The sequence below is a fragment of the Mauremys mutica genome, chromosome 10, assembly GCF_020497125.1.
Source record: "Mauremys mutica isolate MM-2020 ecotype Southern chromosome 10, ASM2049712v1, whole genome shotgun sequence".
Taxonomy (NCBI): domain Eukaryota; kingdom Metazoa; phylum Chordata; order Testudines; family Geoemydidae; genus Mauremys; species Mauremys mutica.
The window spans coordinates 29,865,145-29,937,233 of NC_059081.1; positions in this window are offsets into that span (position 1 = coordinate 29,865,145).

Below are 72,089 nucleotides of genomic sequence, written 5' to 3' on the forward strand. Positions count from 1 at the left end.
GGTGGTGCTTGAGTTCAGTAGTGGAGCCATGTAATGTGAATCCACGACATGTTCCCCACTAAAATCCCCACATGTGCTAGTGCCGATGGTAGCCCCCTGGGAGCACAGCATTGTGGTACTCAGGATGTGATTGTCTGGTTGGGCTCCTCACATTTCCACCCAGTCCTGCCTCTATGCTACAGAAGTGCACCCTTATCTAGCTTAGTGGGCCTCCCAGGCTATAGGGTTGGGTCAAGGATTCGCCCATAACTAATTCATCCTCACAACACCTCTATATAATGGGTAAGCTTTTTCCTTATTACCTTATTACACATGGTGAAAGAGAGGCAGAGAACAGTGAGATGGGCACAGAGTCAAAGTGAAAACTAGAACATTTCCTGGGTCCCCTGGGTCCCACTCTCAGATGAAGGGTTTTCTGGATTTCCTGGTTATCTCCCACATGCATTTTTAAGCACGTAAATGAACTGGCTTGTACAACACCAGCCATGAGCCCACTTGAGAAAATGGAGTGTAGCTGTCGCACTGTTGCTCCCAGGATATTGGAGAAACAAAGTGGGCATGGTAATAGCTTTTATTGGATCAACTTCTGTTGGTGAGAGACAAACTTTTGAGTCACACAGATCTCTTCTTCAGGTCCGGGAGTAACTTTTCCAGATCTGAAGGAGAGCTGTGTGTGGCTTGGAAGCTTGTTTCTCTCACCAACAGAAATTGGTCTAATAAAAGGTATTACCTCACCCATCTTGACTCTTGAGAAAATGCTCCAAAACAAGGACTACTGAGGTGGAGCCAGAAAAACTCTGGCTGTGATTAAATTGGATCATTTAAAAACTGCTGCTCCAATGACAAATCTGTGTACTTGCCAATGTTACTTTGCTATTACTGGTTGATGCTACCTATTGTATTCTTAGAAATTGTACAGATGGCACATATAGTGCATTTAGGCACGGATTTTGTCCATCTCTCTCTCAAAAGAAATATTTCTTTAAAATTATTCAAGACAGGTTGATGGACAAATCTGTCTTAGATATTTAATACTAATTTATTAATGCTTAGATGACTTATAACAATAGGAAGTCATCAGTTTGTTTTCTAAATCCTAATGCAATGGTTGCCATAAGAACACAAACTATGTGTACATTTTAATGCGTCTATGCTTCATAATTATGCATGGTTGTGTGCTGTTATAATTGACATAAAATATAAAACAGGTCAAAGAGCAGCTATTAAAACTATTTTTCATTTTGCTGCCTGACAGCCAGCCACATCAATGCCTAGTACATTTAATAGGACCATACAAAGAATGCAAAGATAGTTATATAATTTCAACCATATTAAAGCTTCCAGAACTTGCAACCTAATTATTTCCTACAGTATCTTGTTGTAAACTATATTACTTTATTTGGAATGTATCTGTTTTCCGATTAAACAATAGAAGTATATTAAATTAGCATGGGCGGGGGATCATAAAACTTTTGGACATATTTCATAGAGGTCATTCTGTTAGGTTAAGAATTATCCCAGGCACAATGATTTTCTGCCACTTAAAATCAAAAATAATGTTAGAATTGTGCTAATTCCCTATGGCTGTTTAACTCACAGAAGTGAATTCTACCAAAGGGGTAAATGGTAGTTCTGTCCTCTTAACAATAGAATGACTGAAAAAGAAAATGCAAGAAATACTCTGAATTTATAAAATGTACCTGATGTGCAAACTGCTCTATTGATTAACAAATGTAGCTTTGGTACCAGGAAACGGGTTATATCATATACAATTTGCATGTTTTTTGTTTTGTTTTGTCTTTGTCATCATTAGTGTCATTATGACATAAATGATCATCTATTCTGGTCTTTGTTTCTGGATTTTTATATTCTTTTGGGGGAATTATATTCTGTGTTTTGTGTATTCTATATCAGATACTTTAAAAACTGGGGTTGAGAAAGGACCATTAACCCAAGCTAAAATATGCACAGTTGCATTCATCCCCAAACTTTCCAACAGAGATAATCAAGTATGCATTTCAAGTTGGTGCTGAATACCATAGCTATGCTAATCAGAACAATAGATAACACCCCATGGGGCAGATCCTTAGCTGATGTAAACTGTCCTAGGGCCAGGGAAGTCAATGGCACTACTACAATTTGCCAAAAGAGGATCTGCCCTTCAGGACCAAATACTGATGATTAAGTCAGAGTAAAAGGGGTTTTGCTCTGAGTGTTTTGGGCTTTGCATTTTTATTTTGCATTAGGTTGATTAGGTCCAAATGACAAGGAAAACAATACAGGCCCCTAATAAGCTATAGGCTCTCTTGTATCATACATGCTAAGTCCACTTGGAGACCGGATGTTTCAGGAAACTGGCAATGGACTCTAGAATCCGTTTCAGTTGGCCAGTTCAAGTCCATTCCAAGTCAATAGTGACTGAAAGCTATCATCTGGTTTGTGGTTTATGTGGAGTAAATTTGGTAGGTTCAGTCCAATTTCCCAGCATAAAGGTGACTGTCACAAAAACTACCATCACAAGTGACAGTGGGTGGCAGTTCCAATAGGGAGGTCAAGGTCTGAAAGGGAGTGATGCCCAAACTCTGCTTTATCTGGTTGAGCACATGGGTAGGGGGAGTATAGAGAAAGATTAGTTGCTGGAGCCCATCCTGTACCTGCTGCAGCCTCCAATGTTGCTGATGTGGCACTTTCCACTATCAGCGAATTAACTTGCATTCATTTCCCTGCCATTCCTTACTTTTCTGTCCTCAGCTCTATTTGCATCATACCCCCTGCACCTTGTCCCTTCCACTCCACCAATTATGCCAGCCTGCAAGTATCATATATGCCCTCTACAATGCTACCCTTGACACGCAGAACACACTTTTAAAGCTGGTCTGCAGGGCCCTCCCCTCTGTGCATCAAGTCTCTACTAAAGAACCATTTCTACAAAGATGCCCACAAGAAACTAAGCAACTGATTATGGTGAGGTGTAGGGTACTTTTGAAATAGTTCTATATATCTTATCTTTATAAAGCATTTGTATTATCAGACTATGGCCAAGCATTACTTAACTACCTTACTTGCATGTTGTTCACTTTTCACGTCTATAATTCCCTCAATCTGTCTGTTTCCTTTTCCTTTTTAGAATGCAGAGATTCTGCCTTATTTTGTGTTTGTACAGCTCCTAGCTCCTGGAATCAAAAACTCAAAAAAAAAAAAAAAGATGAAAGTTGTATGTACAGGGAGAAGATGGGAATAACACTAACTGACCAAAACGAAAGTTACTCCTCCAGAATTAAATCCTGTGGAGTATATTCATCTCAAAACAGTCTAGTACATGATGCAATCAGTTACAGAAAGCATGGACAATTCAAGGCCTCTAGGCCAAAATGCTAGTCTTTCTGCTAATCATCTAGAGTGAGATCAATAAAAATGTTTGATATTCCCTACCAGCAACATCTTTGATTGAAGGCACAGAGGAATCAAGAAAATAAAAACTTGCAGATTCCCTTTGTTCTTTGTTGCTATGACATTATGAAAAGTAAGTACATATCTCTTGTCAAGATTTTCATTTAAACCCCTTCTTCTTGAAGTGTTGTGGTTAGTAGTGACTGCAAAAGTGGATTATATGAAGAAAAATTACTTTAAAGTGTCAGGGGGCCTCCAAAGAGTATGTGAGACAGATGGTGAGATGTCCAACTTTGAGCTTTTAAACCTCCTCTTGGAGAAAACAGTACACTTGTCACAGTATCTCATTTAACTGCAAATAGCTGCTGTGTCTTCAGATCAGTTATAATGCAAGATTCCAAGTTCAATAAATGTGGTCAGAGACTGACACTGAAAAAAATGTGGTCAGAGACTGCCTATATGCTTTCATCAAACTCTGTTAAATCCCTGAGCAGTATTCTGCTTTCTGCACAAAATATACAATGCCTTGTATAGGCTCCGACAGCAATTCTGCAAATCATTACATAGGTGGTAATAAAATACTTCAGCAAAATGAAGAGAAACAGATGGGATATTTTATGAAAATGAGGCAAGTAGGAAGTCTAAGAATTCAAAACACTTTTATTGCCTTAAAAATCTTACCACTGTACCAGCTACAGGGACATATATATATTCCTGTACAATAAAGAGAAAATAAAGGGAACTTCTTGTCAAACAATTATATGCATCCTACTTATTAGTAACAGACCTGCACTGGAGAACATGTTCGCTAATTGAAACAGACTTTTATAAGCAGCTCAGGCATCTGAGTAGGTGTTATCAAGGCAGAGTTTCAACACTGGTGAATAATATCAAAGGGAGTTTTTCATATATCCTGGCCTAACTCTGCCACTATGACTCATGTTGAGTTGTACCTGACTCTGCATATAGTTTCTTTGATTTCAAGGTTCTGTTCAACATGGTAAGGGAAGCAAAATTGGTCCTTCCATGAACATGGAGAACTGAAAAAGAAAACCAGAACAGCCCAAGGAATGCATTCTCTTTTCCCTGAGGTATTGGGGAGGTTAGTTGTTGACACTAGTTAGAAGAAATCTTTCTAAAAATGTACAGTGTCGGTCTTTGGGAAGACACTATAGAAGTTATGGCATTAGGCTTCTATTCAAAAGCTAAAGGTTCCCAAGACAAGATTTTGGCTTCTTTTAAATGGTAGCCTTTAGAAGCACTGTATTAAATCACTCTGTGTTGACCTTGGCTGTTAGTGGATAAGTTAATCCTTGGAGCTTGCTGTGCACCTTCTTCAGTGGATGTGTAATCTATTTGTCCAATAAAGGGTTAGAATAATTTGCAGCTTTGGCATCATGCTGGACTCACTACTGAGATCCTGAAGAGGATATGCAGATAGCCACAGTCGATCTCAAAACATCTTTCGTATCTGCCCGGCAAGACTCCTCTCTGTCCATTACTCTCAGGTGGTGATTTAGCTACAAAAGTTAATTTGCCATCTCCAAGCTGGACATCTATAAAGCACTATATGTGGTGTCAGGTAAGAAAGACACAAAAGGCTACACGTGCCTCACCAATGCAGCAGCCTGTCTCCACTCAGAGGAGAGAACTATTTAGAGCATGTGATGGTGTCCCAGAAGCTGCCCTAAATCCTCATTCACTAGGTAATTGACAATCTTAAAAAATGGTCAATTGTTTTTATTTTTTATGATCAATGACACCTGTTAACTGACATCTTTCTGTTGCACCAGGGAGCCATATAGCACCATGAATAATATGGAGTCATTCTCATGGGAATAGGGAGTAACAAGCTAAGAACAGTGATCACAGCTGAGAGGTGACTGCTAATATAGGCTTCATATAAATATATATATATATAAATTCATATAAATATATTAGGGAGTGTTTCTTCTATGTTGTCATTTTCTTTTAATAGATCCTGTATAGGGGCAAAGTTTTAGGGCCCAACTTTCTTCTTGAAGTGATTGCTCGTGTGTATTCCACAATAGGTGTGCATACTTGCCATGGGCACCGGTGCCAGAAGTTTTTCCCCTAGCGGTACCTATAGGAGGGAGCGCCCCCCCACAACCCCTGGAGTGGTGCCTGCCTGGCACAGTATAAGGGGAGCTGCACACTCCCCCCGCCCTCAGTTCCTTCTTGCCACCAGTGAAGGTGCGTCGGAACTGCTCTGTTCCAGTTTTGCTGTAGCTTGTCCCCAGAACTGTTCGTTCATTAGCTGTTCAACGTTAGTACCTGTAGTTAGTTAGCTGTTTAGTTAGTCAGTGAGCCAGGGCTGGGGCATGCCCCAAGGTTTGTTGTGTGGCTCTTGCAGGCGTTCTATGCCAAGGAGTGACCCGCACGCAGGAGAAACCCATATCAGTGAAAAGTGCAAGATTTACAAGTCGTTTAAGCCTCGGACCAGAAGAGAAAGGGACATTAAGCTCCAGGCCATCCTGATGGAGTCGGTGCTGGCCCCAACCCTGGCATGCTGCTCCGAACCAGTACCCGGCATCGCAACATCGGTACGCAGCGACCCTCCGGTACCATCGACCAGACAGCACCGCTCCCCGTCCACGGGGCTTGCCAAGAGGGCCAAGAAGACTCCCTCTTCGCAGCAGCACTGAGGGAAATCTGGGACAGAGGCTAGGCCCATGTCAGGCAGTCCTCAATCCCCACCTGGCCTCAGGCCTCCGACTCAAGCTGAGCGGAGTAGCCTGGCCCCTTCAGAACAGGCCTCTCTGGATGTCCAGATGCCTTCCATGTCTGAAGCCCTCCAGGTGGCCCAGGATGTCATGTCCATGCCGGTGCCTGGAGCGCTGCCGATGTCGGCCCCATGCTCCAGAGGCAAGCTGCCGCTGGGATCCCCGCAGCTGCCTCTGGCCTGGTACCAGTCTTGATCAAGGGAACATTCCTGACACCAATCACAGCCCAGAGACCGCTCGGGGCAGAGTCCAGGTGGATCACCCTCAACACCGACCAGATTGTCTGGCTTGGTTCCATCCAGCTGGGACTCAAGGCACCGCTTGTCCTCAAGGAACGAATATTGATGGGACCGTGGCGGGCGTTGCCGCCGGTCCTTGCCTCGGAGAGGGTACCGCAGTCAGTCATGACACGATTGTCGACACAGTTCCTGCTCGGACTCCCGCTCCAAGTCTCCACCAAGACATCGCAGCCCTGGGCGTCGATTGCTGGCGTCTCGCTGTCACAGGTCCTCCCATCGAGGCTGTTCGCGGAGCAGCTATTACCATCGGTACCAGTCTTCCACGTTGAGATTGTGGTCCCATGGCCATCGTAGATCCCAGCACCGCTGCTCCTCCTGGTCCAGGGACAGAAGCGGATCTTATGTGAGCCTGGTCTCCATCCGTAGCTGTCCCTCGATGGGCCAGGCCGGCCAACCCGGACAGCTGGTCCCACCGGTGCCACAGCAGGTGCAGTGGCACCAAGCATTGTGGCTGGCCAAATGGTACCGGTGGGCACCGTGGCCTACGGCACAGCCACCGGTAGGGGCTCGCTCGGTGGCTGGAGCTTTGGAAGCATCATCGGCCTCCCTGTCCAGACCCCCGAGGAAGGAGTTGGTGGGACATATGTCCTCGGCACCGTGCCCAGAATCTGACCAGGTGGTGGACCCTCTGGTGCCAGCCAACACCCAGAGCACCGCACCAGCCTCTTGGCCCCGCCCAGAGGAGGTGATTGCGGCCCTGCCCCCCAGTGTTCTGCAGGAGGACTCTAGGGCCCACCAAAAACTTTTAAGGAGGGTGGCAGCGAGCCTACACTTCCAGGCAGAGGAGATGGAAGAGCCCTTGGACTCCCTGTTTAACATCTTGTCCCCATTGGCACCAGGTAGGGTGGCCATGCCTCTCCATGAAGGGGTGGCTAAGATTTCAAATGCCCTGTGGCACACATCAGCCCATCTCTAAAAAGGTGGAACATAAGTACTTTGTACCCACTAAAGGGCAGGAGTACTTTATTCCCACCTGGCACCCAACTCCTTGGTAGTCGAGTCAGTCAACCATAGGGAATGGCAGGGTCTGCCAGCCCCAACCCCAAAGAACAAAGACTCTCGGAGACTGAACTCTTTTGGAAGAAAAATTTATTCATCTTCGAGCTTCCAGTTATGAGTGGCGAACCATCAGGCTCTCCTAGGCTGGTACGAATTCAATTGGTGGGGCTCCCTGCCTAAGTTTGACTCCCTCCAGGAGTGCAATAGGAAGGAGTTTAAAGTGCTAGTGGAGGAAGGGACAGCGGCTGCTAGGGTGTCCCTGCAGGCAGCCTCAGATGCTGCGGTCACGGTCGCATGATCATGGCCTCTGCGGTGTCCATGAGACGGCTCCTACTCTCTGGGCTGTCCACTGAGGCGCAGTCTTCCATGCAGGATCTCCTGTTTGATGGGAAAGCTGTTTGTGGAGGAAACAGATACATGACTGCATGGCATGAAAGATTCCCGCACAACCCTCCAGACTCTGGGCCTCTATGTCCCGGGTCTGGAAAAACCTAAATTCAAGCCGTGACAGACTCCTGCCCAGGCTGCCCTCCCGAAGTACGAGGCCGCCCATAAGAAGCAGCGGGACTATAAGAGATGCCCTCAGAGGCAGTCTTGGCCTGCCCCCCAGCCTGGGTCCTCCAACAGCAAGCAGGCTGGGAAAAAGCATTTTTGATGGGACACTTGGGGGCACCCCGCCAGTCCTCATCAGGGAACCACCCCCAATAAAGCTTCTCTTCTCTAACCGGTTGTGTGCAGGGGCGGCTCCAGGCCCCAGCACTCCAAGCGCGTGCTTGGGGCGGCAAGCCGCGGGGGGCGCTCTGCTGGTCTCAGCGGGGGCGGCAGACAGGCTGCCTTCGGCGGCTTGCCTGCGGGAGGTCCGCTGGTCCTGCGGCTTCGGTGGACCTCCTGCAGGCGTGCCTGCGGAGGGTCCGCTGGTCCCACGGCTTCTGGACCTCCCACAGGCATGGCTGCGGGAGGTCTGCCGAAGCCACGGGACCAGCGGACCCTCTGCAGGCAAGCCGCCGAACATAGCCTGCCTGCCGTGCTTGGGGCGGCAAAATGCCTAGAGCCGCCCCTGGTTGTGTGCTTTCTTCCCGGAATGGTCACAGCTAACCTCAGACCTATTGGTCCTCAACACCATTTCCCGTTTACTTCCTCTATGCCCAACCACCCACCACCCCCGTTCTTCTTGGGGGACCCCTCACACAAAGCTCTGCTCGAGCAGGAGGTGGGGCGGCTCCTGGAACTAGGCATGATAGAGGCAGTGCCCAAGGAGTTCCTGGGCAAGGGGTTCTACTCTCGTTATTTCCTTATCCCGAAGGCCAAAGGGGGGGCTCAGGCCCATCCTGGACCTCTGAGGTCTGAACCAGTACATGGTGAAGCTCAAGTTCCGCATGGTTTCCCTGGCCTCTATCCTCCCCTTCCTGGATCCCGGGGACTGGTACACTGTCCTCAATCTACAGGACACGTACTTCCACATCCACATATTCGAGGGGCACAGACGCTTCCTCCGTTTTGTGGTGGGACAGAATCACTACCAATTCACGGTCCTCCCGTTTGGTCTGTCCACTGCCCCCAGGGTGTTTATAAAATGCATGTTGGTGGTAGTGGCCTACCTCAGACAGCGGGGGGTCCAGATATTCCCCTATCTGGACGATTGGCTTGTCAAGGGCACCTCTCGGTCATGGGTGAGGGATCACGCTCCCGCCAGACAGGTTTGAGACCCTGAAAGGTCTCATAGACTCAGTCACAAGGTTGCCAGTGACAACAGCCAGGGTTTGCCTGCAACTCTTGGGTCACATGTCAGCGTGCACATACGGGGTCCATCACACCAGACTCCAGCTCTGGTTGGCCTCAAAGTTCTCCCAGGCCATAGACAGGATGGACAAGGTCCTCACCATGCCGGACTCTGTGATCGGATCACTTTGTGCATCCGTTCCCGTTATGAACTGGCAGGTGTTCCCCCACCACCCATTGTATGAGGGAACACTCGACTCAGGCGCAGGCCTCATCAGCTGCCTTTGTGGTGCACATCCCCATCCAGGACATTTGTTGGGCCTCCACATGGTCTTCGGTTCACATGTTCACCTCGCACTATGCGATTGTCCCCCAGACCAGGGATGATGCCGGGTTTGCCAGGGCTGTCCTCTAGCCTGGAAACTTGTGAACTCTTACCCACCTCCAGAAGGTATAGCTTGGAATCACCTATTGTGGAATACATATGAGCAATCACTCGAAGAAAAAAAAGACAGTTACCTTTTCCGTAACTGGTGTTCTTCAAGATGTGTTGCTCATGTCCATTCCACATCCCGCCCTCCTTCTCCTCTGCCAGAGTTGTCTGGCAAGAAGGAACTGAGGGTGGGGGGAGCGCGCAGCTCCCCTTATACTGCATCAGGCAGGTGCCACGGGGGCGCTCCTCCCCATGGGTACTGGTAGGGGAAAAACTTCCGGCACCGATGCATGTGGACGAATGCAGTATTATTCCCTGTAGTGTAATATCTAGTGCTCTGGTTTATCTACATTTGAATCAGCCAAACAAAGGAGTGGTAGACTTCCAGAAGAATAAAGAGAAATATGGCATACACAGGGACTGGAAGCTATAGTAGAAGAGCAGGCCAAGCCATATGGAAGTCTGTATACCTGTAGTAAAATCTTAAAAATCACAGAGCCGCCTAATGGTGAGCAAGGAGCTAAGTATAGGGGAGAGATGAAAAAATAAAGAATTCCCATAGTCTGTTAGAATGGCAATGAACGCTTGCAGGAGGATGCAGTGTACTTGAGGGAACTGTTAAGATTTGTTTTATGACTGCAGTCATGCCTCCTCAGCTTCATGGGTTGTAGGACAGGTCAGAAGCCAGTGACCCCAAGGGCCTGTCTGATCATAACCTATTGTAGTGATGCGGTGGATGCAGCTGCTTGGACTGATGTGTGGGTCTAATAGCTCTGTGCACTTCTTGTATGAAATCTGGCCTTCAGCCCGGGGAAAAGGACATTATCGCTCTCTCAAATCCCCCAAACGGGGAGGGATTGGCTGGGAAAAAACGTGGTATTCTTACATGTTACTCACTGTATATCAGCGAGTATCTGTCGTTCAGGTGGGTTTGGGTGTTCTAGTCGCTGTTAGTACCCTGTCTGAGGACCAAGCCTGGGCGATTTAATTATTTAATGTGGTGATGCCATTATCTTGCGTGTGTTAATATGACTGCAGTCAGATTGCTCACATGTCCGTTGTTCATTTCCCAGCCAGCTGATAAGTCTCAGATTTGCCTGCTATTCCACACACTTGGTAAGGAATCTCCTGATGCAGAGTATGGAATGATGATGAAAGTTGCAGTGACACTGTAGACAGCTTCCCAGTCTGTTTTGAATAATGAATCTCAGTAAGGTGACTCTGCCTTACCATCTGAAGCACATTGCCAATACCGAGCTTTCTGATGATAGGGATCTTTGGTACATCCATGAAAGTAAGCCACTTCACATAATATTTAGTTCAGTTCAGTAGGTCAGAAACTTGGGGAATCTTAGTTATGTTCAGTAAGCTTAAACTCAGCTGCCCCATAGACTATTTGTTATGTAGACTTTGGATTATGCTAGCCTAAACCGCAGCTTTTACACTTAAAATTCTTTAAAGTGCGGATTTAGAAGCATATAAAAGCTCTAGATTCCATTACTGTAAAATGTATCAGAAAAGTGTTGAGCTAGGTAATTACCTTAATCCAACCGAAATAGTTGGTCACAGTATACATTAGATGAGCATCTAGAGTCAGACTCGATCATGCAGTCAACCCGAACAAAATTAGCTCTGCAACGGAGGGCTAGGTTTTTTAATTAGTTCACAGTGGCAAGGACATTTAATGTTTCCAAAAGTCAAGTGCAAATTCTACAAGTGACACAATTCAAGAAGACTTCATAAGGTTGAATTAAGCCTGGCCTGGCCTCCCACAGTCACATGCAGCATCTAAGGCTAACTTAATTTATCCCTTACTGTTAGTGTCCCTACTAACTTCCATAGACTGAGCCGTAATAAAAAGTAATGGTATGATTAACTTTATAGTAATAAGCTATTGCATTCAAAATACACAATTAAGTCTAATTTTCGCTGAACTACACAAAAGCTGAAAATATAATAGCATTTCCCAGTCAGTTGACAGTACATTTTAGTGCACTGTAATTGGCTACCCTGGCTTGTGCAGGTTTAATAAAATAAATGGGATTCATGAAAAAGCTCAATGGTCACTTAGCAATTGTTTCATTTCTGTTGTATTGTCTTCAGGTTAGAAAATCCCTTTATTTAGTATTTTTAAATATTTATGGGACACAGCTTGAAGCACATGGCACTTGGCCTACTCATGCTAAACACACAAGTGAATAACTTACTGAAATAAAAGGAAACACAAAGTTAATGCTAACCTTGAATTGCTTTCATGACAATTATCACTTAGCCCAGTATAAAGGAGACTTTGTAGTCTATTGAAAAGCTACAGCATTGAATTATTAATTATTATTTCATAATAGAGAATGCACAAATACTTGTGCACAGTAAAGCTGAACCATGCTCTTTCACAGCTGGCACATGTTGACTGGCTGTGAGAGGTTGGAAAAAACTTACCTGGTGAGTACTGCTGTTTTGCTAATAACTAAATAAGCTGTCAGTGCTACATCTTAATGAAATCACTTTTCTTGCGTCTGCTTCAATGCTACTTCAAGTGTATCTAACACAAATACTGCACCAAAGTGCATGCAGCTTATTTTAAAATGGTGTGTGTACGAAACGCTGTTTTCCATTTGTTCTGTTCTCAGCAGCATGGTTCCAGTCCCAATCCCCAGTTCGAACCACTGGGCCAGATAGTCAAAGTTCTCGGCAGTCAGCAGCAACCATTGTTTTCTTGAGCACGTTTGAAAATCTGGAGGCTTAATTTAGGTGCCTAAATGGAAGACAAACTCTTTTTTGAATATTTGGCCCATTCTACTAGTGTATAGACAGAGCAGCTGTGTGCGAGCACGCACTCAGAAATGACAAAGCCTAGAGTGAGGAAGTGTAAACAAGTATTAAAGTATTTCTGCCAGGCCATTCCATAGTGTACTACGGTATGCTACGTTCTATGGTTAGGTGTGTGTGTGTGTGTGTGTGTGTTCTTCCTGTATGCTGCTCCAGCTCTGCGCAGACAGCTGGCACAGCAGATGTTGAGCGAACCACACAATGACCACAAGATCCATTAAGGCACAAAGGCACCAGACCAGGTTTATTGTTGACAAGGAATGGTAATAGCACCTGGCAGACTCTATGAGGATACTAAGACGTGTGCCCGTGAGAATGGACACAGCTCAGTGAACAGCGGGACTTTCCATTTCCCCCTCGGCTGAACAAAAATACTCTAATACAAACAAGTTACGTACTGCCTCTGACATGGTTAGTTACTCCTGCCTGATGTGGCTAGTTGTCACCCATCACCTTGTATATGTTGGTTCAATTAAAACATCTCTGTTACATACTGTCATCCTGATCTTATCTTTCGAAAGGGGTCGGTGTGTTCCTGTTATCCGTGGGGAATGTTTTTGTACTATCGTTAATATAAAAACGTTCTGGTACCAATTAATATCAAAATGTGTTTGCATAAGTACTCTGTGCTTAGCACTCCTTAAAAATGTGTATTTCTGCAATGTCAGCCTTGTTCTTGCCAGCTTCTGTAAGCAGGTCCTGCCTCATACCAGGCCTTTAATACAAGGGCTTATGTCTCAGGCTCTTTTCCTATTGCACGTACTATTACATTTTTAAAAGGAAATTTTAAAAGTTTAATAATTTATTAAATATATAATATATTCATACTATTTTTCAAATCCCTCAACTAGACAGCCTCAGTACAGGCCTTACAGAAAGAAAGAAAAATGCTAAATACCTTTTGGAATCTTCTAACAATGAACTAAAACTGTTTTTGTATAAATAATAGCACCCAGGACTAAATACTCTACATCTGAGACCTTTCTGATTTCCAGGGAAATTCTACTTTGAGGAGAAAGACACAAACCATTGTTGTGGTTTGGAATGTTAGAAGTGCTCCATTAGAATACAGGTGAGATGGTCAAATATCTCAGTTCAGTGCTACCTATATGGTATGTGTGTATAGTCTGATTCCCCATTCTTTAACAGTAGTGTAATTGTGTTGAAACCAGTGATGTAATGAAGCGGAGAATCGGTGTGCATTTCACTCTCTCAGTACCTGATATGTGTTACTTAGATTTTAATTGGGATATCCGGCATCCGTCCTTGCCCTCCTAGCCACGGATTTCTACTTTGCTCATTCTTTCAGCCAGGATGTAATAAATCTTACTGAGAGGAAAAAATAAGATTACTTTATCTGGTCCATCAGTCTTTCTCCCCAGGTAATTTGGAATCCCAGGGATGTTTTCTAGCAAGAAAGATGGACTGTATGACTGACTAATCTTTTCTCTTTCTAACTAGCATGACCCCTTGCCAGAGACTCTTCCAACATATGACCATTGAGGTTCCCCTGTGCTGGTTCTAAATAAATATTTTTGAAACAACCAAATCAGAATGCTCAGTGATGACAGCTCTGCAGTCTTTTTGGTGCACTTGATTAAAACAATAGGACAAATCCAGCACAAAGGATCTAGGCAAACTATAGAAGTAAATTAAGCAAGCATCATGTAAGCCAATAAGGGCCTGGTTGGCAGAACTTGCCTCTCTAATCTACAGCTGTCTATGCTCTAATCCTTGTATACATCAGAGGATATAATTCTGATCCTGAAAACATGTGTGCATGTGCTTAACTTTGCCCTTGTGAACAGTTTCATTAAAGTCATTGTGACAGCTCATGTGAACAAAGTTAAATATGCAGGGTAGGGACCTACATTTATAACCTAAGAATGTTTGATTCTGGAGTTCACATATCTGATCCTGCTCACTTACACCACTGTAAATCGGGAGTAACTCCACTACAGTCAATGGAGTTACGCAAGTGTAAGCATGAAGTGAGATAAATCAGATACTTCGGCCTGACACTGACCGGCAACTTACAGCCACTTACACTATTGGAAATCACTACGGTAGTGTTTTACATTCACTCCATACTGGTGTTAGTGACATAGAGAATAAAGTCCTGTATATTTTAAGCCATTTTATTTTGTATATAAAATTAAGGCTGTTAAATTAAAAAAAATTAATCGCACAATTAAAACATTAATCGTGATTAATCATGCTGTTAAACAACAATAGAATACTATTTATTTTAAATATTTTTGGATGCTTACTATATTTTCAAATATACTAATTTCAGTTACAACAGAATACAAAATGTACAATGCTCACTTTATTTTTTATTACAAATATTTGCACTGTAAAAAACAAAAAAAGTTTTTCAATTCACCTCATACAAGTACTGTAGTGCAATCCCTGTATCATGAAAGTTGAACTTACAAATTATGTACAAAATTATGTACAAAAAAATCTGCACTCAAAAATAAAACAATGTAAAACTTCAGAGCCTACAAGTCCACTCCGTCCTACTTCTTGGTCAGCCAATCGCTCAGACAAACAAGGTTAGTTACAATTTGCAGGAGATCGACCATTCCAGAGGACATGCATCCATGCTGTTGATGGGTTCTACTTGATAACGATCCAAAGCAGCGCGGACTGACACCTGTTCATTTTCATCATCTGAGTCAGATGCCACCAATAGAAGGTTGATTTTCTTTTTTGGTGGTTTGGGTTCTGTAGTTTCTCCATCAGAATGTTGCTCTTTTAAGACTTCTAAAAGCATGCTCCACACCTCATCCCTCTCAGATATTGGACGGCACTTCAGATTCTTAAACCTTGGGTCGAGTGCTGTAGCTATTTTTAGAAATCTCACATTGGAACCTTCTTTGAGTTTTGTCAAATCTGATGTGAAAGTGGTCTTAAAACGAACATGTGCTGGGTCATCATCCAAGACTGCTATAATATAAAATTTATGCAGAATGCAGGTAAAACAGAGCAGGAGACATACAATTCTCCCCCCAAAGAGTACAATCACAAATTTAATCCATGCATTATTTTTTTAATGAGCATCAGCAGCATGGAAGCATATCCTCTGGAATGGTGGTCAAAACATGAAGGGGCATATGAATGTTTAGCATATCTGGCATGTAAATATCTTGCTACGCCGGCTACAAAAGTGCCATGCAAATGCCTGTTCTCACTTTCAGGTGACATCGTAAATAAGAAGCAGGCAGCAGTATCTCCTGTCGATGTAAACAAACATGTTTGTCTTAGTGATTGGCAGAATAAGAAGTAGGACTGAGTGGACTCATAAGCTCTAAATTTTTACACTGTTTTGTTTTTGAGTGCAGTTATGTAACCAAAAAAATCTACATTTGTAAGTTACACTTTCATGATAAAGAGATAGCACTTGTATGAAGTGAATTGAAAAATACTATTTCTTTTATCATTTTTACAGTGCATATATTTGTAATAAAAAATAATAATATAAAGTGAACATTGTGCACTTTGTAGTCTGTGTTGTAATTGAAATCAATATTGAAAATGTAGAAAAACATCCAAAAATATTTAATAAATTTCATTCGGTATTGTATTGTTTAAGTGCGATTAATCACGATTAATTTTTTGAGTTAATTGCGTGAGTTAACTGTGATTAATTGATAGATAGATATTAGGACTATCTATCTAGAGATAGATATAAATATAAAACAGGAATAAGGGAATTACGTGATTTGTTCTTGAATAATTTTTTAAAATTAAAACCTGGAAAATCAATCCTGAAGGGCATTTTATTGTTTCAACTTGTATTTCTAAGTTGAATGTTAGTTGTTACCAATTCAGATAGACTCCAACTTCATGAAATTGTGTCATTTCACAGAACACTCACGGAAACATTTTCAGATGCATAAAATTCTGGATCCTTGACCACTCTTTTACTGAGCAATGGACCCTAAGTGATGACATCTATTGTCAAAGGCATCTTCCAAAAAAAAATGCAGCAATTTCTGAAAGAGAAATGACATTGTCTTTTTAAGTAATATAACAGTTGTGCAATTTTCTGCTTTTTGACCGTTTTTTATTTCCTGTGGGTTTTAAGTAGAGACCTCCAATTTAAAACCTATTATTCTGTAGACAGCTTCCTCCTCTCCTCCCCTCATGTAACCTTGCTCTAGTCTCTGCCCTGTTATTTTCACACTTGTTCATTTTGCTTAGCATCATATTCTATTTAAGAATATATATGGTATATGTATGACACTCTCTCATATATTTACATGTTAAAGATGACAAAGCTTTACATTCTCCTATATATCAACGCATTGCTTCTCAGAATAATAAATGTTTGCTCTTTATTGTAGCAGAAATTATTTCAACATGTGGTTGGGCTCATTTTCCTCAGAAAAAAATTCAGTTATAATTGAACCTCACAACCAAAGAAAGCATTTTATGGGGAAGAAGTTCCCTCCACTCACAGGGAGAGAACCCACAAAGGAAGTTTCTTCTGGAACCTTTAATATAAATGTACATATTCCAGTTGTCTTGCAAAGCACCACAAAGTTGCTAATATGGGTGCAAGGACTGCATATCAGGGTATGTCTACATTGCAATCATCAGGTGTGAGTGCAGCTTGTGTAGACCTATCCGAGCTAGCTTCAATTTAGCTAGCTCGAGTACCAGAGCAGTGAAACATTGGCAGCACGGGCTCCAACTTGGATAATTACTTGGACAGCTTCATAGCTTCGATACCCAAGCTAGCTAGATTAAAGCCACCACAGATGTATCTCCAGTCACAGCCCGTGATTACGGTGTAGACAATAAACTCAGATGCGGAGAGGAGTAAAACATTTGTGAAGGGGATGCTCAGATTCCACAGTGACGGTTGTTGGATTAGTATGCAGAGAGCTAAAGGATTTTTCCAAAGGTATCATTTTGTGTATGGGCAGGGAGTATATTGGCCCCTGGTTATTACTCTTTCATGAAGAGTACTGCCCCAACTAGCGTATTATCCGGGGGGCGGGTGGGGAGAAACCCTCTTTAGGCTGGGAATTTGGGTTAGATAAAAAAATGTTGAGAATTTTTTCAAGATTAACACCTAACTTCACTTTTCTTGAAGTATTGTGCTTAGTACTGACTGCCACTGGTGGACTCCATGGTTTAAATTAATTTAAATTTATCAGGGTTGCAGAATCAGGCCCTAGTTTAATATTCCTTCTTGCATGTTGACTGCAGATTGGGACTGTGATAATTTGATGTCTCACCGGGACATCACTGTTCATGTTCCCAACAGGAATGATGAGATTGCCAAGAAAAGTGACAAATTAATCAGCATTATTCTTTTGCCTTAGAAGTAACCAGATCACTTCTCAGCAGTATATTTAAAATGCAATCTGTTGCTATAGTCAATCGTTGGTAATGTTTGCCTTTCTTTTAATATGAGTTTTCTTGTGATTTGCAATGAGGTATACAAGAAAGGGGCTTAAAATTAGCAATAACAGTCTGTGGGGCTGTGACATTAACAGAAAATGGGTGGGACCATGTGTAAAGCTGGTTAGTTAAGAGCTGCTAAAGTCTGTGGGTCAGATCGTTTTTAACATTAATCACCTGTGGGTCTGACTCAGTGGTTTGGGTGGTGTGGTATAATGTGATTTGTTAGAGTGTGAGCGTTTTATAACCATCATTTGCGAGTAAATTACTTAGCAGTATTCTGCTTTATGACTGGCTGAAGAAACTTAGTTGATGGTATAATATAATTTATTTCCATGCATAAGTGAGTGACCTTCATATCGTACTCTGTCTCTTGTGAGTTATTATGGGCCATTCCCTCACTAGTGGAAATGAATTGTGCTTTACCACTGCCCAGTGTTTTGTGCACTTTCTCCCACTAATTACATATTTACAGCATAGCTAAGCCATAAGACTGATTCTGATTTGCTGATGAAGATTACATGCCGTGTGATTATTTATGCATGTGCACAGCTCTGAGACTATTTTAGTGTTCAAAACAGATGAACCCTACTTTATCTAGTTTCTTTTGTCTGGTGGCAATAGAACCACAGATCGAATCCTAGAACTGGGAAAGAAGTATTGGGCCATTGTGTCATTTCCCTGCCATGTAGGATTTTTCCATACAGGACTTTTTCTAGTGTTTTTTCTAGACTAGTTTTCAATGTGCTAACTGATGAAGCTTCTGCCACTTCCCTTGGACACTCTTGCACAATTTAATAGTTCTCATAGCTGGGAAGATTTTTCTGATACTCCACTAGAATTTTCGTCTTTACTTCTGGGGAGACATGTTGGTACCATCCTAAATAATTCCTTTCCCTTCTTGTTAGTTAGATGCTTTAAATATTTACAGTCTGTCATGTCATTCTTTGGTCATATCTTATCCTTGGTACATGTGCAGAGATACTAGATTATAGATGCAGCTGGTGTCACTGCCTAACATCAGAGTTGCCTGACACTTCCCATTGTAAGACCTTATTTTTCAGTTTCTTATAATGTTCCAACCAATAACTCTTTGGTCTGAAATTTTCCATGCTGGGTTTCTGCCTTAGGCTTAACTTCTTTGGAAAATTTCAGCTTTCTGTTATCTCATCAGTTAAATACCCCACAAATTCCACACTGAGTATGAACATGGCAGAACTTTCCCTGCAATTGCAGCTCTGGACTGCTGTGAGCTGTGCTGGGTCTGTTCACTTGAACTGAGAGCAAGGAGACTGTCTCTTCTGTACTTTGAATGGCGCCCCTCTCCCCAAGGCAAAGTGGAGGAGGAAGCTGCTTGCTTCAAATGTAGAGGGGACAGGAGCTGGATGTGCCACGGGTGTGGGCTGGGTGAGTAGATTAGGACAAGGGGACTGGAGGTGGAGAGGGAGGCAGGTGGTGTTGAACTGGGACTTAGGGCTGGTGGAGGGAGAAGGAAACAAGGCCTGGGAGCTGGCAGAGGGAATCTGGACTGGCTGGCCAAGGAGGCTGGGGAGAGAAATGGCAGGGAGGGACTGGGAGACAGTTACTGGAAGTGGGAGACAGCTCAGGTGAGGAGCCAGGGGAGACTGAGAACCAGTATGATGGGGGAAAGAAGGAAGTGGGAGAGATCTGATGAAAAGGCCAAGGATGCTGCGGGTGGGAAGAGCTGTGACTGGCTGAGAAAAGACCACTGGGAATCTGGGACAAAGCTGGGGGGAGTGGCCAGGAACACTGAGAATGGACAAGGATCCTGGAGAGGGAAATTGGGACTGGGAGCTAGTGTGGACAAGGAACATGGGCGGTGGGAGGTAACTGGAGGTCAGGATAGGGTGTAAAGACATCAGATGATGAGCTGTTGGAGTGGGGAGGGGACTGGGACTGGCTGGGTGAGAAGACTGGGATGGGGAGTCTCGAGACTAGGACTGGGATGAAAAGCCTGAGGAGCAGAGAATGGGATTGGAACAAAGAGATGGGTGGGAAGAAGACAGGACTCAGACAGAGACAGGTTGTGGGGAATAGGGCAGAAGAGTCTATGCCTATTAGATAGCCTCCTTTCCAGTTTTCCTGAGTCTCACCATTCCTCTTCTGTCAGCAAATATCTGGGAAACCCACTGGCAAAATGTCCCATCTGCCTCTAATGCTTGTCATCCTCTGCGTGGACCATCTTCTGGTGCTATCATGCACTCTGTGTAGTGGATCTAAAGATTCCAACTCAGCTGGTGACCCATATAGGTGTCTACATGATGATATTTCTGTTTCATTCTCTCTCTCTCTCTCTCGCTCTCTCGCACACACGTGCGCGCACACACACACACACACACACACACAATTAGGATTGCAAAATCAAGCACTCAAAAGTTAGGAAATGCCAGAATTAAGGTTGATTACACTACCATAAATTGGCCTCATTGTGCATGTGCATTCTGATGTAGCCTTTAATTACATGATCACATACATACAAAAATGTATTTTGAAACCAGTTCTGAAGCCAGATGGGTCATCTTGGGCATTCAGAGAATGAGACACAATAAATCAAGAACAAATACTGAGATCTACAGTGATGTGATCTGAGGTGGAAGGGAGTGCAAAAGCATAGTGGTTATGGGTTCAGCATGGTCTCTTGCTGGTTAATATAACTGGCAGGAATGTCAAATCTGAGTCTCCACAATATTCCATGCCATTTCTAGTCCAGCCATAGCTTTTCCCTACAGCAAACTGTACTTAAACTACTGGGAGAGAAACAAAACTAGGACGTCTCTTTTCTTAAAAGCAGCTGAACTTAAACCTCTGGTGTTTTGGCCTTTCACAAGGAGCAGTGCACTGAGCTACAGTCCTGTTTGATACTTGTGTTCACATGATTCCTTTACTCTGGCTTGTAGCCTCTCATTTTGAACAGACAATACACATTATTTGGAAGCTTTTATGTCCATCTATTTCTCTGAGTGCCTGCCAGGTACAATCTTTGTAAAACAATTCACAAACAGGACCCAATGCCCCTGAAGCAACATCTTTCCCACTAGATAAACACATTTATCTTTCAAAGTGCCAGTTATTCTACCAGCTCTGCTGGTTGCAATAGAAAAAGAGGGTTCTTGGTCCCTCCTGTTCTCTGCCTATGGCACATAATAGTCTAGTCTCCCGTGGGCTGTGATACTTTGGTCTAATTTTGGTTATGGTGTTGGTGGCCTATGACATACAGGAGGTCAGACTAGATGATGTGGTGGCCCCTTCTGGCCTTAGAGTCTGTGACTCTGAATTAATTCTACAATGACAGTTTAACTAATGGATATAAGTTGCATTAAAAGTATGCCATATTCTTAGTTTCAGAAACCACCATGAAATGGAGCCATACTGACTATCGCTCATGCTATAACAGGAGTGTAGTATAATGATTAGAGGAAACTAAGAGTCACAATTCTGAGGTTCAGTTTGAGAGACTGTCACTGATTCACTGTGTGATGTTGGCACACTTTCCTTTCTCTGGCACAGTGTATCCATCTTAAACAGGTATTTTTATATCTCAGAGGGACACACTGAGATGGAATTAATTAATGTTTGTAAAGAGCATTGAGGAGCTGGAATGAAAGTTATAACTGAGGTGCAAAGCTTTAATATTATCTGGCAGTACTTCATCTTCTAGCAGTGAAGAAGCAGGCAGCTTATGTATTCTAGATTATTGTTAACCATAATAGCAGTTCTGTACTGGTACATTTAAGAACTGATGTGTGCATGTCTCATTGTCAGACACTCTTATTTTCAGCTGGGATATTGCTCTGACTCTCACAAGTTTACCATTGCCTGTTTTGGGCCCTCCTCTCACTTCCTCCATCGAAATGCCAAAGTCTCACACTGAAGAGGAATACACAAAGTATGTATTTTGTACTGCCGCCACAAGGCCATTGGAAACTTTCAGTTTCAGGGCTTGCATGACTGTAACCCTTTCCGGGCTCAGTGATTTGGATTTCTCCTCCAATGTATGGATTGGTTTCAAAATCATATTTGAAAGTGATTCTTCATCAGAAAACTGAAAATAAAGAACTCCAAGAGCTTTTACAGCACATTTGTGTGCCAGTGTTGACTGGTCCCTGAGCTTGACATAGATTGTTACAATGGCAAAAGTCAATGGCCATTAGAAAAAGCAAATGAAATGAAACAAAAAATTACTGAAATAACATCAAGGTCTTAACATAAACACATCAAAAGTAGATAACTTCAAGTGTAAAACTATAATTGACCCCCTAACTTACTGCTGTGGATTCTTTCTATTGCAATGCAGATGGCCTTCTATCACTGGGCATATAATATCAAGGGGAAGGGGTCTTAGAGCGGATTGTTTCAGTCCCCTCACTGTAAGTAAAATAGCTATTTAAAATTTAAATCATGTTATAAAGAACTCTAATATAATTAACTATACATTATGTAATGGTTTTGATCCCATTGAAATCAGTAGCAAATTTCTCATGGATGTCAATGGCAGTAGGAACAGGCCTTAAGAGTTTTTCTTCCTGTTTAAATGAATAAATGTGAGCCTTAATACTCTTTTAAAAGTCAGAAAAGGAATTGTAAATCAGTGCAGTACTGTACTAGCTACAAGCCACTGTGCAGCTAGGAGCTAGAGATGTGAATGAGAAATAAAATGAAAATATATACCAATAAACCAAGCTGCTACCCTCTGGACTTAATTAAAAATTGTTCTTTTTTGTTTACTTTTTTTGGCATGGCTGTAGATTAAAACTTTTTCATTTTATTTCCAAATTAAAAATTCCTACTTTCTATTAAAAAAGAAGAAGTTTTCAAATCCATCTCAGAAAGAATGTCAATGGTGTAGAACAGCACCACACTGAGAAATAAACTGCAAGAGCTCAAAAGCTAAGAGAAAGGAGAGTTTACTACCATACAGTCTCTCATTCTGACATTCAAAGCAGCAGGTAATGCTATCTCAATGGCAATGGTAACTGAAAGGTAGATTACTCCTAACATTCTTGCCGTCTTCCTTTTCCTCTTCTCTAATACTTTGGTTTAATTTTAGTTGTTGGGTTTAATATGCAGGTGGCTAGATGATGATGGTGGCCTGTGACAGACTAGATGATCTGATAGTCCATTCTGGTCTTAAACTCTGATTCACCCATCTAGACACTCAATTTTGACCTTGGAGGTGTCACTTAACAGGAGTTACCTGTTACCCCCTGCACACACAGAATTTGGCCCCAATAGGTCAGGAACAAAGAAGTTGATCCTGTGGCATAGAAGAAGTGCATGTGCATAGGAGACCAGCGTCTCTTCCAAATAATGTAAAAACTGCAAGTTCAAGATATGGCCTCTCTATCCATGGAAATTTACCATCCTAAACACTCTGACATTGACTCTTTTAGCATCAGTAACTGTGAACCACCAATAATTAATTTGCTTATATCTAATTTGCCATGGACAGGGGAAGGTCCTCTCTTGTGGATAGTTAACTAGGTTGTTTAGAAAGATGTTAAGCTTTTCAACCACTAACTGAATATTATGGTGGGAAATGCTACTTCCATAGACATTTCCTGACAGTTAGTTTACAATAGCCTGTCATTTTGATCCTGCTTTCTGTCTCTCATCATGTGTATCAGGGTTTCTGTCAAAGGAACACCCTGTAAAATTGGGAGAGATTTACAGCTCTAAAACAGTGCTAATTCCCTCTCCTCACAATGTCATTCCTATATAAGTCCAGAAAAGATTTGACTGATGATTCCTGAATGCACATTAAATCTGAACTTGACACTCTAGGATATTTTCCCTTAAAACAAAAATGGTGCTGCCAATCAAGTTGTCTAGTGTAGTTTGACTGAATTGGAATGATAGTTTTGTGTGTGTGTGTGTGTGTGTGTGTGTGTGTGTGATGCTGTATCATTAAAGATGAGCATTTGTATCATTGTTGCTACCACTGTTATACAATTGCAACAAATCTTGTACAAAGTATGCCATGTAAGGTGTCAATGGAAAAGTTAAGATTTGCTAAGTATAATTATCTTGGTTATGTACATGTATCATATTTATATCTGAAGTTATGAATATTGGTTGTGTACTTAAATGTGTGTTGTATTCCTGGGTCACCTCTCCCCACCCGCCCCCAATAGAATTTACATTAGGGCTAGACAGCTACATGTTGGCGGCATAGCAAGGACACTCCACTTTCACAGTGGGCCATTGAAGAAACTCATCCCATCCAGATAGCTCATCCTGTGGATGCCTCAGACAGTGAAGAGCCAATGGCCACCCTCTGTGATTCAGCAAACCATGTAGGGTATGTGATATGATCATGTGACTCTAGACTCCATCTTGGGCCAGTAACTTCCCATGTGCCAGGACCATGGGCTTTATTTCGGACAGTAAAGTTCCATGCACATGGCAGAGGATATAAAAAAGACACCTAAGACATCTCCAGGTTGCCTCTTTCTTGCTCTAATTCACTGGACTGTGGATTTACAACTAAAAAGAGCATCTTTTGGAAGTTACCAGAGATATTTTACAAGCCTACAGACAATTCCATCACTGATACAAACCTGATATAAGGACTTAGTGATCATTTGTATGTATACCCTCTATTAACCATTTATGACTCCTTTTATTTTGTTAATAAATCTTTAGTTCGTTTACTAAGGATTGGCTGATGGGTAAGATTTGAGATACCTATTGACTTTAGGGTAAATTTCTGATCCTTTTGGATTAGAAAGAATTTCACATATGGCAAAATGGGTTTTCAATAACCGCTCACTATATTAAATTGGGTTGCCTGGATGGGAGCCAAGGGCTGGAATGCATAAAGGGGACCGTGTTTGGCTTCTGGTTAACCAGTGCGGCACTGCAGAAGCTCTTTTGTTACTGGCTTGGTGAATCTAATTATGGAATAAACCACCAGTTTTGGGGGATTGTCTGCTCTGTTTCTTGCAGTCTGCCCTGAGTGTGGCATTTTCAGTGTGGCCCATCCCAGGCACCCAGTCACATTTGGCATAGTCAGTAAGATACACATTACCACAGGTCAACTGGGTTTTAGAGTTGAACCCCATGCTAATTAAATTTGAAATTTGATATTGAGAGTTTTGGTGGCTAAAGAGTGGGTGAATCACAGTCATATGTGGATTGTGTCACAAAGAAGATTAAACAATTATGTAAAGAAAGAAAAATAGCCCTTAAAGGGGACATTTCAGATCAGAAAATGAGAGAGATGCTCATGGACAATTACCAGAATACAGGGTCTCTGCCTTCACCTGCCCCAGATGCAGCTACAGTAGAAGCAATCAGAATGCAAACACTGAAAGACAAGCAGTGTCTTGAGCATGAAGAAAAACGGGCAGAACTCTGAATGAGGGAGAAAAAGGAGGCAGAGGAGGCAGAAGAGAGAGCCTACCAGAGATTTCTAGCTGAGGCTGAACTCAAAAAGGAGGCTCACAAGAGACAAATGGAACAGCTGTAGGCTGAGAAGGAAGCCCACCAGCGACAGAAAGAAGCTGCCACAGCTGAAGAAAAAGCTGCCAGACTTCAGCTCCAAGTCCTGAAAGAGCAAAAGAATCTGCCACAGCCAGAAATTCTATCTCCTCTACGCAATAGCAAAAATTGGGAGAGAATGTCTCATTTATAAAGATACTGAAGATGTGGAAGAATTTGTCTACCTTTGAACATCTGTGTAATCTTCATAGGGTTCCAAATGACCAGTGAATGCCTGTCCTACTAACCAGATTGGCTGGAAAAGTTAGAGAGGTATTTACTTGGGGGGTGAGGAGGCTTTGGATTATGTGATGTTTAAAGATGCTGTATTGAGCCATTTCAAGATCATTCCTGGATCTTATAGATTTAAATTTAGAAATTATATATGGAGATATACCTATCTCATAGAGCTGGAAGAGACCTTGAAATGTTATGGAGTCCAGTCCTCTACCTTTGCTAGCAGGACCAAGTACCAACCCTGACAGATTTCTTTTGCACCAGATCCCTAAATGGTGGCCCCCCTCAAGGATTGAACTCACAACCCTGGGTTTAGCAGGCCAGTGTTCAAACCACTGAGTGTTCCCTCCTCCCCTGAAGAGGGCTAATGATTTCACTTATGTGGGATGTGCTCATAAATAGATGGGTTATTCAAAAAGTGAGCTGTATGAGCAAAAGGTTATGGGAAGGTTGATAAACTTCTAGACTTAATTACTTTGGAGCAATTGTTAAAATAGCTCCTGAAGATATTAAAGCAGCAATCTGGGATAGAGAACTTGATTTGGTTTTGAGGGCTGCAGAAATTATTAATACTTATATGACATAGGAACCAATGTTGCCAGCTTGTGTGCAAATGCTGTTGCTGTAATCTCAGACATGACATGGCATAACACCACTTTAGCATGGCATGACACCACTTCTGACATCACTCTAGTTAAAGCAAGTATTGTCAGACTGGAAGACTATTTGCCAGACAAGTGTGTGAATATTGTAGTCCTCTGAGTATTTTGTGAATGTGCCTTTGGATAAAATCCACCTTAAGTGGAAAAATTTGATGGTGTTATGATAGTTGGGGGTAAAGAAATTATTGCCTGCTGGCGTGTTAATTGGTTATGATATGGTGACTGTGTTTAATCAGGTTGATATCATAACCAGATCACAGGGAAAGCATGTTTTACCAGCATAGAGAACGGTGACCAGGAAGGATATGTTCCTAAACCTGCGTCTTTTTTAGAGTGATGATTTGCCTGGTAAGGAAGCTATCCCAATCTCTAAGCATTGGTCTGTAGTCAGCCATGTATGCTGTGGTAAGAAAGAGACCTGTTTATGGAGAATAGCAGCTTGCCTGCTGAGGGAGAAATTATCTCCAGGCAGTTGTCGATTGAGAAAAGTGTGAGCAGAAAGAAGGGGACTCTCAGCTTATGCTGGTTGAGGATTTATCTGTTGTCCCTGGACTTAACTGAAACACAAAAAGTCTGTTGCTGCTCAGGAAAATATTTCATTAGAGCAGCTGAAGAGGGTGAGGGCAGAAATTTTATGAAAGATGAACTGTTGTTTAGAGAAGCTCCTACAGGGAAAAAGCAGCCTTGTGGTAGGATTTGCAAGAAGTTTGCTGTACCTGTGCATGCTTTGCACAGAAGTGATTTGCTTGAGGTAGCTAAGAATGAGTCAATGTCTGTAGAAAGCAACGGTTTATTTGGTGAGAGGTTTGTTTCTATTCCGTGCACTGCAGTCATGATATCCAGCAACCTCCTTCTAAGAATTTGGCCCAATCACACACAGCCATTGAACTATTGATGGCAATTGGGTTCATCACCTGTGATTGTGACCTCTGCTCTTCCTGGATAATAAGAACAGAGAACCCCTGAGACTTCCACTAACAGTACTTACACTTCCTTCTGGGGAATCTGCCACCCATCCCAAGACATGTAATAATTCAACAAATACTTAATTGATGCTAAAGGCAACAAACTACCGTTCAATGTCAAACCTATTTTTTCTAAGCAAGTGAATTGAGAAGATGGAAAATGCAATCTCTAACCTAGTATCCTGAGTTAACTGCCATGCCCTGTGTCCTTCTGTTAGGCTTCAGGCCAGCACTTGTGGAGGACCTGCCACAAGAGTGGCAAGCAGGTTAGTATCATTAAACCCATTTTACAGATGGAGAAACTGAAATGTGAAGGATTTGCCTAAGATTATCAAGCAAGCCAGAACTAGGTCTAGAACCCAGGACTGCTGAACTCTAGTCCAGCAGGTTAGCCAGAAGGCCACACTGCCCACAAATAATCCTGTTTTCAAGAAGCAGCAGGAATGAACAAAAAAGTCCTAACATGGCTCAGATCTATTTCTTGCAGTCCATGAAACACCTCCAAGTTACAGCAGCTGAGGTTCTGTCAAAGGGAGTTCAACCAAAAGCTTTGCCAGTGAGGTAGCCAGGGTGCTAGTGAATGCCTTTCCCTGCAATGTCCCTTGAGGCATTAGCCCAGATCTTTAAAGGTACTTAGGCTTCTAACTCCCATGGAAATCAATGGGAGTTAGGTCTCTAAATTCCTTTTGGGGATCTGGGTCATAGTGCCTGTTTTCAGCCATTGTGGCTTACATTTGTCTGTCAGAGCTTCCTCATGGGGCATGGGCTCAGAAGTTAAGGGGGAGGCTCAAGAGACCACTACCTCTGGGGAAGTCCGGTCTGTGCAGCTGCATGGGGTAGCATTGATGGAGTCAGAGAGCTGCAGTGGATAAGGAGGCAAATAAATCTCCAAGATGCACAGAGTGTGGGAGAGCAAACCCTGCTTCCGCACAATGGAAGGATTCAGAGGTAACCCTGCAAGTGGAACCTTGGTGATTTTCAATCTCTTGTGGCCCCTTCTGTCTGCACTTTAAACACGACCAGCAGTGTTCACTGCCAGAGCTGGGAGACTTTCAAAGGGGTGGGGGAATGCACAGGTGCACTGCATGAGAAATAATACGTTACAATTCAATCACTTATCAGCCTTCTCAGGAGTGCTTTTTCATTCACGCTGGTGTTTTTTGTCATGCTGTGTGATAAATTATAAGATCAAGTAGATGGACTCCAAGATTCTGGCCTCAGCTCAACCTTATAAATTACTGCTTTCGCTGTTATTGCTGATGTCCTTCCCACTGCTTCTGTACATTTTTTTCTTGCTGCATTATTACACATAGACAAAAATGCATGTTCCCTAGGATGTAATAAAATGTGTTAGCACCCATGAACTCAATCCTGTTTCTCTTCAAATCTGTGCAGGATCTTTCTATCTTGCTGCATTTCATTACAAGCTCCAGGGGTAACAAAAATACTTGCTCTTTTTGTGTATTCAGGACTATATTACAATATAACTAATCAAACCTATTTAGCCTCTATTGCAATTGGCTCTGCTCACTTTGTCCACCACAGGAGCTGTGAAATATTTTTGAGCTCTAAGCCCTGATGCTCTTTGAACTCAGTTGCAACCTAAAAAGGGGGGTTGAGGGAAATAGTGTTATATGGCTTGTTTCCTTGCTACAAGTTTATTGGTGAAGAATTTATTGAACGTTCATATAAATTTGACAAATGTTGCATCCTGATCATATTGCTACGTGTTTGAAATCCTTGAATCTTGTAAAAAGAGTCTGGTTTTGCCACAACTAGACTAAATCAAAAACCAGATGTTATACTTTGCTTTGATGTCACAGCTTCAGTCAATATTCCCCTATTCTTTTAACACATTTTAAATAAAATGTAAAGGAGAAAAGTTAGGGCAGAATGAGAAGTTGTTAAAATTATTAGTAAAAAATACAATATTTTGCTGCTTATAATCTTCATTTACTACTAATATTTTAACACACATACAACTTCCTATGGCATATTGGTTGTGGACTTCTGTGAACAGCACAACGCTTTCTTTTAAAAAGCACACATGGTCTACCATGTGGTGTGACAGCTGCTAAGGTAATGATGCATTTTTAGTGAATGATACCATAAATAAACATACCAAATTAAAAACAACCCCCCCACTCCAAATAAGAATAAAATTTGGTAACAAAATTAATCATTTTTCTAAAGCTCTTTACACTTGTCACAAATCCATTCCATGTAGCTAGATCCTTGTGTATTCCATAAGTTATCAGTCATATTCATAGAATATCAGAGTTGGAAGGGACCTCAGGAGGTCATTTAGTCCAACCCTCTGCTCAAAGCAGGGCCAATCCCCAGACAGATTTTTGCACCAGATCCCTAAATGGCTTTTTCAAGGATTGAACTCATAACCCTGGGTTTAGCAAGCCAATGCTCAAACCACTGAGCTATCTCTCCCCAACTAAAGCCCCCCCTCTTCCATTGTCTGTAGAAGACCTAGTCAAATGGGTATTTATGCATTCTCCAGTAGACACATTTTTCATGGCCCCATTTGCAGGTGCAAAGATCACTTTTGCATATGCAAATTGGATAGTTGTGCTTGTATCCATAAAGTATAATAATGTTTATTTATAAAGCTGTACCACCAGCATCTATAGAGCAGTGCACAGAATAATACATTACTGAAATACAATGGAAACTTAGTTAAACCACTCCTAATACAATAAAAAAAACAAAGATGCCATAGACAAAAAAGGGAATGCATGGGGAGGGAAGGTAGACAGAGACGATAATATGCATGGGATCAACCAGAGAGAGAAGAATTGAGAGTTCTCAAGGGGGCATGAGAACAACAAGGACATATCCCAAGCAGATGGACTGAGCAATGTTTTACCTGTAATTCCTTCACTTGGCCTCTAGGTATGTTTTTTGCAATTGCCGTTGGCTGTAAAAGTTTCATCTTTTCCGGCTCCTAAGCACGTGACTATAGTCCTTGCTCTATCAGCTCCTCCTCCTGGTCTGTCTGAAGCAGGATGAGGTGTCAGGAAGGATAAGAGAAGAAGGCAGGTGCCCACAGCCTCACTCACTAACTCTAAAAAAAAATGGAGCTGCTTCAGCTTCTCCCAAGCAGGAGGGGATAAGGAAAGAGAGGATGCACTGGGGGAGGGGCAAAGAGACATCCCAGGGATGAAGATGAGGGAGGACCACAGGAGGAGATAAATGCACAGATAGGACAAGAGTGAAGGAGGATTCAGGCCTGCCTGGCGGCCTTCTGTCTGTCTAGGTGCTCCTATAGCCCTGATCAGCTAGGTACCTAAGTATTTATCCTGACAATGCCCCATAAGGCAGGGAAGTATTTTTCTATCCATTCTATAGCAAAGAACTGAGACACGGAGAATTTAAGCAATTTAGCCAAATTCACACAAGAGACTGGGGGTAGAGCTATGAATTGAATCCAGATGTTCTGTGTCCCAGTCCAGTGCTTTAACCTCAAGGCCATCCTTCTTCCCTTGAAGGCTTTAAGAGTCCAGCAATGGAAAGTGTAGTTGAGGCTAAAGGGAATTTATACATTTCTCATTTTGGGAATATGGAGTTGTTTACATTAGTGTATCCACGTCTTTTCTTACCACTACACCACTGCTGCAGTGCCATCTCGAAGTCTATCTGGCACTTTAAAGGCAGGCAATGTAAAGGGCACAGGAGAGGTGTAACATGATCACAGTTGCTCCAACCGTTAATGAGCAAACATGCTGCTGAATTCTGAACAAGCTGCAAGAGACAGAGATGCCCTGCTGTAAGCCCTGCTAAGAGGGAATTACGATAATCATGCTTGTGGTCACAAGGGCATGCATTGCTCTTGCAAGGCCATCATGAGATAAATAAGGGCACAGCCTGTGCAAATTGCGCAACTGCAAAAAAGCCCCTCATTTATGTGTGCACGCAAAAAGGGGCACTTTAATGAAAATCTGCCCTGTCTGTCACTTCAAAGGCCATTTATAGCCTGGGATCAATGTGGATCCCATTGATTGAATCAGAAAACAATAGTTGTTCCTATCTCTGGATATTCACATGACTAATGTTCACCTGGCTCACAGGATAACTATTACATTAATTAAGCAAGAGGGTTTTATAGCAATATCTCTTAGGAATAAAGGAAACAGATTCCTGGAACATAGTCAGCTTTCCCTAATCATTGCCTGAAATCTCATGGCACCTGTTCTGCAGTGTCCCTATCGCCCCAGTCTGCTCACACCTGGAAGAACTCTTCTGGCTGCAATCATCTCTGCCTATCACCCCTGCCAGGTAAAGCAGATTTCTATGGGGTGGGGATCACTCCATAATGGCTAAATGACATTAATGAAGGTTAGTTTGAGATGTTTCAACTGCCCCGATTGGCTAACTAGAATTGCTGCTTTATAAAACCATTATCATAGGCTGAAACCTCTCCAGGGACTACAGAAGTCTCTAATGCTGTGGAACCACCTTTGTTCTCAGTGGGGATGGGGTGAGAGAGGGCAGATGACTATAAAGCAGGCATCAAAGTGAAGTCTGCATCGCCTACACCAATGTTCTGTATAGTTCAGGGCCATGGGGGGTGAGGGCATGATGAAGGGAAGGGTAGGGGCATGGCCTCTGGCTCTGTGGTTTTTAAGATTTAGTAACCAGAGTCTTCTGAGTACCCCAAAGCAGCAGCTCCTATTCCAGCTCTGACAGGCAGGGAGAGCCTACTTATTCATCTTGGGTGACAACTTTGCGGTGAAGGTAAAGTTATTTAATAATCATATTGAGCTACTACACCTTAGCAGAAGTTATTAGTAGGTGACAAGATCATGATAATTCAGTACATAAAACAATGAAAGAACTCCCTATCACACTAGAGTGTTGACTCTTCTGGGGGAGTCCAGCAGCTTACGAACACAACACCACACTATGCACCCCTGCAGTAAGACTTTCTGGTTTTGTTTTTGAGATTAAATTTTTTTATTGATTTTTGTAAAGAAACAGATGAGAAGTACATAAAAGAAAATGACTTACAGCTTGTATGTATACCATACACAGCATGGGATCGCCAATAGAATTAAGCAATTTTACAGCTCATGAAACCTCCACTAATACAAAACAATACAATACCACATAGCCATAACATTAGGGTGGGGGTTACAGTAAAACTAGAAGACATTCAAAAATAGGGAGAAAAGGGAAGGAGGGTACCAGAGGTGAAAGAAAAGGTGTGTGTGTGGGGGGGGAATTAGATGAAATGGAGATCTGGCATTCCAAACAGGGAACTTTGATGGGTCCAAATACTTTCAAAATCTTATAACTCATCTCTTTGGCAGTAAGCTATTCTTTCTTTGGCTGTTAAATCCGACAGGTCTGATCACCACTGCTCTGTTCTGCGCATAAGCCTACTCTTCCATTTTGTAAAATCATGTACTGGGTGATTCTTGAGGTTGCAGTGATCGAAGTCTGTGGTGGAGTTAAATCCAGCTGAGCAGGTACATATTTTTGGATATAATTGTCTGCTGAGTTTTGGTCGCTGATGTTAAGCTCCATTTTAACTCTCATGTCCGCCTCTTTCCACAGCTGTCTGACTGCTGGATGAGCCCCGAGTGTGTGTGTCAGGATCCACTTTTCTTTATTACAGTGCCAACAAACATCAGAGGATAAGGCTTTTATCTTGCAACATCCAATACATTTGGAATACAGTCTTTTGTTGTATTAAGCAGAGCCTGAGATCCACAGAGGCATTTTAACATTACATAATATGTTGTTATGGGGGTTCTTTTAAGGGATGTGATAAATTTCCTTCCCACACTTTCACAAGGAATGCCAGAGTAACTGAGTTCCTCTTCATTAACAAAGTGTACATAGGTTTCAGAGTGGTAACCGTGTTAGTCTGTATCAGCAAAAAGAACGAGGAGTCCTTGTGGCACCTTAGAGACTAACAAATTTATTTGGGCATAAGCTTTCGTGGGCTAAAACCCACTTAATCAGATGCATGGAGTGGAAAATACAGTAGGAAGATATATATATACATAGAGAAATGAAAAAATGGGTGTTGCCATACCAACTCTAATGAGACTAATCAATTAAGGTGGGCTATTATCAGCAGGAGAAAAAAAACTTTTGTAGTGATAATCAGGATGGCCCATTTCAAACATAGTAGACGTGGGCCTGGGGAGTTTATGAAGCATTTCTAAAGTTCCCAGTAGTTCTGGGACATCTGGCAGTCCCAGGGTGTCCAGGCCAAATAGATATGTTAGCAAGTACCTTAGTTGTGTAAGTACTGCTGCCCTGCTGAAGGTGTCAGATCATAATATTGCTTTAGTATAAGAAAAAAGGACAAAGCCCTCATCACTGACTAATTGCATGAATTTCCTAATGTCGCTGCTCAGCCAGTTCTTCCAAATTATAGTTTTGTTCCCAGTTTGCAGGTCTGGGTTGCCCCAAATAGGTGCCTTGGCGTGATCGTAATGATGAAGTTGGTACCTCTTGGCTAGGATAGTCCAGATCCTTTGTGCAGCCACCAAAATAGATGCCTTGTTTTTTCCATTGGACGAGAAGAGCCAAGGAGACCCATGGGGGAATCAGATGCATTAATGAGCATTCAGTATCCACTTATGTGGGTATATAGCTATTAATATGCTGGAACCGGTTTGACATCTCTGACATGGTAAGAGTGCAATAGTAATAGTTGCCTAAGCGATCTGGAGTTTCTTTAAATGATAGTCTTGGGCGTTAATCAGGGCCCCACAGGAATGTTCTAATAGTGCTATTAAATTTTCTGAAGTAAGATGGAGAAATTTATACAGGTTTAACCCACCAAGAAAGGGAAGGACCAAGGCAAAATATTCATTTTTATTATGTTAACCCTTCCACACAGGGTAAGGGAGAGAAACACTATTTGTATCTACACCAACTATTTGAGAAAGCACAAGATCTAAATCACTACTTTAAGATTCATTGATATTTTCATATAGAAATACTTAGTTGCATTGCTTTGTCTGCTCATAGATTCTAAGAGATCACTTTGGTCATCAAGTCTGACCTCATGCGTTACACAGGCCATAGAACTTCCCTGAAATGCTCTAGTTCAAACACTAATTATATCTTTTAGAAAAACTTCCAGTCTTGATTTTAAAATTGCCAGTGATGGAGAATCTACAACTGTTGGTAAATTTTCCTAGTGATTGATTACCTTCACTGTTAACATTTATGCCTTATTGCCAGTCTGAATTTGTCTAGCTTCAATGTCCAGCCATTCAGTCTTGTTATACCATTGTTAGCTGGATTGACGAGCCCATTATCAAATATTTGTTCTCCATGTAGGTACTTATAGAGTGATCAAGTCTTCTCATTATTAAGCTAAATAGATTGAGCTCCTTGAGTGTCCCACCATAAGGCATGTTTTCCAATCCTTTAATTATTCTTGAGGCTGTGGAAATTCTATTGAGAGAAAGCTCCACCATATGACAGCTGGGAGAGTTCTAATAGTTCCAATTTCCCCCCAATTTATTTTGTACCCAGATATTGATCTAAATTCTTGAACCAGTGATAGGTTAGTGGCTTGGATATATACTAAAGGGTATTGTCTGCATGTAACATCAACTTATGCTCCATGGGACCAACTTGTATGCCTTGGATATCTGGATGAACCCATATAGCCATTGCCAGGGACTCAAGAGCCAATTAAAAAGTAATGGAAACAGTAGTCCCCCTTCCCTAGTACCCCTGAAGAGACTGAAGATATCTGAGGCAACAATGTTGGTCATGAGACAAGAAGTTGGGCAAGAATATAACAGTTGGAGCCAGGAATTAAACATAGGTCCTAATAGACATTTTTGTAGGCTATGAAACATATCTCCAGCCCACCCTATCAAAAGCCTTTCTGTGTCTAAGTCTAACATGGCTTGTAATTTGTGGTAGTCATATTTCACTGTTATAATATCAAGTTGTCAAAGGTCATCAGAGTCATTACCTCTAACAGACTTGATTTGGGTGTGTGACAGAGTCTAAACCTTCCCCAGTCTTATTACTTGAACTTTTGCTAATATTTTGACATCACTGTTAACTGAAACTGGCCTATGTTTGGAAAATAGTGTGATGTCCCTTCCTGCCTTCGGAATATTAAGGCTTCCCTTGGCTCAGGGGGAAGGGTGCCCTCTAGAGGTGACTTATTAAACAATTCAAGCATGTTGTCTGACAGGAAGCCAAGGAAGTGTTTATAAAACTCAGCAGGGAAGCCATTTGGTCCAGAGGCTTTACCCACTTTCATATTCTTAAACACCTCAGTAAACTAATTCTCCATAAGGGGAGCATCAAGGTGGTCACACTGGGCTGCAGTAATGTAATATTTTTTGAAAAATGGATCCAAAGCACCTATGGAGGGGTTTGTGTCCATGTTGTACAGATCTTTATAAAATTGGAAGAACTCTGAATATCTTTAGGGAATCTATATAATTTACCCCATTTATCACAAGTGGTCATGATTCCACATGCTTTTTGTCTTGAGTGCTGTGCTAGCACCATGCCAGCTTTTTCACCTGATTCCCAGAAATCCTGTCTGAGTCAAAAGAGGGCAAATTCAGCCTGTGTGGATTGCAACTTGTTAAATTTACATCTGCAACTGATCAGGAATCACAACCAATCTGGAGGTGGGCTGTGGCATCAGACAAATCAAACTCTTACAGAAAGCCTTTCTGTTTTAGGATTACTTTCATACATTGCAGTATGAGTCCATAGGGTCCTTGCTCAATTTTTACTCAGGCAAATAACTTCTGAGAATTTTCCTGAGTAAGAACTTCAGGATCTGGCTCATTAATAATACTTTGCATTTCTATAGTACATATCACCCATGGATTGTAATGTGCTTTACAAACATTAAGTAATTCAGATTTTCTGAGTTGTGAGATGCACTGGGTATTATTGTCCACATTTTACAGCTAGAGAAATGAGGCAGAGAGAGATTAAAAGATTTACTCAAGTTCATACCACAGGCTCAGTGACAGAATCAAGAATAGAACCCTGAACTCTAATGACTAGACAAACTGTCTCCACTGACTTCACTTCTGGTCCCCAAATTTCAAGGAGCTGCATTATAAAGGACATTTGCACACTCACCCTACTTTACCTTGTAAAGTCCTTGAATCCCAAGTACAGCTTTAGAGAGAGTGTTGTAATCTGAAATAAACTTTGAGCAGCAGCCACTGAGATTTTACCCTCAGGGTTCCTTCCCCCCCCATCTACTTTATAATCTATTCATTATTACTCAAACTTTAAGCTCTGTGCTACAGAAGATCATTAATCATAGATATAATTTAATGACAGCAGGGTCGTGTCCCACTAACTAACTACACCTTGTTTGCCTCAAAATGCTAATCACTTCTCTGCAACATTAATGAAGGACAATTGATATTAAGCCTAATAATCATGTGTGGTTTAGTTACAGCTTTATTCAGATAAACTGGATTCTTAGGCTATGGTAAAATGTGGCAAAGTTTAATTGTATTAAATGCACAGCTATGCAGCACTGTTATAACAACATGTTGTCCCTGAAATGTTTGAACTTATTAATGTAAATACACCTCTACCTCGATATAACGCAACCCGATATAACACAAATTCAGATATAACGCGGTAAAGCAGCGCTCCGGGGGGGATCAAAGAAAGTTTGATATAACGCGGTAAGATTTTTTTGGTCCCTAAGGACAGCGTTATATCGGGGTAGAGGTGTACTAAAGATTCCCTGACAAAACAGTCAGTTTCTAATACTCTTACTCAGGTTGATGAGCACCTTACTCTTCAAGTAGTCCCATTGACCCCCACCCCCAAGTGGAAGTATTTGCGGAGTAAGATACTATTGGTATAATAGAATCAGGCCCATAGTAATTGTAGTAGCGCTGTGTCCTGATCCAATGATACATTAATATAGATACTGAATGTGGAGTCTCTGTGGTGGGATCTGAAGCAGCTTAAAATCCAGTGAGGGTTAGGTTGTGGGGAGATATGATTGCTTTCTCTATATGCCCAGAGGGATAAACACCCAGGAGGGAGAGGAGTTATTTAAGTTAAGGGACAAGAGCAAATGGATATGAACTGGCCATTGACAAGTTTAGGCTTGAAATTAGATGAAGGTTTCTAACCATTAGAAGAGTGATATTCTGGAACAGCCTTCCAAGGGGAGTAGTGGACAGGGCTGGCCTTAGGCATGGGCGAACTGGGCAAAAGCCGGGACACCATTATAAACAGGGTGCCTTGGGAGCAGGGGTTCCCCTCTCCCCACTCCTGTCTCCTGCCTTAGAGCTGCCCCTGGCCAGCCGCTCCTGGGAGCTTCCTGTTTGCTGTACAGAACAGAGGGTGAGGGGATGTTGATATCAGGGTGTCCTCTCCCCCCGCCCATGTACCCCATCTCTGCAAAGCAGGGGTGGGAGGACGACAGGGCTCAGAAGTTGGACAGAGCTGCTGGTGGCTGCTGCTGTGTCTGAACAAGCAACTTTCAGACTAGTGAGTGCTGATCTACTTAAAGAGACAGTGTGTCTTTCTCTCTGACACACACATACACAGTCTCTCACTCTCTCACCCCCCAACCCATACTCATGATGACGATGTTGTTGTTTCTTGGTACTTCCTGCAATACACATATATTCTCTGTAATTTTAATCTTTCAAAGTGCTGTTATTTTAATTTTTTGGCTGGTCTGTGCATTTCATAATTTTATTTCTCTCTCATGCTTAAATTTAATCTTTAAGTAGTGAGTTCTAAAGTGCCTAACCTGTCCTGGCTGGAGTAATTATCATTATTACTTTTATTATCATTGTGTTTTGTCATTCATTATTCAAAGTGGTACAATCAAATAATAGTATCCTTCTAGAATGTAAATTTTGCTTGTACTAACCTTAGCAGTGCCAGTTTAAAAAAACATTAGCTAAACACACAACTTTAGACACTGACCAGATGAAGGTTGCTTATTTTCAAATTGTATTTTTACTTATAGCTGTAAAATAATTTAAAATTTGCATGAAAATAAATGCAATTCCAACAGATACCAATAGCAATGATGCAGTCAAATGTTAGTGAGCCATAAACATAAATGCCAAAATAATTAGAAAAATAAATTCCCTTTCTTAATAAAAGAAAAAAACCCACCTTAATCAAATATGTTAAAATGAAGCATATTTTTAGTGGAGTGAAAAACAATTGACTAAAATAGAGTAGGTAATGGCAGTAACACAGTGTGTGTGTATGTTAGAGAAAGTAAGCAGATTTTAATTATTTATCTCTACTAAAGAGAGTGTACAAAGATAGTGTATCAAGCATATGTTTCTGTTATCTGTGTTTAAGCTCCAGAACTGATACCTCAAGGCTTGGGATGGGATTAGGAATATTGTGTTGTATTATCTCCTGATTGTTCTAAATTTACACACAAACTTTAACCATCTCTTTAATTGGAGTTTGTATATATTTTTTTCTTTCTTTATATAACAATCAGATACAGTGCTCCTGTCAGCTAATTCCTAAGTTATCTGCAAAAACCTCAGAGTTTTCAGGTGCCTAAGTAGCCCCTGGAATCATGGTTAAAGTTTTCTCCCAGCCCCTCAAAATCTGAAATGGTGTCCTGGTGAGCCAGGAGTGGCCAGAGGGCTGCAGGAGGGCCATGGGCTCTGGCATGGTGCAGCCCTCAGGTGACAGCATGAAATGCACCGTGAGCCACATGCCGAGCACCAGGCACCAGGCACCACAGCAGCAGTGCAAAAGTAAGGGTGGCAATACACCATATACCCTGCCATCCTTACTTCTGCGCTGCTGCTGGCGGCGGCATTGCCTTTAGGGCTGGGTGCCCGGCCAGCACCTGCCGATATCAGGCCATCCTATCTGTGCTTAATTTGTGCCAGGGCTGAGTTCTGGCATCTTTTTCAATACAAATTAAACAGAGAGGAAGGCAGTGTGGTCCAGAGTTGATGGGGGAGGGGAAGCCAAGGGAGCCCATGGGGGCTAAGGGTGATGGGGGGGGGCAAAATACAAGTTTGCGCAGGTACCATTTAAGTCCAGCCTTGGTTGTGGGGGCAGAAAAATTAACTTGGTCAAGTCTGAGCTTGATAAATTTACAGAGAGGGCGGGATGATGAGGTTGCTCACAATGGCATATGGCCCATCTGCCTTTGCAAATATCTCTAGTGGCTGGAGATGGGACACTAGATGGGGAAGGCTCTGAGTTACTACAGAGAATTCTTTCCCAGGTGTCTGGATGGGTGGGTCTCACTCACATCTCAGGGTCAACTGGTCACTATATTTGGAGTTAGGAGGAAATTTCTCCCCCAGGTCAGGTTGCAGAGACCCTGAAGGGGTTTTGCTTCCCTCTGCAGCACGGGTCACTTGTTGGTTTGAATTAGAGTAAATGGTGGATTCTCTGTAACTTGAAGTCTTTAAATTAAGATTTGAGGACTCAGTAACTCAGCCCGAGGTATGGGCCTCTTGTGGGAGTGGATGGTTGAGGGTCTGTGGCCTGCAATGTGCAGGATGTCAGACTAGATGATCAAGATGATCCCTTCTGCCCTTAAAGTTTATGGGTTAGTGTACACAGTTAAATGGAAGGTGTTGGGAACTGCTGGAACAATAAATGGTAAATTGTCTGGTAAATTGCCTGAAAAAGTTGGGAACAACTGGCTTATGGTCTTAACAGTGGCTAGTCTGTTGTGAACAAATATCCACCAGAGAGAAAGGGAACGAAATTCAATTTTGAATATTGACTCTTCAAAGCAAAAATGATCGCACTGGATGACTTGCTTCTAAGTTACCTTCCCTTTCTCCTTCCAGGTCTCACACACACACTGCATAATTCCTTGGAAAACCAGTCTCTCTTTGCAACTCAAGGGAAGCATGTTTGACCTATCAAGAAAGTAGAAGGTGTTGGGCACTACCCTTAGGTGAATGAAGAAGTGGCATAAACCTATTATGAATGAAATGCTGTTTATCCCTTTTTGGCTGGAGGCATGATGGCTATAATTTATCAGTAGGGCTTCCAAGGTGCATTCTGAGGTAATTTAAAGCAATGAAAAAGGGATGAATGAGGCACTCCCCTTGATGCAAGATTTATTTTTGTAGTTGTGCTGTGGTCAGCACTGAAAATCTTGGAAATACGTGAGCACATTCTGCCACGGGGGCAGTAATTAGCTGAATGGAAAGCATTGCACAAATCTTAAATAGGGTTGAAGAGAACTGGTAGTTTCAATTTAGTTCTTAGCGGACAGGCATCTACTAGCACCATGATTTACGATAGCCATTTTTTTGGTTGGGAATCTCAGAACAGATGCCATGAATTAAATGGTTTTGAAGCCCAAACTACTTGTTCCTCCAAGCTTACAGCTAGATTATATTAGTGGGGCAACAAGAAATCTTGCACTGCTTTTGTTTGCTGTACCTGATCTGTGGATAAATGGAGGACTTAGTTCCCCTGAATAACCAGTCTAGAATGTCATGTTTACTAAATATGATTACTTTAAGAAATGCTACGGGTATGAAGAGGCCCTTTTTCCTGTGACATAATACAGTGCAAGCATAGATTTCATGGGGGACTTTGTTCGAGTTCTTGTTTCAGAACAAGGACAATTTGCTGTGAGTTGAATCAGACATTACTTTCTTCTATAGAGATTTCAGTTTTATCCCTTGCAGAGATTCTGAAACTAAATGAAAGTGTTAAGTGTAACTTGCTACTAAGTTGTCAAGCATATTTATATATAAAATTAATGTTATGCTATTAGTATACTCTTTAATTACTAGTAAAGAGTAGAAATGGACCTAAATCAAGAATCAAAATCCTAGATCCAAACACCTCGAAACAGATTAGATGCTGCTCCAAGTTGTGCCTGTTGCCAACAGCCCCAAGGGGCTCATACGACTGCTGGTGATCAGTGGGGTAGCGCTGTCTTCATCATGCCCTTTTTTGGCCATCCCACACCAGCAGAGGGAAGGTGGCAAAGAAGCAGCTGCTTTGCCATTTGTGCCACTGTAAAAGGACCAACATGGGGAAGATTCTCCAATGGCCGGTTAAATCACTTGTCACTATAATCTGAACAGTGGAATGAAACTGCACTGAGCCGAGAATGGGGGGGTCTCATTTTACAACTGAACAGAAACCACAGTGAAAAACAAATGGAACATTTTACTAGACAAACATAAACCCTTGCTTAGGTGTTTGGTTGGTCCTAACGTGATATTAATGAGATGAAAATAAATAAAATGACACTTTAGGCCAATTTAAGGAGACATTTCCTAATGAGAGCTCTATTGGATTGTTTAAAAATCTTTTGAGAGAAGTGAGGGAATCCCTGTTGATAGGGCCACCTGAAATTGGACTGGACAACTCATCAGAAGATGCATAAAGCTATAGAGAGCTGTTTTAGGGTGTTGACATAGCAGATTTTTCCATCTCCAGGTTATGAGTCTATGAGCCAGATTGTTTACAGGTAGTCAGTAATACGTACTCCCTATTTGGGTATTCTAGTTCTACTCTTGTCGTTTTGACTCCACTAAGCATATTTGGTGTATTTTACTTGTTTCAACCACTAGATCACATTGATGGAAGGATGTCCCAGCCAAGTGTGTGTGAGTGAGAATGTGGGAAAGCGAGTGACAGAGGGAGGGGGTCTGGAGTGAGTGGGGGAGGGACAGGGCCTCAGAACAGGGGTAGGGCAAGGGTGTCCAGTTTTGTGCGATTAGAAAGTTGGCAACCCTCGTGTTCATATGTACAGCCAGGAATGTAGGCACCTAGGGAATTTTTACTGCAAACATTCAGGTGCTGAGTGAATTTAGGCACTTGTGGGGTTTGGCAGCAGCTGAATGGGGGATTTTGTGAATCCTGGTGGGGCCTGATTCTGGGATTTAGGTGCCTAAAGTTTCATTTAGGCACCTATATGCTTTTGTGAATCTAGCCTTATATGTATTTCATGAAGCGATCCCAGTGAGCAGTATTTTAAAAGGAATTTGATTTCCTGGGCTAGATTAAAAATCACTGGGGAAACTGGTCTATCTTCATAAACTCAGTTTTCATGAGCTGGGCCATGTTAGTGTTGCCAATAACGAATACAAATCTATATCCTAAATATAAAATGACGGTTCTCAGTCAGACCAGTGTAAATCCAGAGTCACAATACTAATGGAGTTCCTTTGGATTTACATTGATCTAACTTCACTAATGGAATTACTCTAGATTTACACTTTTACCTGAAAGCAGAATTTGGCCCACACTAGACAAGTTGTCACGTACATTTTCAAATCGACTTGGGGTTGTATGTTTTTTTCTTCCCCACGTGTCACATCAGGAAATGATTTTCAGCCACTGTATTAAAAATCTTCTGGAATATTAAAATATTTCTATATTAAACTTTGAGGGCTGCTCCTGTTCCCATCAGAGACATTGGCAAAATGCCCATTGACTTCAGTGGAAACAGGACTGGTGCCTGAATCTGTTCTCTCTTCCTGAACAGATCAATTATATAGGAACTTTTCCACTGGGGTAAAGAGAGAGTGTCTTTCTGAAACATCCTGAATGATGGCAATGTTTAAAAGGCCCTGTTTCAAACAAGACAAGACCATCTTTTGAACTCAGCAGGATGCCACTGTTAACTGCTACTGAAAAGCTGTTTGAAACCATTGGATCAATCTGGTGTTTTTGAGCTCTGCTTTGAATGAAGCTATTTATTCCAAAGTGTTTTCTCATCTTCCCTGAGTACTGGAGCTCGCCTGCCTTCACTCAGTGCAGCTTCTGATAGGTCTTTAAAATAGCACGGATGTCTCACATAGAAGTACAGAGGGCGATTTTTACACACATGTGCTAACACAATTCAACAGTGCACACAACAAAGAGCATAACAAGGTAGCACTAGGGTGAGAACTTCATTTGGGAACAGGTAATATTACTTATGCAAGAATTCACCTGTCACCTAGGGAATATTTCTGCTTAAAATAGGCCAATCACTACTGTTCTTGAGTTGTTTCAGATGTGTACATGGGGTTTAAGTCTTTTACTAAGTCAATTTGGCTGAAATGTGGGAGGAGATAAAACAAATGAGCATTTAACTGATGTTGTACAAATATCTGCTCCTCTGCAGAGGGGAGAGCTGGCACAGTTTCCCCATTCCCTATTCTCAGCCCTTCCAAGAAGAGAGTAGTAATAGTAAGACAACTCCCTCCACACACACACACACACCATCAGTAAAGAAGGGAAAACAGGAAACATTTATTTGCTAAACTGTTGCATCATGTTTAACTTTCCTTCCCCAGTCAAATTGCAGCTATATAAACCTTTCACCCACACAAACAAACACCACTATCAACTGTCCTTCATATCAGCACTATGCAGACTTGCAACAGAACAGATTTATTTAACAACTGAATAGGTACATCAAACAATGAGGGGAAAAAAAACAAAGGTCCCGGCTCTCCTTTGGGATATGTTGTTGGTGACAGCCCAGCCGATACTGCTATTCTGAGGGCACTGAGCGTCCTGATAGAGGTAATTCTTGCCTTCCTGTCAAGTCCACACTGAGATGACAACCTGGGACAGATTTTCTACTGGGGGGCAGCTACAGTGACTGTTCTTGGCACTGCTGCTTTTGCTAATTTCAGACATTATCCACAATAATTTATTTTCACTGATGGTGTAACTCTCATCAATTCCTATTGTACTGCACAATGCCATCATATTTACATATTGTATTGCCAGGAGTCAGGAGATGTCTTGCAACTTCCAACTGACTTTTCATATTTTTCTTTTTACACCTAGCATTTAGCATCACTACTTTCTCCTGATTATTTCACCTGCTGTTGTGTATCAATAATATGAAATGAAGGGGTTTTACTACACATTCAGCTACATTAGATTCACTCCTAATGTTATATCACTGTGACTGAATCTTGAAGAGACAAGAAATTGTTTCTTTTTCCCTGACACGTGGGGAAGTGTTATGTTCCCTAAGTGTGAACATAACACTTAGAATCAGGTTTGTAATGTTAATAAATGCATTTATTAATTCAAACCTGTTTCTAAAACTTTTATCCAATTGTTGTGTATTTGGTTGTCATGGGTTTTGTTACTATGGCAACTGAGTTAGACTATTAAGGGATAGCTCAGCCGGTTTCAACCGGCTGAGTGAGCTCTCTGTGTCTGTAAATAAAATGGAGGTTTTGGTTAGCTGTCTGCTCTCTGGCCTCAAGTGATTGCTTCCTACACCGGCTGCCCCAAGGATATAACACTGGTGATGAGGATGGGATCCTGGTACTGCTCCAGTAACAGAAGGAAGTAGAAGTCAAGGTAAAGACCAAACAAAGAAAAAAAGCTGCTTGTTTGCACTGACTGTGAAAGTGAAACTAAAAATCATGGCTACTCTGACCAGGCCCTGGAGCCTTTTGATGAGAATACAGAGCAGTGGCATGTGTATACTGAGCGTTTTGAGCTTTTTGGTATTGCAAATGACATTACAGAAGCGAAGAAGGTGCCAATATTCTTAACTGTTGTAGGGGCTAAAACCTACTCTCTGCTACACAGCTTACTACACCCTGTTAAGCCTGAGACTAAATCTTACAGTGACATTGTGGAAATCCTGGGGTCTCATTTCTCCCCAAAACCACTGGTAATTGCTGAAAGATATAGGTTCCACAAAAGAGACCAAAAGGAAGATGAAACAGTTGTACAATTTGTAGCCATTTTAAAAAAGCTAGCAGAACACTGTGAATTTAAAGAGATGTTAAATGATGCCCTGCGTGACAGGTTAGTGTGTGGCCTCTGCAGTGAAGCTATACGGAAGCGCCTACTGACAGAGGCTCAGCTTACATTACAGAAGGCTGTTGATATTGCTGTCTCCATGGAACTGGCTACAAGGGAGGCACAATACATCGGTGCACCCCCTAAGGTGCAAAAAGTGTCACAAGAACCGACCCACAAAACTGTGCAGAGTCAAGAATGTTACCGCTGTGGTAAGCCAGGACACCAGGCATCAGAATGCTGGTGTAAGGACCTGGTGTGTCGACACTGTGGCAAAAAGGGACACATTGAGTGTGCCTGTAAACAAAAGAAAAAGAGGCCTGTGGTCTGGCCGACAAAAAGAGGAACCTTGCATACCCTAGAGCAGACCCAGGATGATCAAGGTGACACCGCCTCACAAGAGGAAGTGCCACTGCATGTTTTGTCTTTGGCAGCGGGCTCACATGAATACTGGGTAACCCCCTTATTGGAGGGCAAACCTATACGCATGAAACTAGACACCGGTGCAGCTGTCTTGCTGGTTCCTGAGACTGTGTATAAGGAAAAGCTACAGCATCTTCCGCTTAAGGCAACAAAAACTGTTCTGAAGACGTATACAGGTGAAGCTGTGCCCATGTTGGGCACTATTGATGTTAAGGTGGAGCTCAATGGACGGGCGGCTAAATTGCCACTGTTTGTGGTGAGAGGTGACTACCCAGCCTTAATGGGTAGGTCTTGGCTTGGGAAGATTCAGCTGAACTGGGCAGAAGTGCACCGGATGACTAAAGAAGAAACCAGTCTAACCCCTATACTAAGGAAACATGCTGCTGTTTTTGGAGATGATTTGGGAAGTATGAAGGGAATCACTGTGACATTGAACATTAAACCTGGCAGTCCACCAAAATATCTGAAAGCCCGAACTGTGCCATATGCCATCAGGCCAAAAGTTGAAGCAGACCTGGAGCGCCTGGTCACCAATGGAGTCCTAATACCAGTTACCCATAGCTCATGGGCCACTCCTATCGTTCCAATAGTGAAGAAAGATGGCTCTCTCCGGATTTGCGGTGATTTTAAAGTCACTGTCAACCCAGTGTTGTGTGCAGAGCAATACCCGCTTCCCCGCATCGATGACCTCTTCGCAGCCCTGGCTGGGGGACAAAAGTTCAGTAAGATTGATCTGAGTCAAGCATATTTACAGATGCACGTCGATGAAAAGTCCCAAGAGCTGTTGACTATTGCGACTCATAAGGGGCTTTATCGATACTGTCGCCTACCCTTCGGAATCACATCGGCTCCCGCCCTGTTCCAGAGGGCTATGGACCAGATCTTGTGTGGCTTGTCAGGAGTTCAGTGCTATCTGGATGATATCCTGGTCACTGGAAGAAATGAAGAGGATCACTTAAGGAATTTAGAGGCTACCCTATAAAGACTGGAAGAGTATGGCCTACGAGTTCGCAAAGACAAGTGTGAATTCTTCAAGCCCTCTGTTGAATATTTGGGACACATCATCGATTCTGCAGGTCTTCATAAGGCCCCTGCAAAAGTTAAAGCTATTGTGGAGGCTCCCCCACCTCGAAATGTAAGCCAGCTGCGCTCATTTCTAGGACTACTGAACTATTATGGAAAGTTCATCTCACAGTTAGCCACACTGCTAAAACCACTTCATGAGCTCCTTGGGCAGAACAAGGCCTGGAAGTGGACTGAAGCCTGTGATGTTGCATTTAACAAAGCTAAGGATGCATTGTTAAATTCTGAAGTTCTAACACACTTTGATCCATCCTTACCCCTGCAATTGGCCTGCGATGCTTCCCCTTATGGAGTGGGAGCGGTCGTGTCACACATTATGCCTTCGGGAGAAGAAAGACCTATTGCTTTTGCTTCACGCACTCTAAGCAAAGCAGAAACTAACTACGCCCAAATCGAACGTGAGGCATTAGGAATTGTTTTTGGAATTAGGAAGTTTCATCAGTACCTGTTTGGGCGAAAGTTTACTCTTCTTACAGACCATCGACCTCTGACATCAATTTTTGGACCCTACACAGGCATTCCCCCATTAGCTGCTAGTCGTATGCAACGTTGGGCATTGATACTTTCTGCACACACATATGAAATCAAATATCGGAAATCCACTCTGCACGGCAATGCAGATGGCCTCTTAAGGTTGCCTTTACTGGTCAAACATCAAGATAGTGCCCAAAAGGAAATCTTCTACTTTGAACAGGTAGAGAATACACCCATCACTGCTACTCAGATAAAGAAGGCAACCCGCGTTGACCCAGTATTATCCCAAGTTATGGACCTGGTGATGCATGGAAAATCTCGACAAACCTCTCCGGTCTCACCCGACCTTGTTCCCTACATGTCCAGGCGGACGGAGTTATCGGTCCAATCTGGTTGTTTGTTGTGGGGGAGGCGTGTCATTATTCCACCACCCCTGAGATCACAGATGTTAGAACAGCTACATTCCGGTCACTGTGGAATAGTGCGCATGAAGGAAATTGCACGAAGCTATTTTTGGTGGCCTAGATTGGACAGTGCTATTGAAGAGAAGACAAAAGCTTGTATGTCATGTCAGAGTGTAAGAAATGCACCCCAGTGGGCACCCCTACACCCATGGGACTGGCCTGAAAACCCGTGGCAACGTATTCACGTTGACTTTGCTGGCCCCCTTGAAGGAAGCATGTTCTTGGTGGCAGTAGATGCCCATTCTAAATGGCCAGAAGTCTCTATAATGCAGTCCACTACTGCAGAGAGTACTATTCAAAAACTACGAGGACTCTTTAGTCGTTTTGGTCTGCCAGAACAACTTGTGAGTGACAACGGACCGCAGTTCGTCTCTCAGGAGTTTCAAAATTTTATGAAGGCAAATGGGATACACCACATCACGTCAGCACCATATCATCCGTCCACCAACGGATTAGCTGAAAGATTTGTGCAGACAATGAAAAACGCTTTGAAATCAGCAAAGGGACAACACTCCATTCAAAAGCATCTGGATACCTTCTTACTTTCCTATAGAAACACACCTCATGCTACGACCCAGGCTTCCCCAGCCTTTCTAATGATGGGACGACAGCTGCGCACTTGCTTTGATCTGCTGAAACCTTCTGAACCCAGACAAACTGTGCAACATCAGCAGCAATATCAAGTCATCAGACGGGCACCCAGAGCAAAAGACCGAACCTTTAGCCCAGGACAGCCAGTTTTGGCTCGGAATTATACTTCCAGAGCTAAATGGGTCCCGGCCACAGTCATCACTCAAACAGGACCTGTTTCCTATACAGTCCGGACTGCAGAGAATCTTACCTGGCGGCGACATGTAGATCAGCCTTTGCCAGGTCATGCCAGTCTTCAGGACGCATCTGCAGTTGAGGGGTCTGACTTCACCCCTCCTGGTGAGACACCGAATCATGAGTCACCTGTTCCTGACTGTTCTCCTCCATTACCGCCGGCAGCTGAGATACCCCTTTGCCCAGCACGAGCTGATACCACCTCCTCACCTATTCGTGCTGCGGACCCTGAGCCCCTAGTACTTTCGGGTGCAACAACACCAGAAGTTCGCCGTAATCCACCTAGAGACAGAAGGCCTCCTCATCGGCTGGATCTTTAGTTAGGGCGAACCCACAGTTATGGGGCAAAATAATCCCCAGGGTTTAGCCGGGAATGGAGGCAGTCTACCCTCCTTCTCTAGTTTAGTGTGTGTTTTATTTTGGGGATGTTCTTATTAGGGGGGGGAGGAATATGTTGTGTATTTGGTTGTCATGGGTTTTGTTACTATGGCAACTGAGTTAGACTATTAAGGGATAGCTCAGCCAGTTTCAACCGGCTGAGTGAGCTCTCTGTGTCTGTAAATAAAATGGAGGTTTTGGTTAGCTGTCTGCTCTCTGGCCTCAAGTGATTGCTTCCTACACCGGCTGCCCCAAGGATATAACACCAATATTTGCTTAAAATTCACTGTTGTTAAACTCATCTGTTGGTATATACATGGAAAGTGAATACAAATGGGGAAGGGATGGTAAATACAATTGCAGTAGTGGTGGTTAAAAATTCAACCAAATAGTCACAATTTTGTTGCAGCATGCATCCTGCTCTATTGAAAACTAAAACACACTCAGAGGTATTTATTCTCTGAAGGCTCCGTAGCTAGTGGAGCTGGAACCAGCATCAGATGCACTGATGTATCAAATTTACATCATGGGATTTTTGTCCTTTTTAATTTTGAGTCTTGATAGATTAAAAACAAACTATAGTCATGGTTGTATCTAAGTACCAAGTCTGCTCTTCCTTTGCTGCTTAAGCTGCCTTGGGCTCAGTTGGAAATAAGTCAAGAGGGTGGACAGCTGGTTCACCTCTAGGTGTTATTTTTTACTCAGCTAAAAACTGATTGTTTTGGGAGGCTGTACTGCTTGATCAATCTTATTCCCTCTTGGGTTGGTGGATACCCAGAAGTAAAACCTTAAGACCCAACCATTAGTTCACTACATGCAAATGGGAGAATTCTCACTTTACCTTTCCGTCCCTGGTTTGATTTTCATGCAGGTGGAAAGGGATGGAATTACAGCACCAGAAGATGCATATGGGTAGCTCTCTCACACCGTCCAACCAATATGCTTCGGGGAAACGAATCTATAGAGCATGTGATTCTCTCTGTCCAGTCTATCCTTCATTTTGTGCTAAGAAGGTCAAATTACAAATCAGTAATGCCTATTGCAGTGCTAGGTTACGATCAGGACACCTGACAGATCTAGACTGAGGCCACTGGCTCACTTTTTTTCATATACCACACAACAGTTGTCAGATGGATACAGATCTGGGTTGGAATCAAACTAGCAACTTAGTGGGAGAACGAGTCCACATTTCAGCACACATTCCCCCAGGCACCCACTCTCCCTCTCTACTTCTGTCACGGGGTTTACCTCTCACTATTGAGGCACCTCCCTGTGGCTCCTCTGGGGATTGACTCTCAACTGATATGACACCTCCTTCCTTCAGTTACTCACCCCCATGGTGTATCTCTCTCTTTCTGGAGTCAGATTACTTCCAGTCCCTCTTCATAACTCAGGCTGCTCCCTGGCTTGGCTGTCTGGCCAGGTTACTGTAGTTTTCCCCTTCTGGGGTATCAACATCTCACTGGACCAGCTCTCCAGATGCCACTTCATCAGTCCAGTACCACTTCTCAGGGACTGGTAGGAGAACCCAGGTCTTCTCACTATTCCTATTTCCAACCCAGGGACCCTATAATCAGTAGCCAAGGGCTATACAGTCTTAAACCTTGCTGCTCTTTCTCTGGTCTTCTTCCTATTCTGCCTTCCACAGTCTTTCTTCCCTGCAACCCCTCTGGACAAACTCCTTCCATCAATGACTGGATTCCAGTTGTTTGCTCCCACCCTGGCTTTCCATTTACCCATCCCTCTATGCCCAGAGAGACGCTACAGACTCTTTCCCTGCTCTCCACTTCATTGCTTTATACAAGCTCAGCCTGCTCCTGTCCAGCTCGGCTTCATCATCAATTAGCCTTATCAATCAAGCCTGATCCTCTCCCAGGTGTGGCCTACAAGGTTAATTGGCCCTTTCTGAGTCACCTTAACCCCTTTAGGGTTGGTGTGGAGTGAATACCCCAGCACAGCTCCCCACCCCAAATTCTTTTTCTATTTAATCTTAGATGTAAAAAATGCCTCTAAAATGTGTGAATTTTAGGTGCAATTTGCACAGTTTCATGGCAAAATTATTAACCTTTGGGAGAATACATATTACTGCAGGAAGGTGAAATTCATGACATTTCACAAATAGATTCATGTTCCCTGCAATATGATCATGCAGCAAAATCAAGAGGTAAGTTTGTATCACTGCTTCCTGATTAGAAACCCGTTAGCCAATCACTTCCAACACATCAAATATGGGTACAGTCAGTGATTTATAGTACTGGATGTGCACCTTTTGGTCTCACCATTTTGTCCATGCTTTTGTTGGTGTTAATCCTACTGGAATTGGCTGGTGCGGTAGCATTACCATGTAGAAATGCTAAATTCAGGAGCAACCATAGAGAAATAAGCCATGAGCAGATTTTGTGGGACATCTGATTGCTCGGCATGCCATATTGGTCAATTTGTTGAAGTGGCATTGTTATAGTCTCAAATAAAACTAGCTTCTATTCAACAGCAGTATGTTGAGCAGTAACTGAACAAGGCTACAGTGAAGGCCATCAAGGAGAGAGGAAAAATTAGGTAAAAAGGGGTTCATAGACGAAGGTAGTCAGGGCAGCTGCTTTTCAGTTGACCAGTGGCAGTGATGAGCATGTCTGGATGTTACATGAAATCACTCTCCAGTTATATGGTCCAGTGCCCATTGAATTCAATGGAAGGACTCCCATTGACTTTAACAGGCACTGAATTAGGCCCCAAGTGTTCATGGAGAAATCATACAAAAGGAATTTAGAAGCGTGTTCTTTGTAAATGGCTTACTTCTATGATGTGAAAAAAAATCCTGCACCAAAGAAGACCTCAAAAAATATATTTTGAATCAGGTATTATGCAAATCCAACTTGCATATTAATTAAAGGCTGAAGTAATAATAACTCTTATACTCCGCTGTAGAAAAATGACTGTCTCAGCAGGTTTACATTCTATCCAGGTAGTAAGTTGACTGAGGTATTCGGACCTCAAACATCCTTTTATGAACACCTAAGAATATTTGGGATACTTGTTGCCATTTCAGAAATAAAATTAAACCAACAATTGAGATAATTCTACTCACCAGGGGTAAGATGCTTGTTAACATATTAGCTACATCCACTTTCAGACTGCAGCTGTATCAAGAGCTAAATGTAAAGAAAACAAGGAGAGAGAGAGAGACAGAATGTGAGAGGGCATCTTTAAACACATATTCCACATCACTGTTGAGGGCACATCTTCACTGGCAACATTAAAGTGCTGCCACTACAGCACTTTCACGTGGCTGTGTAGTCACGGCAGAGTGCTGGGAGAGGGCTGTCCCAGCACTATACAAAACCCACCTCCACCACAGGAATAGCTCCCAGTGCTGGTGCACTCTCCACCCTGGCACTTTACAGCGCTGAAACTTGCAGCGCTCAGGGGGGTGTTTCAGGGGGAGTGAGAAAGTTGCAGCGCTGTAAAGTGCCAGCATAGACAAGCCCTTAGTGTATACTGCAAGCTCTTTGGTGTGGGGAGTGTCATTTTGTTCTGTTTGTACAGCTCCTACAATGGGGTCCTGGTCCATGACTGGGGCTCCTAGGTGCTACTCCAATACAAATAATATGAATAAATTAGCCTAAATGCCATGCAGGTCTTAACGCATAAAAATATGGTCGTTTTTCAGTGTTGTTTTTGTAACCACTATGGTGCATTTAATTTGAGTGGAATTTGTTAACTTCCATATAATACAATATTCTCCACTGATGAAATGGTTTAACGAGAAATTATGTGGTTTAAGAGAATAAAGAATTTACAGCATCTAACAGTGCACAAAAGCCTTAGCTTTGGATTTTATACCACTCTGCGAAGACTCATGAGGAAAACAATATTGAAATGAGCTTCTTTCGTTGCAGCCTCTTGCACATACTCTGTTTGTATGCAGTGTTTTTGTTTTCAGCTATTTTTTGTTGATGTCGCTAATATGCTAATGATATGCTCTTGCTATTTGGAATATGTGCAGCTACACACCACTGGTTTAATTTTTGTGCACAGAAGCAAAAACCTGGGACTTTAGCAATGATTGCAATCTTCTGCTCAGTGAAGAAAGGCCTGGTGGCACAGATTTAGATATCAAAAAAGAATGGTGATAATCGTATTAACCTTGAGTTTTTCATCTCCTTTGAGTCTTTACAATATAAAGTAAGAAATCTAGCAGGTGGTGGTTGAATTTCAACTATGATGCTTATTTAATACATACCCAGTATTCCTTCATGAAGCGCAAAAAAAAAGAGAGAGCTAGAACTCCAGATTTAGAAACAAGCCAATCAAATATTATAATTTTCATTAATATAAACCAATGAGAACTTGCTTTTAACATTTTTAATACTCAATAGTTATCTCAGCACTTAAGAATTACGCTACGTGGCTAAAATTCATATGTATATACATTATTATATAAGGTATGCCTGCATTTGACACTTTATATGACAGAGTAACTCACAGTCATAGGAACATAAGAACTGCCATACAGCAACAGAGTGATAGTCTGTCTCAGATCACTATCCTGTATCTCACAGTGGCCAGCACCAGGTGGTTCAAAATAAGGTGCATGAAACATCCCAGTAGGCGGATGTGGGATGATCAGCTCCACACTGAAGGTCTCATCCTATTCCCTAATAGCTAGAGATTGGTTGAAACATGAATTTAGTCAATACTTTAATTACAAATTTATTCATATTAGATGTAGAGGGAATTGTGTTTTCAGCAGGTATCACTGAACACAGGGCTATGGGTACATAAGCATTTTGCCCCACCATGCTACTTTCAATATACTTTGTGAGTGAACCTCAGAAGTTTTGGGAGTTCAGTTCTGATATGCATGTATGTCCACACTTATTTGAATACATTTTGGCCTTGGAAATAGGGTGAAATCTCAGGTGGGAGTTCCAGTATTTCTTGGTTTTTAATTTAGGAAATACAGCTTTCCTTGTAGCACATTATGGCTTCTGTTCCCAGCTGAATCTAGGGGGTGCATATTTCTTGCTTGGCTCCAATGGAAGTGACTTGCATCTTACAGTTGGAGAATTACTCCTAGGGAGCTCAGATGCACAAGAGTACTTAAAAAAGAAACCACTGGAAATTAGTTTAACCAAAGTTTTCATGCTCCAAGCAAAATTGAAACTTTGAGCAAAGTTTCAGGAGATTTAAATGTTATCTAGCCCACTTTGTCCAGTCCTGTTTCAATCCAGGGAGTGCTACCAGCAGTCCCTAAATGCTGTCCTGACTGGTGCTTCTCAGAATTACCTCACTACATTAGACATTTCAGATGTGGCACTGTGATATTATTCCTGAAAGGCAACATTTCTGGGAAAGATGAAAAACATGATAGATGCCTGTACGGTTGTGTTATTGCATCAGTGAAGAACAGGATACTTTTAGTTTTGTCATTTCTGGTTCACAAAATGAACCTTTTAGTTTCAAATTAAAATATCCACTAGCTATAAATCATTACACCTGAGTTGTGTGTTGGTGATCATGAGAGAGCCAAATATTCACAGCTTTAATTCCTAAAGAATGTGAAGGGGTATATTAGCCATCTGAGTCTTGTGAAGTCTGGGTTTAACTGGGCTGGGGCAAGATAGATCCAAGGCCCAAACCTTTGCTGTATTTGCCAGGCTCCAGTGCTTTGGAACCAGCCAGAAATGATTAACTGCTTGTGGAGCAGAATAAAATGGGTTTGTTAACTTAATGGGCCCATCTGCCATTTACAAAAGGAAGAAGGAAAACGTGGCCAGTCTGGTAGGAGAAAGACCAAACTCACCTCAGGTAAAGATGTTACTTTCCTGTTGGACTTGAGAAAAGGGGGATGATATTCATTTGGATTTCCATAATAAGTGGAATCATACCATTTTGCTGGTTTGTTTGGGAATGTGCCACACAAACCAACAAAAATGGTTCTCCACTGGGGAACACAAGAAAAGTGCTCTCCCTCCACTGGGGAAAGAGAGCCCACCTTGTGATAAGTGGGAAAATAGGGTTAGAACATTTCCCCAATACACAGATGAAAGTATGAATGACCATTCTCCCATAGATACTGTGTTATGCAGTACTTTGGGACACAGACAAACCACTGTAAAATGTCCTATAACCAAAGCTATAGTTAGGAGTATGTGATGTGTACTGAACAGAGATGGACCTGAGACATGACATTAAGGTCTGGAATCAGATCCAACTCCAAACTTTGCCAGATTCCAGGTGTTCTGTTCCTATATGGTTCATTATCAGAAGAGGCCCAAGTCATAAAGTTCAGATCCAAATCTGAACTTCCTGAAAGTTAGCAGAGCTAGGTTGGAACTGATCCTCCAATCTGGGTTTGTCTCTAATCAGAACTGGTCACTCTCTTATTCATAGCCATAGAAACCATCACAAATATCTTACTATTTTTATGATGTTTCTAAGAAAGTCAGAATAGGAGCTCCTGCTATATGTTGATTGTCCGCCAGCATGACCCAAATCTCATTTGTTTACACTGCTACAGTTAAAAATAAGGTCACATTCCTTGCTCTGCTTTTTGTTTAAGTATCTTTCGCGATCATATATACACCAAAACTACTTAAAATACTTCCTTACTACCCACAAACCTTAGTTCAGGCAGTAGTTTAAAGCTGTCCATCCTGGCACACTTTTCTGTTTGTGGAGTTGATGTCTTTCACCCTTCTTTAATAACAGTTTGTGTCAAGTATTCTCCTTGCTATGTTCACTAATCCATCCACTCCTGTTGCCATGCATTCTTCTTCTCAAAGAAGCAAGGAATCCTTGTGCTCAACAGTTTGTACATTTCATTTTTAAGATGCATGCCTGAAACCCCCAATGTCACCCTTAGTAAATCTGATAGGATGAGAGGATGTCTGCACTACAAAGAGTAGTATGACATTTGAATCTCTGCAGACACTTCCAACAAGCTCACATAGAAATGTATGCTACATAGCAGTCTGCACTTATTTCTGGTTAGTTTCCAGCTCCAGTTTAAGATGTTGGCTTTGCTCCTGGTTTGTAACCTGGCTACCTGATACAGCCATAGTTGTATTTAGGGAGATGCTGGAACCAACATCTTTCTGGTTTAAAGGGAGGAGATAATGGCAGGATATTTTCCATAAGGGGTCCTCAACTCTCTCCTAACACTCTTGCGTCCAACTGATCCTGAGTTTGTTGACCTTCAGGACACAATTTCCTAGGCTTTGATGAGGGGTTGGGTGCAGGTGTGTGCAATGGATAGAAGAAAGTAGTCTTCAGTTTGCTGGACAATTTATAGTTGGTAAGTTGAGGTTGATTTGTTGAGTGAGTGTCAGCTTTGTATCCTTAGTTTCATATACTTGTATTTTAAAAGATCATCAACTTGGAATAGAAACTTTTCTTTTGCTTTTATAGACATAGGACATATTTAAAATATCTGTGTAAGCACTTCAAACCTTGTGGCAGGCACTATTAAAGGAAAATGGAACCAGTTCATCAATCACCTTTGAACTGAGACCAAACAGCCAAGGAACATATTGACTAGAATAAGTACATTTCCTCAAAACTTTATGAATAACTTAAAATGGAGGTAAGTCTGGTATTAAAATGAAAGTTAGTTCTGTCATAAACTTCACTATTGTATTTGCAAAAAGACAAAGGTAAAAATGGTTATTAAGAGTTATGAACAGCTGATACGGTCATAAACCTTCAACTTGACCTGTAAACACTTAAGGCTGGTCTACACTAAGGGGGAAAATCGATATAAGATACGCAACTTCAGCTACGTGAATAACGTAGCTGAAGTCGAAGTATCTTATATCGATCACTTACCCGTCCTCACGGCGCGGGATCGATGTCCGGGGCTCTCCATGTCGACTCCGCCACCGCCGTTCACGGTGGTGGAGTTCTGGAATCGATAGGAGCGCGTTCGGGGATCGATATATCGCGTCTAGATGAGACGCGATATATCGATCCCTGAAAAATCGATCGCTACCCGCCGATACGGCGGGTAGTGAAGACGTAGCCTTAGTGTATGGAAACCAATGCAGGGATTAACCAGGCCACTTTGTTAGGGTCAAAATGACAAGTCCTAGTGTGGGTCATAGGTTACTAGTGTGCTGAAGTGGAGGAAATGTGCCTGTCCCAGTTTGGCATTTTTGTAAACATTCATTTTGTAAACAAAGGTGTTTATTAAAAAAAACCAGACAAGCCAGTAGAAAATGTTCTCTAAAACGATCCATGTTTTTTTTTTCTTCATCAGTAACAATATCTACAGGAGCCCAGAGAATAGTGGGTTGAGGGTATTGCAAACTTGCTCAGCCTGGGTAGAACTGGAGCCTGGCAAATATAGAAAAATATGATCAGCAAATATTAGTTCAGACTTTAAAATTAATTTATTGTATACATTTATGTGAAAAATTCATATCATATAGCCATATTAGCATCAATAAATTTGCTTTCCATGAATATCCACACTACAAACCTGATAGCAAGAGCTGTGTTCAAGGACGAGTAACAATGCCATCTGACTTCTGTCAACAATCGCAACTAAAAAATACAACACAAATTTCAAGTAATGAGCTGCACAAGTAAGAAAATTCATTAAAAATGTAATTAAATGAGAGTGTGGCAAATGACAAATAATAAAACAGTGAAACTGACTATGCTTAAAGAGCTGTCGAATGTAAAGAGCAAAAACCTAACAGTCAGAGAGAAAATTTTTGTGTACTAATCTTTTTTTTTTTAATTTTAGGATTTTCTATAGCACCGAGTATAGTATCTAAATGCTTTTGTTTCTAGTAATCATAGGGATTATGTGTAACCATAATAGATACAAAGGCCTGAATTTTTAGTTCCATTCAAGCCTCTTACACCATCTTGGCAGTGTAAACGACTTATGCCACTTTAAAGGCCCCTTTCATAGCAGTGGAATGGGACTTAGTGTATTTGAGAATCGGGCTCAAATTTTTGAGACCAAAATGTAATTTTCAAGCGGATCATGTTTCTTTACAACATGTTGCAATATGTGTGTTGCAAAACGAAGGTTACTAATACAACTATGCTTATTGTGCTAGCTAAATTCATTGTGAGGCATTCAGGTATCATGACAATGTGGGCCATACATGTAACTAACATCTGCATATATCTAAATGCTCTGGGATAATAAAATAAAACATATATGGAGATAACATTCTGAACTCATACACACACATTAAAATACATTTAAAATATCTGTTCACAAACATTTAATTTCCCTCCTGTGCTGCTCCTCCCCCACGACTTTTGGTCTCTGGCTTCTTATGCAACGAGCTCCATGCAGACTGCCCCCTGCATAGGGATCCACTCATGTGAAGCTCCTTTTAGGAGCAAGGCATTAGATTGCAAAAGTACTACTTTCTTCCTTTCTCTCTCTCTTTCTGTTGGGTATGTAGTCCCACTGAAATCAAATAGTTTTATACTCTTTTTACCAGGGTCTGGTTCAGATACCATGTACAATCGAGTAATACCACAATATCTCCGCTGACTTTACTGTAGTTCTTCCAGAATTATACTGGTTTAACCAATATCAGAATCTGACCCATTTACTTCAAATAAAAAAAATCCCTGAAATACTGCTTTGGCACATTTTTCTTTGTGTGTGTTAAAGTATGTTATTGTTTTTTCTACAACTATTGGACACCAAAGAAGCTATAAATTTTTTAAAAAAGCAATATACAATTATTGTTTCAAACAGTGAAAAATAAAGAGGAAAGAATGTTTTCTAAATATTTATCTTGTGAATGGGTGGTGTTGCCTCCTTTGGAATAGGAAAGCCTCTATTTTAGATGGTGATTAGACCCTGGTTTTGGCCTCCGTATCTCAGGAGGTGACAGATTGGCTAAATTAATGTTGAGTAAAATCAGTGAATAGGAAAATAATGAAGTTTACATGATTAATGACATATCCTAGAAATTTCTTAAGTAAATTCTATGGACTCCTTTACATAGAACATAAAATATTTTCTTGAATCTGACCTGAAAATTGTTTTTTTTTAACCTGATTCTTTTTAATGATCAGAATGGTCATTTTTTAAATTATGCAAATGAAAGTTACTGAGTAACAATTGCTTGATTAGACCAGTTGGTACTGACCTAATAAATGATGGAGAATATTTTTTACAGGAAATTGATTTAATTGAAGCTTTTGTTAGTCACTGCAAATGTGTCTGGTTCATGCCACAGTACCCAGGAATTTATAAATGGGTTCAGAATGTTGTTCAGGCACCAGAAAATAAACCTCCAAGCTATTTACTACCTCTATGATATATAAAGTTTGCAGTTTTGATTTTGTGTGATTATGTTCAGCAATGGTGACCTTTAGAGGCAACAATATTGAAGTGTAATGAGGAGATGTTTGATCACTGGTATACAATGAAGAGTTGGCGCGACTTCTCCATTCCTTCCTGGAATTTGTGAAATTCAACTGACAGGCTTTAACCTTTAGACTGCTGAAGTTTTAAAATGTATAGGGATTTAGCCTGTTTATACACCACGTTAGGTATATGAAATTTTAGATAGTTTCTTTTATCAACTTCTAAAATGATGTTGTATATTTAATAATGGTGCCCACTGGCCAACATTGCATCATTCAGCTCAGCAGTCAGTTGTCATCAGGCTGGCTTTTAACCCATTCACTTATCGCACAAAAGAACTCCCTGGTGACATGTTTGTAAAAAGATGAACTGGCCCATCAAGGGATGGACAAACCACTTCTGATAAGAAGAGAACCAGTGAAAATAATGCTTGTCTCCTCCAAACCAAGTCTGCTTTTACTTTTGAAGAAGTTTGGATCTGTGACTTCTAAATCCTCTTATTTTTACTGGACAATTAGTCATCTAATTGCCCTGCTGTTGCACTCTGCAATGTTAGTACCAAAGACTTTGGAGGTGGAGCTGGGAGTCACTGCAGGGGGTGGAAGTGACGGTTGCACAGAGCCTGAGTGATCTTTAGTTCCCCAAACCTCCTCTCCTGGTTAACAGGGATGGTGGCATGGGAGTAGGAATGTGGAGCCTGTGGGTGGGTGTCTTAGGGAAAGGACCAGTCATAAGGAGAAAGTGGGCAGGAGCTAAATGTCAAGGAAGACGCAAAATATATGAATAGTTAGCCAATGTTTCTAGTGCCTGGAGAGTTTATATCTTCTGTAGTTTACTGGTTACTAATCAGGATTAGGTGAGGCCATAGATCAGTGATCTCACCTCAGGAGCTTTTTGTCATATTTTCAAACAAGAGTTTGCACATTTTAATGTAAAACTCTATGCACTAGTGCTGATAAAAATACCACCCAGGGAAGGGTTCATGTCTAAGGAAGCTATAAAAAGAAAGTTAAATATAAAATATGTGGAATGAAGAAAACAACTATTTTTTAAAGATATTATTAATTTTCTGGGTGGATGACCGTTCAGTATTTAAGCATCAGTGTTCTACACTTCCATATACAGCTGATACTACTGTATATTTGCATGAAAGCCTCATGGGGAAGGCTGTGGTCAGTACATCAAAACAGGTACATTTCATGCAAGATTCAAGTATAGCAAAGCTCTTTTTCATGGATGGGTTTATTTTCAGCTTCTTGTAAATCAGATGAGCAACCCCACAGTCCAAAATCACCAGTGATGTTGTGTCCCATTGTGCTACTCCCAGATGAGGTCTAAACAAGTTTTTACAAAAGAAAATGGTGTGTGTGTGTGTGGGGGGGGCTAGGACCTGGTTCTCCTCTCAGTTACTCTATTATAAATGTAAACTAACAGGCATTACACGAGTGTAAAACTGGTGATGGAGAAAAATAAGGCCTTGTGGTTTTGTTACTGATACCAAAGTTGCCCATCGCAGCCTCTCTCTCTTTTCTTTAGGTAACTGGTCAGGTCCCCTGTTTGAGACAGTATACCCAATCATTATAGTAACAGAAGTTATTTATTTTGCTTTGGTAGTTGGCTGATGAAACTCATCTGTCCTATAAGGCTGGAGACAGATCCAGAAAACCTAGCTTAGTCCATGGGGATTTAGACAGCCTCCCCCGTTCCTGGTGTTAGACCTTGGTTTCCTTGGTCAAGGATGGTAGAATCTGAGGGCTGGTCTACACTGGGGGGGGGTGTCGATGTAAGATATGCAACTTCAGCTACGGGGATAGTGTTGCTGAAGTCGACATATCTTATTTCAACTTACCTCCCATCCTCCCGGCGTGGGATTGATGGCCGTGGCTCCCCTGTCGACTCCACTTCCACCTCTTGCCCTGGTGGAGTTCTGGAGTCAACGGGAGTGTGTTTGGGGATTGATTTATTGCGTCTAGATGAGACGTGATAAACCAATCCCCGATAGATCGATTGCTACCCACGGATCCGGCGGGTAGTGTGGACGTACCCTGATACATACCAACAATGCCTTGTGTATTAATGACATGGACTTCCCCCAGTGCATAAAAAGTGGTCCACCACAGCTTTTCTCCTGAAGATTTTAGATACACTATCATACAACACATCTATTCATAACACTATCCTTGACTATGTTTCACTATACCCAGCTGTAAAATGGTGATATTAACATCGCTATGTTTGAAAAGTGCTTTGAGATCCATAAAGATGCAAAGTATCTTTCATATATACATTTTGGTTTTTCCCTAGGGCTTTGATTCAACTCCACAGTCTCTGAAGGTTTCTAACATCACAAAGACCAATCAAATTTCTGCTGAAAGTCAGGTCCACTTAGATGTTCTTTGTACAACTGAGCGGGTCTCTCTTGGAAAATTCACCAGCAGCCCTTCAGTTCGAACCAAAAAGCTGGAACAAAGGATGGGTCAGTAAGGAATTTAAAATTATTCTCCCCCATGCCCATCCTTGTAGCAGGGACATCAGGACTGCTTCAAAGTACAAGGAGACACACGCATGCTCTGCCAAAAGCAGCATGTTTGGCATTCTTTTGGTTTATATCATAGTTTAATAGAATTTATATTCAGAGTATAAAGCTCTGGAGAGTATATATTGAATGTGCAGTGTATATAGTGAGGCAGAGGGCCTAGTGGGTAGTGCACTGGACTGGGACTCAGGAGACCAGGCTTCTATTCATGGCTTGGCCACTTGCCTGCTGCAGGATCTTAGGTAAGTCACTTTAGCTCCCTGTGGCTCAGCTTCCACATCTATAAAATGATACTGACATTTTTTATAAAGCCCTTTGAGTTCTAATGATAAAAGTGCTATCTTAGAGCTAGATGTTATTAATTATATTTTTATTAAATATGAATTGTGAATGTCTGAGATATTTTAAACAAATAATGTATAATTCAGTACTCATGGGAAGTGTGGGGTTCAAGATTATGTGAATCCAGATACTTTATATTCTGAATAGATTTGTATTCAAACTGATTCCAAACTGGGAGATTGTCCCTTTGGTAATGAGGTTCTACTATAATACAGGGGGACATATAACGCCTGTCCTTACAAATAATAAACTTTTAAAATTATTGGTTTTAGAGCAGAGACATAATCATCACTTGCTAAATAATTGTTAAAAGATATAGCACAGTAAGAAGTCTTAGGAATGGATTTCATTCTTCTTTCCATCCTAAACAGTGCATTTGTTAAACTACCTTGTTTGACCTGATAGGTAGCTGCATTTTCAGAGGAGATGGATGTGATTCTTTTACAGTTTGCATATCAGTTTGCTAAATTTGTAAAGAACTTTTGGAACATTCAGGATGCAAGGAGTAATATTTTAATTATTGATTTTTAGCATGCTAGCACCTCACAGAACAGATAGCTAGATAAGTCTCTGATACAAGGAATTGAAACTCTAGAGCTTACACATAACTTACTAGGATTACTGACCACAAACAAGAGGGAAGTGGGATAGAACGGAGTGACATAAATAAGACAGTCTGGAGAATCCGTTAATTAATTCCTGTTAATGAAACCAGAAGGTATAACTTTATATTTTAATTCATTTCTTTAGGCTTTGTGGTAGAAGTGTTGTGAGGAGGGATTTGAAGGTGATAAGCATACTGTCTTTAGAAGATATTATGAATATTATAAAAATAAACTATAATAATGATTATTCTTTCTATGTACATGACATGGGGTTCTGATGACAGCCTGACATACATCAGGGCTAAGCTTGAGTGATTTATGATTTACTCGGAGTCTGAACGCCTTATATAGCCTTATTCAGTTTTCCTAGGTTGCTTGTATTGTAATAAGTGAATTATTTCTTTGCCTCTTGTTCAGCTCCCTTGGAACCTTTTCTTTTCCTCTGACTACCTGAACTTTCACTTGCTGCCTACTCAGATAAGCCTCCATCCTCTCTCTCTCTCTCTTCTCCTTTCAAGAGTGTTGTGACTAAAGGCTTCAATAGTTACCTGCAGCCAAGGCTTTTAACTTTTTAAAAGTTAAATTGAGGGCTATACATTTCCCTCATTAAGCAGTTTTTTTCTTGGAGGAAAGTTAGTGGCTGGCATAACTGCACACAAGGGGACTTTCAGCTGGAAAATGACTGCTTTTGTTCATGTAGCAAGAGTTCTATTAAATGGGTGTATTGTGTTGCCATTAAATACAAGTTTTTGACAATGTTACAGCTGAGAACTAGAGTATGGACAATATTTTAGTTGCTGCCTAGCTCTGACTTACATGGCATACACATTCATATAGATCCCTCCAATATTTCTAGATACCTGTGCTAGATGCATAGAGGGCAATAGATGATAATCTGTATTTGACAGGCTGATGCCTGATGTGGACTCTGCAAACAGTTGGATCTATAGGCTATGAAAACTCAGTGCTCTGGGTCTAGTCAACAATTATGGGTTGGCTATGGGTTGAAGCCAGCCCTGGCAACATGAGGAGTTGGTGCCTTTGTGTTCCATTTCCAGCTCCCAGAACATCTCTCCAGCTAGGAGATTGGTGGTAAAACAGTAGTGATGGGGCACAGTGGGTTTGACCCACCAGCCATTATAGAAGTGAAGCCCAGTTTACATGGGAGTCTTTGCATAATTACCAACAGTTAGAAAAGCTTTGTAAAGGAGAAGTGTCTAAGTTGGCTAGGGCCTGGAGGCTGCTAGTTCCCCAGCCATTGGGGTCCTTTGTGTGCTTTCTGGCGAGTTTTATTACTCCTATGGCACTTTACAAACATTAACTACTTCATTGCCAGCACTTTGGGAAGGTAGGTATTATTATTCCATTTTAGAGATATGGAAACTGCGGCAGAGCTGATATTTTCAAATCTAGGTGTACACATTAAGGCACTGAAACAAAAGCAATTTGGTTTCCTTAAGTTTGGAGTACCCACAGATCCCAGTGAGGATGCTCAGTGCCTGTGGGTTTAAGGTATTTAAACATGAACATTTTGACCTATGTGACTTGACAAAGGCTACAGATGGTGTCAGTGGGAGAACTGGGAATAGTCCCTAGCTTACTCAGCTAAACAATACGGCCTTTCTGCCTCACACTCTTGAGCCTCCTTGAGGCTAGAAGTTATGCTTGTAGTTCAGTAGAGGAGCGGTGTAAGCTGGTGACCTTTCTCACCAGCCCAAGAAAGAATCCTTGCAATGCCTGAGTCTGTATCTGGCCCTTAATCAGGACACAATATATTAGTCAACACAAAAACTCATGAAGTAACACTAACAAAACGTTTCTCCTGACCAAAGTAAGCTTTTCCCCTTGCCTTTCCCTGTCCCCTGGAAAGAGACCATGCCTGTTCCTTAAATCCTTTGCTGTGTCATGTGACCGGCATGTACCCATTAACCCTTTCCTGTCTGTTTCACCCTCTCACAAGTGGGCTCAGGCAGCTGGCTGATTAGGAGCTTATGGTGGTCGTGAGGAAGAGAGACTGTTGGTCTGGGAGCAGTACAATCTCACAGTAGTCTCAATGGTATTTTTAGTCACCACTGTGTCCACCATGTAACACTACTGTCTATCCCAGGGGGGAGGGATAGCTCAGTGGTTTAAGCATTGGCCTGCTAAACCCAGGATGGTGAGCTCAATCCTTGAGAGGGCCATTTAGGAAACTGCGGTAAAAATCTGGCTAGGGGTTGGACTAGATGACCTCCTGAGGTCCCTTCCAATCCTGATATTCTATTAAGGGACACAATAGAGTGAAAAGGGTCAATTACTAATAAAGGCAGCAGAGAAACTATCAGGTCAACCTTTGCATTTATTAATGAAAACTAGGAACAGCCATGAGGTGTAAATGTGAGAATGCGCACAACTGCAACATTCCTTTTCTTTTTCGACTCCTATTAAATGGTGGCTTCTCAGTTTGTATAGTTACACAAAGAAATACCCTTATTTTGATTGCTCGGCACACTGTTCTCAGTGGACTTCTTGAGTCTTACCTGAGTGCACATTGTTAAAGTTTTATTTGGAAAGCAGTGACTCTCTAAAGCAGAGTAAATGTGTGACTGCTGCACGCTCCCACCAAGGATATTGCCCTTCAATTGCTTTGCTAACAAGGATTTTAAAGATAAATAAGGAAACCACCCCAGAAATCTAAACTGTCAACCAATCCTATTTTCAGAGATTCTTATTAAAACCTTTATGTCAAGATTTGGGAAACATCTGACAAAATTGCTGGTCTGAAGTTGCAAACAAAGTATTAATCAAGGCAGCCCACTGTGGCTTAATAGTCTCAATGACAGATACTTCTTGGCAATCAAGGCTCCTCTGATGATAATCTAATCAAACGGTACAGATTTTATATAACCAAGTATATGCAAGTATAGCTCAACCACAGCCAGACAGTATTGCAGGGTACACAAGGGAAATGTTAGAGCAAACTTGCTCAGCTTATTGCCATATGATGTCACACCACAGGAGATAAGGGTGTAGTAATGTTCCCTTGTGTGCAAAAATCACAGAATGGGCTTTGTACCAAAAGTGAGCTACACTGAGACGTGTGAGGCTGCAGATTGTGGGAGGCTGACGTCTCTGCTCCCCTCTGTGTGAGAGTGTGGGTATTAATTTGGTTAATTTCTAATGATCACCCATAATAACTTACAAGAGAGTTTGGATAATGAAACAATGTAAAAAGAAATGCAGTTCCAAAAATAAGTCTGTCCAGGACAGAAAATGTCTTAAAAAGCTATAGTATTTAGAGGTTTAATTAGTATATTGGGTCATTATGACATCTAGCTCATTTCATTACCCTCCTAATGTATTATTAGTTGGCAGTTAAATACTGTCTGCTGGGACCAGAGAGTTTTTCCTCTTGTCTTTCTGGTCATACTTACTGCCTAGGCCGACAGCTTACCTGTAGTGAGGAAGAAATGGAACACCAATTAGAAAGCTTTCAGCCCAGCACCCATGGAAAAGCCAAAAGCTGATAAAGGTCAGCATGAAATTTGAATGACAGGGCTAAAGTCTTTTACTCATAATTTTGTGTTTGCAATAGAATTCAGAGCAATTCACAGCCTTAAAGGCCTTAAGTGAGAACAGCAATTAATTGTAATGAATAATCTGACAAATCTGGTTGACATATGGCTGCTAATGCCCTCCTTTCTAGTGGGAGCAGTGGAGGGATTAGATTAACTCAAATGAAATCTGGGACCGCCATGCCATCTGCATGTTCAGTAGGAAACGGTACACGTTAAATGGTGAGTGGGTAGATATCTGTCTTGTACTCATCTCTCTCTGAGCCTTTGGCAGATATGGGAATAGCAGTTTTATTATTGCACCAGCTGCCTGTCAATCCAGTAATACTGGGAAGTCATATAGTACAACCTAGAAAGCTAATATACCAAAAAGCTGTTAAAAATTAACTAGACAAAATTAACATAAATTGATAAATTCTTCTGTTTATACAATGTATGTATTCATAGTTTGATTACCCTATGAACATACTGTAATTAAACAATAGCATTTTCATATTCCCTATTTACAAATACTATCTCTGGTAGAGACTGAACTATCCAAACTGCCTTGTAAATGAAGGAGTGCAGGACACTCACCTTGAAAAATTCTACACCCACCTACAAATAACTGTTCCTTCCATAGGCCCAGTCCTTCAGTCTTACTCCTGTTGATTTAGACCCCAATTCTGCAACCACTTATCAAATGAATAACACAGACCAGGTACTTACATGAGTAAAGTTACTCACACGTGTCAGTGCTTGCAAGAGCTGGTGGCTGGTGACACAGAGAGAGTTGGGATTGTTTACCTGCCCATGTTTCTATTTTGGCCTCTATCTCTATGTCATAGCTATACGATTCCTCTTCCCAACCCAGCATCCTTCACTTCTCTTTCCAGTCTCGTCTCCCAAAGTACTCTGACTCTACCGAACACCTTACACATGACATACTAGGGGTACTGATCACAAACAAGAGGGAGATGGCATAGGATAGGGTGATATAAATAAGACTGTCTGAAGAATTCGTTAATTCCTGTTAGTGAAAGGTTTTTTCCCAGGGTATTAAAATTACAAATAACAAAACAGATACAAAACCACCTCTGTATGTAATAAATTTGCATTATTTACCTATGGACATTCTCAGTATTAAATAGATCCAGACATTTCAGACTTTTTTTCTTGTGGTGGGATATATAATTAAGACGAGGACAGGGTTGGAAATGATGGGCGAGCAAGCATTACTAATGTTTAAAGACTTTTGCTGAACTTTATGCTAGGTGTTCCTTATGGTCACTAAAGAGTAAATCTCTGCCTTTTAGAAAAATCTGTTAACTCTAATTTGTGATAACGTTAGCAAAAATAAGTACATTTTAAAAACTATTGGTTAATGTATAACTAGTACCTGCGTTACTGCAAATAACAGATCCTTCCTTTGAATTTCACAGAGACTGGCTAGTATTCTCTGCCCAAGCTTTTACAAATCATGGATTTGATCCGCAACCTTTCTTCATAAAAACAGCCCTTTTGCACACTAATGACTTCAAGGGTAAGGATGGCAGGACCAAGCCATATAGGTATTCAATAGTTATAAGGCTAATCTTCCTCAGGAGATTTTGTGTGTAAGTAAGGCAAGCAAGATTCGGCCTGCAGCTACTAGCTACGCAAGCATCCTCTTCAAATTCCACTCTTCAGATATTTGCAAAGTAAGCCAAAAATGACTTTCGTCAACATCACAAGTATTAAACCTTTGTGATAAATCTGAATGGCAGATATATTAGTATAAAGTATATTATCAGCAGGATTTTTAAAAATCTTCAAAAATTATCTGTAAGAAATTAGGTTTGAAAGTGTATTTTTTTTCAGTCAGAATCATCCTGCACCAATGAATGAAGGGCATGAAGATTAATCCCTTCAATTCAATCATTTACAAGGAAATATAAGTCAGGGTTGTATTTTATTTTATAGTAAGCCCCCTAATTCAAGCCTGGGATACAAGTATCAGGTCTGCTTTTATTTTATCACATCAAAGTTCTAGTATGTGGAACCTGTTAACTTCAAGACATAATAATTCATTTCCCACAATACTTAGTTGGTAGGAAAATCATAACCATGCTCTAGATCAGTGGTTCCCAAACTTGTTCCGCCGCTTGTGCAGGGAAAGCCCCTGGCGGGCTGGGCCAGTTTGTTTACCTGCCACGTCTGCAGGTTCGGCCTATCATGGCTTCCAATGGCTGTGGTTTGCTGCTCCAGGCCAATGGGGGCTGCTGGAAGCGGCGCAGGCCATGGGACATACTGGCCACCACTTCCAGCAGCTGCCATTGGCCTGGAGCAGCGAACTGCGGCCACTGGGAGCAGCAATTGGCCGAACCTGCGGATACAGCAGGTACACAAACCGGCCCGGCCCGCCAGGGGCCTTCCCTGCACAAGCGGCGGAACAAGTTTGGGAACCACTAGTCTAGTTTCCAAACACATGAGGGTGGAGGCTTGGCTACCTCAGCAGAACTGTTGGCTCCTCCTCTGCGTCCATTGGGGGCCTTTCTTTGGGTCTTGAATCCAAAGGAGAGAATGGATTGCCCTGGCTTCTGTAGATTTCAATGCCATGAGAGCTGTCAGATTTGTCAGTGGGCCCCTCATCTTATTTTACATAGTCGGCACTCAGTGGAACAGTAAGGGAAGAACTGCATGAGAAGATGTTCACAGAGATTTCCTCCCTCTGACACCTCTCCTGTGAGGATTTTCAGTAGCAGGGGATGATCTGTCCCCATGACAGTATATTTCTTAGAACCTCACTGCTAGTTTGCAGCTCTCTGGTGGTGTGTGCTAAAATGACAACCAGAATCCATATGTCTGGAAAAGAGATTAAAACAACAGAGAAACATGAGGAGAGAAAGGAGGATGGGTATCCCTAGCCAGCTTGAGCATTAACAGTAGAAAATGCAGTCAACTACTGATAGTTAACCTCAAGAAGCATAAAGTATTCTTATTAGAAATCAATGTACTAAATGCCTCTTTCATTTTGATGGCTACAGCAACAGGACTGAAATAACTTTAACCCAGCAACAAGAGACTATAGTTAGAATAAGTTAACCTTAACTCTAACCCTAACTATAGCACATACTCATGAAAAAAATTAATTTCTGAACAAGGAAAGCATCCAAAAATCTTTGCACTGAGACTGTGTCTTCACAGAAGGCAAAAAGGTGCTATTTAATCCTAGCTATTTCTTGATTTTCTGCACACATCATGTTTCAAAGTTGAAAATAACAACAACAGCAAAGTGAGCCATTAAATACAATCTATTCTGGATCTAGCTTCAAAAAAACAAATGAAGCCATGACTCAATCTTCTTGGCAGCTACAGGGACACCTGTTTCCATTACAAAGAGGTCCCTGTGATGTCAAACATTCAAAATATTTACTAAGTGTTTATCAGGTTTCCTTTTTTTCAAATTGTTATGCTGCCATATCAAACGGCCATAGTATCTATTCAGTGTATTCTTTGGAATCATAGGCCACGTGAGACTTACAATTTTTAAACAGATTTCTCAAATTATTTCTGTTGCAAATTCTGCTCAAAATACATTACAGCCCACAGAATACACTCTCTTCCCTGCTTGTAAGCCCTGAGATGAGGTATTATACAGTTTTAAAAAAAAAGGGGGAAAAGTAGACTGTTCCTATAATATTTTAAATGACACACTTAGCTCTGCACCATAGTGACTACTGACAACATAATATACACTTGGGAAGCACAGGTGAATCAAATTGTGAATGCTGGAGAGACTTTTAATTTCACAAAGCTCAGTAGGTGTCAAGGCACATTTCTTTCTGTAAATATGGGCCTAACAACAATCACTGTAATTGAGAAGAATTTACTCTGTTACTATAATTCATCTATCTTCTGCCCATTTGATTCCAATCCTTAAATTGCATGATCTATTACTGGGAATGTAAAGCATCTCTAATTTGACCTTTTTTTAAAAACATAACTAGTTTTTAGCTTGCTAAGAAATGTTGCAAAGAACTGCTACGTTCCCACTGTATAATCTAGATTTTTCTTGGGGAAGGGGGGCAGGGAACGGGCACTGTTTAGCTTAACTATCTTTCTAGCCTGCAACTTATAAATAGCACTTCCCCACTCTGCAAGGTTATAATAAATTCCCAAGACCTACTGTAGGAACTGTATCCTTTTATTTTAATAACTGTCACCTGGCTTAAAAATTATGCTTAGTTTAAAAAATGCAAACAATATTACTACTTCTAAATTTATTTTGTTAATGAAGTCACTACATAAATTTTACACATTATTATTTTTTGTTATTAATTGCTAACTCTGAAAACGGCTAAATTCAGAATAACTCTGTTTCAAAGACCTAATTGCCAAGGACCTAGCCTTAATATTAACTAGGATAATTATTATGCAAAGCATACCCACCCAGAATGTTTGCATAGCTATCACAAGCGCTTTCATAAATGATGCTTTAATTAGTCTTAATTAGAATTTGTTTAAGTCAGCAGGGAATGCAGAGCCCGTGAAATGATGTATGTAATAAGCATCAGGCTCACTTTTTACTTGGGGAATAGAGCTGACAAAATCACATCACGTTAAATTGATTCAGTCAGAATTAAAATTCTTATGGTATTAATTAAATGGGGGATCTCATTAGCAGGCTGCAGGGTGACAGAGCGACTCTTTGGCGACCAGATGTGAAGGAAGCAGCACTGAACAGAGCACCATTAGACCAGAAAGTCATCCCATCTTAGTCAGAAACAGTGGTATTAGGCTTGATGCAAAGTGCTAGAACTATTGTATTAAGATATCAGAAATTTAGAGCTCTTTTTTCTAATTTGGCTTCTTTCAGCTGATATAGTTCAATAAAAATGGTTGTTGGGTTTTTGGAAAGTCATTGCCTATTTTCAGAGTGCACAGATAGAATTCTGATTAGTCTAAGACAAAGAGACTGAACAGGCGCTGTTCCAGACCCTCCGATGGTGTAAATCAGCATAGCTCCATTGAAGCGCTACACTGTTTTACACCAGATGAGTATCTGTTCCATATTTTATTTTATTTTATTTAGCACTGAAACTTTTTATTACAACTTTGGACGAAAACCTGTTGTCCTTATTTGTTTTCAGTAAGGGTTTTGCTTGAGTAATGACTACAAGATTTGGTCCTTGTTCGGTATTAGCTTCAGAAAGGATTGTCTATTTTTAAAATGTATTTTACACATTGCTTTAGTTAGCAGCTTGTATGTCTTCATGTGAATTCATTTATTTCAGTAAAGAGAGGATCCTGGGTATTTACCAAAGTCATCCTCATTGGTATCTACTTATAAATTCACAAAGTCAATGGTGATTTTTCTATACTCTGCCACCCACTAAAAATAGCAGGCATACTTTTTACTATTTATAAATCAGAGCAAGTCTAGCTAAGGATAGATGATATTTGCCTCCAATTAGCATATGTTTTGTGAATGGCAAGGGGCACATGCTGCTGTTGTGTACGCTTTTCGTCAATATTAATGAGTTAGTGCTTTGATTTTTGTGACTTAAATTCAAGCAATCAAAAAATAAATCTGCTCCTTGCCTGTGATTCAAAGGTTGAAACTCAGCCTAGGGGCTGAGTGATTCACTAGTCTTCCTTTCACCTTAGAAAACCAGAGTTACTGTCTTGAGGTAGCCTCAGAAACCCGAGCTATAGTCTTGATGTAGGTCACAAGTAATACAATAATTATGCGGGTCTCACCTTAGCCTCCTTATCACATCATATTTAGGTCTTGATTCAGCAAGGTAACTTCAAGTGCACGGGTAGTCCCACAGAAGTTGTGGGTGAAATAAAGGCTCCACTGAAGTCAATAGCAAATTTCTCAATGAGTCAATGACTTCAATGGGCCAGAATTTCCCCTAATGGGACTATAGCTTCATGAAGGTAGCATAAGAACAGCCCATCCACTGGGGAAGAGCCTCAGCTCATGTAAATTGTCACTGAGGTGCTATGAAAATTTACACCAGCAGTGGATCTACCCCCTTAATTTTAATGCTCAGTGTAGTTTGTGAAAGAACAGTTGTTGACTGCACCACTTGGAATATTCTGTGTTTGGAGCGAATGGCCACTCTTCCTCTTTGTCATGGGTTGCCAAGGATG